Source organism: Scatophagus argus, chromosome 16, assembly GCF_020382885.2.
Source record: "Scatophagus argus isolate fScaArg1 chromosome 16, fScaArg1.pri, whole genome shotgun sequence".
Lineage (NCBI taxonomy): Eukaryota > Metazoa > Chordata > Actinopteri > Scatophagidae > Scatophagus > Scatophagus argus.
The window spans coordinates 7,421,101-7,491,339 of record NC_058508.1 but is presented as its reverse complement, the minus strand read 5'-3'; the positions used below and the strand labels follow the sequence as shown (position 1 = coordinate 7,491,339).

General features: G+C 44.0%; 2 protein-coding genes across 3 annotated transcripts; both read left to right on the top strand.

Annotated features, from left to right (window-relative positions):
- Positions 1 to 13,469: 13,469 nt before the first annotated feature.
- actb2 (actin, beta 2) lies at positions 13,470 to 17,864 on the top strand. Its single transcript, XM_046414348.1, has 6 exons — positions 13,470 to 13,624; positions 15,132 to 15,261; positions 15,542 to 15,781; positions 16,203 to 16,641; positions 16,747 to 16,928; positions 17,038 to 17,864. Exons 2-6 carry the CDS (start codon positions 15,139 to 15,141, stop codon positions 17,179 to 17,181), a joined length of 1,128 nt encoding a protein of 375 aa, XP_046270304.1. The 5' UTR covers positions 13,470 to 13,624; positions 15,132 to 15,138; the 3' UTR covers positions 17,182 to 17,864.
- An 8,277-nt stretch (positions 17,865 to 26,141) lies between these two features.
- On the top strand, positions 26,142 to 70,009 carry tnrc18 (trinucleotide repeat containing 18). 2 transcript variants are annotated; one of them, XM_046416655.1, is made up of 30 exons: positions 26,142 to 26,343; positions 28,019 to 28,359; positions 38,633 to 38,773; positions 41,871 to 41,975; positions 42,352 to 44,196; positions 46,495 to 46,582; positions 46,699 to 46,928; positions 48,083 to 48,229; positions 49,332 to 49,516; positions 50,195 to 50,609; positions 50,713 to 51,705; positions 51,858 to 52,003; positions 52,089 to 52,222; positions 52,390 to 52,503; positions 52,634 to 52,817; positions 52,930 to 53,245; positions 53,667 to 53,879; positions 56,355 to 56,534; positions 57,075 to 57,538; positions 58,017 to 58,151; positions 58,786 to 58,927; positions 59,019 to 59,136; positions 60,046 to 60,121; positions 60,274 to 60,382; positions 60,686 to 60,802; positions 61,449 to 61,601; positions 62,324 to 64,098; positions 64,235 to 64,471; positions 64,986 to 65,060; positions 66,035 to 70,009. In XM_046416655.1, exons 2-30 carry the CDS (start codon positions 28,155 to 28,157, stop codon positions 66,239 to 66,241), a joined length of 9,249 nt encoding a protein of 3,082 aa, XP_046272611.1. In that variant the 5' UTR covers positions 26,142 to 26,343; positions 28,019 to 28,154; the 3' UTR covers positions 66,242 to 70,009. The 2 variants fall into 2 exon arrangements, with proteins under 2 accessions (XP_046272611.1, XP_046272610.1); XM_046416654.1 differs by having other exon boundaries at positions 49,332 to 49,531.
- The last annotated feature ends 230 nt before the right edge of the window (positions 70,010 to 70,239 follow it).

The following is a 70,239-nucleotide window of genomic DNA, read 5'->3' as shown; positions in this document are numbered from 1 at the left end:
CAGCATGTGTGTGACAGACACACACCATCTGCTGACACACACACATCTTTAACATCTGGCACAGATGGCCATTTTAAACACACTCACACATACACACTGACCAGCCGCCCTTGTGTGCCAAAGCAGGGGGTACACTGGTTTGAGCCCAGCATGCGGACACAGTAGATCCACCTCAGCACAGAGTGTAGTGCAACTTTATTTTTACCTGCCCTTGACCACCAAATGATGAAACATATCATGACTTTTTAGTTACTGTGAGGTTATATTCGGAAAAGCTTAAATATTTTTGTTTATATGTAGCTTTCATTTTCTGCTAACTCAACAACGAACCAAACTAAGGCTGACCAAACCTGATGCAAAAGTTGTTCTGTATTTTTTATTTGTTTGAATAAAAACTATGTATACATACAAGTTTGTGTCACTGTGTGCGCAGACCTGTATTAGCCTGACACAGTTATTATTTAAACAGTATTTCAGCTGGACGTATGTACACACTGTCTCTGTTGAGTGAAAAATGAAAGAAGACTCATCAGGTTTCCCATCAGCTCGCCAGTGAAGGGAAACTTTCCTCATCTGCTTCCTCATATGCATGAATTATGCATTATGTATTTTTTCATTCCACTTTTCACTGTAAATAACCTTGAACAGTAAAGGTTTTGTCCCTAATTGTCAATGACAGCTGTTCAAGTAGAAGTTACAATCAAAATGAAATCTAGCTTGATAATGCACATGGTTTTTTCCCCTGTAAACACAAACAGCAAATCCCCCATCAGAAATCCCTGTTTTACTTCTAAAATTATACAGATGAGTTGCTGGGATTTTCTCCACATGACTGAGCAGGACACTTAGTGGTATATAGTGTATGTCAGCTAGAGCCAATCCTTCACTACTGTAGGTTATATATGGTGATATAATGTGAAACTAGGTCAGTCTAAGAAAGACAAATTAAAGCCAGGATCCACACACACACACACTAGCCACAGACACAGGCAAATTCCTGCTACAGAAAAAAATATATAACTGTGACTAACCCAGTTCTCTGTGCATCACCAAAGAAACAAGGAAGAAAAAACAAGAAAGAAATAGGACTGCTGTTCATTGTGGCACACACTTTCTGCTCACACAAACACTCACTCAAACCCACACACACACAGTCTCGCATAGACACACAGAGTCACACATACACACACACAGTCACACACACACGTACACACGCAGTTACACAAACACATACATACTCACACACACAATTACACCAACACACACACACACACAGTCACACACAAGGTCTCTCAGGTTGTCTACTGTCCCTTATGCAACAGCTTGCTAGTACATTCCAGGTTATCAGCTTACAATCAGATGAGCCAAAGGAGGTGTAACACCTCCTCTCTCAGTAACCCCCCTCTCTCTGTCTCTTCTTCTTTCTTCTCTTCCATTTCTTCCCTTTTGTATTGTGCTGTAAGATCCCTGCAACAAAGAGCAGCATGGAAAACACCGGGATGGAAAAAGAGGGGGAACTAAATATGGGGAAGTTATACGAAGAAGAGAGATGGAGAGAAATGAAAGAATGGCAATTGGGGAGAGAGAGGGGACAAGCCATCTAGAAAGAGTGAACAACAGATTTACAGAAGGTCTGTGATCAGAGTGTCCTTACAAGGCGATCCAGTCCCGGTGAATACCTGCAGCCCTCAGCCAATGATTGTTCAAGCTCGTTGTCCACCTGCAAAAGTTTTATCTACTATGCACACACACACACACACACACACACTCGAACACACAATGAACATTTTCATATCTACATGCAGAGCTGTAGCACCAGAGGGGACAACTGCAACTAAAGCTTTCAAAAAGAGCTTTCACAGTTCCTTACACTGGATGTCTTCCCTGCGCTTGAGCATACTCACAGCCTACTGTTGTGTATTTTGGCTCATGTAGGATCTAGCTACACACTTGTGCATGTGCATGGTTACGCAACAAGGAAAACGCGGTGCCTCTTGACCTACATTTTGGGGCCTGACTGAATCCAACTGCTTAGGGAATCCCGTACCATTAGCTGCAACACCCTCACACACACACACACACACACCCAAGCACACTCCCACAGACACAAACATCTTCTCGTCATGTTCACGGTTCCACCCTTTCTTCCTCCTCTGACATCTCTGACATATCTTTCCTTGTATCTTCTTCCAGTGAAACATACATTGAGCCAGTACTTTAAAACAAGTGTTTCTACTTCGTGCTTGACAGAAAGCGAACATGTGCGCACAGTGAGGAGGGAAGAGATGCAACTAGGCCACAGCTCTGAGAAAGTCTTGTGGTCAGTGAAGCTACATGCCAAAGCTGAGGAGATGACAAGAAGAGAGAGAGTTGAATGAATCGACGGAGTGCATCTGATTGAAAATGAATCCAGCCTATTCTCCAGAAGGACTGTTGGCCATTACATCACCTCCTGGTTCCTCTGGGATGTGTGTGTGTGTGCTGGGCTGGTGGGGGCAGGAGGGTGAGGCCAGGAGGAGAAAGCACTATGGATTGTCAGTGGGAGGAAGAGGAGCAAGAGGAGGAGTGGTGATGGTGGTCAAAAATAGTAATGTCTAAGTTCAGATCATGAATGAGCCCAGTTAATATCCCTGTTGGACTCTTCTAACTCTGCCAGTCTCTTCTTTTTTTTTTCGCCTAATTTTTCCATGTTCATTCCCCCATATTCTCATCTGTGGGTGTCCTTTTCCCATTCTTATAAAAGCCTGGGTGGAGGAGACTTGCTGGGAATATACTGAGTCAGGAGGTCATACACAGAGAAACAAACTGCCAAATGATGAAAGATGCCTGAATTAGAATCTGTTTATGAATTTCCTGTGGTACAGCACTGGAAAGCACATTCCTCAGATGACAAGGGGACAAAGTTCAGCAGCAGAATAGCACTTTTATGTCAACTTTATGTCAACTATTTCATTCACTGCCACTGAATTAAACAGACATTCATTGGGACAAATCTGGATGACTTTGGTAACATCCTGACTTTTCTCTTTTGCAGTGAAATTTGGTTCAGACACTCATGGTGCCATGAGAATGAATGTTTATGACATTGGTGATCCCTTGACATCTCTTTTCCTTCAAGAAGAAATGAAATAACTCTTGTAATTTCTTGTAATATCAGGCTAGCTTATTTTGTCCAACGGTTTGTTTTCTGACCAAAAATCTAATAGCAATCCCATCAGCCTCGACTGCAGCCTCGCTGAGTCGTTGCACGGATGCAGAATCTTGTCAAAATGCAAACCTTATCAAGCCTTGAATCCTTTAAATGTAAACCATTAAATGCAGCTAACAACTGAATATTAGTTGACATAGACTGTGTAACAAAGTTTGTGTGGGAGTATGTTGTTGAGTGCAAGAGTTGTGGAAAAAACTGGTAGTTAAATGACAGTGAACAGTGCTCAGCATTTATCCAGCACTGATATGAAAATTCTCAACTCAGGAAAATTTAAATGGCTAAAACAGGAACTCTCTCATGTTGTTGATCCAGGAAAAAAACAGATATGTTGTGCTGATGACAACTAAACAGCCTCACCAGGCTGTTGTCCAAAGTGTCCTGTCATCATGACTAACATGTGTACTGGTGGAGCAACAGATAAAAGGAAAAATCTTACAAAGATCCTCAGTTTGCCCACATTAGACCTCCTCCACTCCACATCAGTGCTGCTGTCTGAACCTGTGTGGTGGTGCTGTCTGTGTCTATAAGTGCCAACTGTTTACCTTATATGGTGCCCTATAGTGATTTAAAAGGAAGTCCCTCTATGTGTGTGTGTTATAAAAGTGACAACACTGTGGTTTCAGTCAATGGCTATAGGAGGCAGCACGGAGCAGCAAGAGCTGCAGTCCACTCAGTGGCTTCAGCTTTAGGAAGTGGTGTGAGTGCTGATTCTCATTTCTACATCTTTCATGACACAAACATAAGAAATACACAGAAATATAGCATTGTTTTATGTGTAATCCTACACAAGGCTACGAGACAGTGGAGCAGAAAGTAGGAGCTTTTATTTTGTTGATTTGATCCTGGCAAAAAAAATGTAAGTTTGTACTCCCTCATCTTTTTACTTTTTTACACACGCGCACACACACACACACACACACACACACACACACACACACGCACGCACACACACACTCACACAAACACACAAGCACACACACACACACCCAGTATTCTGACTGAGAAAGAAACTGGAACGTCCTCCTCTGAAGTTTCCAGTTACTGAAACATAACTGAAAGAGAAGTGAAATCTCTTGAGTTGTGAATTCCCCTATCATCACACACACACACACACACACACACTGTCATAGGAGGGCACAGGCATACTACATCGCTGATACACCAATACATACATGGAGGTACTGTAGGTGCTTTCAAAAACGAGCACACACCTAATGAGACAAACACACTCATCTACACACAGAAAGACACACACAGTAATTTCACAGTCCTCAGGGGGTGAAGCTGATTTCCTTGAGGCGGCATCCCATGTGACTGGTCTTGCATTCCTCAGATTGTTGTCATGTGACAAACTTAAAGATCTCCTTTTATGGACGTTAGAATTAACAGGAGGGCGTGGCTTCACTAATACACATCCAGGTCAACAAACACCCACGCACAAAGAACACAACTGTACACCATAACACCTCACACACTCCTGCCAAACTCAAACACCAACAAAGCACACACAGAGAAAGTCGGTGAAGGAGTTGTGTAATGAGACTATCATCCTCCTCTAAGTCACAGGTACAGTCAGACTCTGGCCAAGTGGGACCTTCAGACCAGCTTCTGCATAACAGATTGACATCAGAGTTACAGTGCAAAAGGTCTACAAGTGTTTATGCCTGAGCGGTAGTGACCCAAACTATTTCTCTTTTTCATGACCAACACTGATAGTTTCATCATTTAAAAACACCAAGACTCATTATCTAAGGTTATTAGAGCAGTTTATTATTAGTGTATAGTCTCCATTCACTGTGCTCTCCCTGAGTCTCATCTTCCACAACTGATCCTGGTATAGACTGTGGCAGCAGCAGACTAAGAAAGGTAGTTCCTGCTTCATAGCTACAGATCCCAAGGTATTTCCAGGCCAGAGGGGATATGTAATTTCTCTAGTTTGTTCTGGGTCTTCCCTGTGGTCTCCAGAGAGCTGGATGTGCCAGGAACACCTCTAAAGGGAGGTATCCAGGAAGTATCCTTATCACCTGATTAGGACATCTGAATAGTCCTTGAACCACCTGGGAGGACTCCTTTCATCACAAAGGATGACAGGGAGCCTGAATTCTTTATTTGCTTACCTAAAAGAAGTCAACTTTACACATATTGGGTCTATAAGTAAAGGAATCAATTTATTAAATCCTCAGCACATTTTAGAGCCTTATTAAAACCAAGCTGTCTCTCTCCATGTCTCACTCTAGCACATTACATCATACTGTACTCATATAACAATCTGCCGCACAGCAGTAACATGTGCTGCTGCATATCTCCAAGTGGACTTTGACCGACTCCCGGCTGTAAAGTAAAGCTAGTGTTCTGCACTAAGCTGAAAGATTGATGCCATGAGTGATTAAGAGGGTTTCAGTCACACACTCTGAGCACGCTTGTAAGAACAGGAGGTGCTACAAATGAGTGACTGGCTCAGCACATGTTTTTGAATGTGATTGTCAGGAAAGGATGCTAAATCACGAGGGGAGAGGGGTGGGGGTAAACAGGATGAGATGGTGAGAAAAGAGGGGGTGATGAATGAAAATTGTATCAGCAGTGAGGAGAGTGGGAGAGAATTTTGTCAAAAGTGAAGAGATGACATGTTGTGAACTGATAAAAAGGGAAGGAGAAGGATCGAAGGAAAGGTGTGGCAGTTTCTTATAAATCCTCCACAGACTGCACATTCTCTACTGCCGGTCTCCAAGAGCCGGCTCTCTACTTCCTCTTTCTCCCACTTCCTGCCTCTGCTGCTGGCCTATGCCCTTATATGGCAGCCGCCGGCAGCCAATCAGCACAGAGCAGGCAGCTCATTCAAACAGCGAGTGTGAGAGACGAGAAGGGTGGGAACTGCAAACAGAAATGAACTGCATCGCAGCATACAATACAATATAGCCCACATACACAGACACACACACGGACACATGGACACACACTAACCAGCGTGCTGCCTTAAAACAAAAAAGAGGTGCTACAATACAACAAAGCAAAGCAACGCATGCAAACTTTACTCAGCATTTCAGAGGCACCGGGTGCACGCTGCAGCACCGCATTGAAGTTGTTTTTCAGTGACAAACAGTGAGGGTGGGCTCAGGGTTACTATGCAGAGGAGAAGAGATAGATCTGTAGAGCTGACAAAAGGATGTCGACAGAAGAATGATTTGGCACACTGCTATAATTCCTCTGTTCTCGCTTTTAATTTAACAGTTAAATCAGCAGCTGACACATGTTTGTCAGAGTAAGATGAAGACAGACAGGAAGAGAGCGACAGAATGATACAAGATATGAGGAGAACGAGGAAATAAGAGAGAAAACAGCCAGGCATAACGAGCTGTAATGTTATGTAAGGAAGGACCAAACACAGCTAACCGCAGGCACTGCAGACCAAAGTGCATGGGCGTGTGTGTAGGTGGCTGACCTCCCTCACTGCGCTCAAGCTGCAGCTGAGGGGGCAGCAATGGAATAAGGAAGATCAGGAAGTAAAGGCAGGGCAGCGACCAGTCCAGAGGCTGAAAATTCCTCCAAATGAGCCAATCGGATGGCTGGCGGCTTGGGAAATGAGCCAATCTGAAAAGAGGAGCCTTCCCACCAGACAGAGACAGATGGCAGAGGATAGATAAGCCTTTCTGGGTTCACCAGCCTGCAGGGGGTGAATAGGGAGGCCTGTATGTGTGTGCGTCAGTGGGAGAATTAGATACAGAGACAGATAAGTCTATCACTCTTCTTAGCTTGAGCAGTAGAGATGAAGATTTAAGTGTTAGTCCCATTACAAAAACACATGCATTCTTCAAGGTTTTCCAAGTTTTCCACCTCAGGGTGTGTGATAATATATGCAGTCCTGTCTTTGCTTGCAGTAAACATATCAGGATGTCTACACATGTTCATGAGAGTTTGGTTCTGACATCTTAATGAGATGGAGGCTGTCATCAGTCTCCGGTTTGTACAACAACACCTGAGCAAAACCTCACAGCCTTAAAAGGCACCCCAGCTTCCACTGTGGGCCAATAAGAGGACAGAACACCAGGAGGAAGTGAGGTGGGTGCACAGTAAAGGGTAGAGAAGGAGAAGAAGAAGAAGAAAAGAGGATAGAGTGTGTGTGTTCATGAGTAATGGAAAAAAAACAACATTCAGCCTCAAGGGTTGCATGTGGTTATTACATTAGTTCAGCATCTATAGAGAGGTTCCTTGTCTGACAAATAAGTCTGAAAACTGGGTCATATACTTCAAGTTCTTGAAGTATCAGCTTTGCCTTTAATAATCACCTGATTTTCAAAGAACAGGGAGATTCACCAGTGGAGCTTTAGACTTTGATTGATTATTAGCGGAAGACATTTAGCATTTGTGAGTAGCCAACTCTAAGAAATCACATTTGTATTAGAGCTCCCTGCCAATAGCTGGAGTGAGACCAACACAAGCTGTAACACAGATTTGAAAGAGGAAGTGCAGACTCTGTAAGTGAACTAAAATGTGTTTGTATCCTTGCAAGAATGTGTACTTCATAATGTGAAAATACTCATGGTATTGCCATAGGTGAACTCGCCTGAGGACAAAACACACAAAAAAAGGAGTGACTGATTTGCTTGACTAGACCAGTGAGTTTTAAATTGTGTGAAGTTGGATGAATGACATAGGAGTTCAGGAGGGGCGTGAGTGTGTGCATGTGTGTGTGCAAGAAGTGGGGGTTGGAGTTGAGGATCCATTTGGGCCGTAAATGGGAAGTTAATCCAATCGGAGGACGAACAGGCCAGCTGGCAGGCACTACACACACACACACACAGCTGGTAACTGGCCCGTGCCTTGGAGTCAGACTGTCACCACGGCGACCCACGGATCAATGACGCTGCAGACGACCAATCTATTGGCTGTATCACAGGAGATGGGGGTGTGGAGAGGAAGGAGGGAGAGAGGCAGGAAGAGGGTGAAGGGAGAGCGGTGAATAGGGCTTCCCTCTCTGAAACTATGACCAGTCACAGATGGCAAACAATTGGTCAGGCAGTCACTTTTCAACAGGCTGCAAAGACAAGAGAGAGAAAGAGAGGGTGTGAGGAAAGAGGAGAGGATGGAAATGCCTGCTTAGCAAGATGGAGGAATTCATGAATGAGGAAAGAAGAAACAAGAGACAAAGAAAAGGCGAGGAGAGAAATGTGTGCTATAGACAGACAAAACTGCATCAAAGCTAAATACATTTTAAAGCAAAGGTTCAACATTTTGGGAAGCGTGCTGATTTGCGTTGTGGCAGAGATGGAAATGAGATGATTGTTACCAGTCTAATGTCTGTTAAATACATATGTGTCTGGAGGCAGCAGCTCAGTGTAGCACAAAGACTGGACAAGGTGGAAACAGCTCACACGTCTCTGTCAAAAGGTAATCTTCCTGGGTTTTGGCTCTTAAATTAAACTCAACATCCCATATCAGTGAGCATCGAGTCTGCTGAAGTTTCATGACCATAGTGAGAATGGCATCATTTGCATTGTAACATTGCCAATCTGAAGAACTAGCTATGTGCTATTATATTATTATCTTTTGTTATATTATTGGTTCTTGGCTGACAGTTGCCAAGCGCCAAGGAAGTTTCTATGGCTGACCAGGAAGTAGTCGCCTCAAAAACAGCCATCTCACAAAAACACCCAACTTTCAACGTGCTGGTATGCTGATTTTTTTTTTTTTTTTTCACAGAGCCAAGCTAGATTATTCCCACATTTCTAATCTTTGTGGTAAGCTAATCAGCTGCCGGCTGTAGCTGGACACATATGAGTACAATAACCTGAAACTCTCTACAGTAAAGTGAATAAGTGACCCTTCACTTCCAAGCTGTTAGTCTAAAGGAGAAATTTCCAACATTTCTGCAATCAGCCTGATTTTTCTTCATACTATTACACACACATGTTCAAACCCTGAAGTGACGCAAAAACTAAACTCCAGTGGGTGACACATAGAATGCATTTCCAAAATGACGTTATATGACATATTTCTTATCATCTTCCTCTTTTATTCACCTGCTCAAATGGATACTCAGATGTGATCTGAGGGTTTTATCTCTTGCTCTGATCTTTTGGTGTCCACGTTTCCAGGCCTTAGCTTCAGCCTCACTCAAGGCTAATTGCATCTAATGTTTTTTGTATTGAGCTGTGGCCTTGCAGTGTAGTTGCAGTTAGACTCAAGGCAGCAGATGTTTAACTATGTGTGTGTGTGTGTGTGTGGATAATAGATATAGTATTCATGTCCACCCCCTATGGCCAGCTTTATCCATTAGTAAAAAAGGCCTTTCATGGTTCTACTCCCTTCCCCCGCAAACACACACCCACATACACACCAAAATGCCCTTGCTAATTACCAGCCAAGTCATCGGTACAATTCTTCTTATGATAAGAGCCACAGAAAGATGAGGAGACTTCATAAATGGAGATGGAGATGAGAGAAGAGGAGGTAGAAGAAGTGAATTAGTCAATAATGGCCTTGTTAGGTTGAAGGCAAAGAAAAAACTTGCTGCATCTTTACTCATTAAAGGAACAGGAAGTCATGGTGATGGGTGATGGGTTTTGTAACACAGGGAGTGGCTGTGCTATAGAACAGGCTGTTTGTTCTGTGGTGCTGCTGCCGCTGACTGGCTGGTTGGTTACCTTATTTGAAGAAGTAAACGTGTGCTGATGACATCACACGGGGGTGTCACAACAGTTTCAGTTCACTGGTAAACACTGAGACTCCACAAGCACATATGCATGCTCAAAAACACACAAATACTTAATAAGGCCACAAGTCCATGTCAGTTCAGAGCTCTGGTTGGTGAGTGGTGGTGTTTGACCCTCAGAGAGCATACGCACGTTTGCATTCACTCAGATCATATAACCATCTAAAGCTTATCACTGAGCATTGTGCACATGCACTGTCATCAAAGATAGCATTTAGTTATGATTAGATGTCATTTCAGCTGTCATTTTAAGTCCTTTGACCTTTGAATCACACACACAAATACACGTGCTGCAGTGGTCAGTGGGTTATTCATTTACTTATCACATGGCAATGGTGATGCCTGACTTCAGTGCAAAAAAAGGCAGGAAGTCAATGCGTTCACTTGTCATTTACTCATAAGAAATAAGTGAGGGCTGCTGACTGCTGCATGACTGTGGATTGCGACTGTGTTCAGTCTGCATCAGTACAACCGACCACTGACATGTGTTGTGATGCTCCAGGTTGAGCCCTTGGCCTACTGTGTGCCACAGTGAAAAAATAGATGTATACTAACAGCAAGCACTGAAAACCAGCTGAATGGTTCACCTGGCTGAAAACCTTTGTACCAGCTGATTCAGACCCCATGTTGCCTTCCACTAGTGGCAGCTTGGTTAAGGCTCCTTTTTGTACGAACATACAGATAAGGTGTTTTTTGCCAAAGGGTACAGGACTAGAGCTAAATTACAGTCATTTTCAAGACCTCCTGAACTCTCCCTGACTATATGACAGGTTTAGGCCCAGAGTTTTAACTTGTAGCTGTCATTAAAGTGTCGCTTAGTTTGACAAGTGGTCTATTTAGATAACCACAATGTGTAGCAATAGTTATTATACACAACACCTCAAGTGTCTGTGTATAAACTCCTGTCTGGATGAAAAATTCTCAGAAAATTTCATTAGGTGGCCCTATTTCACCAAGAAACTTGGCAGTAAGGTCCAGGTTCAGAGAGCCTGCATTTCACTGGCACCCAGTGTGTAAACACACACACACTGTTATGATACTTGAGAGGAGTCTTCCCAAGATAGTATTCCAAGCACTTGGATAGTAGAAATTCCCACTGAAGAGTGTCGACAACACACCACTTAACCAGAGACCTCTCACTTACTACCAGTCAGTACACAGATAAGTAAATCCGTGACCAAAGTCCTGCTTACCTAAGATGGCTGACAACCAATTGAACACAGTGGCACCGAGAGAAGCCTGAGTTCCACTTTTACTCTTTATTCAGAACAAAATGAAAAAAAAAATATGTCATGCAATTAAATGTTTTTCACCTGAATCAAAGTAGGCTTTGCCTGAACAATGACACACTCACTCACGTATGTGCAAATGTATACACACTTTGTGTGAATTTCAGAGGCACTCCCTCAAGGCTGGGTTAAATATTTCCCAGCCAATCCTTGCTTAGACCAGTACAGCATCAGCATGGGGAAACTTCTTTCTGTGTTGCATAGACACACCTTGATTACATTCTTAGAGAATTTCTCATGAATATAAATGAACAGACAGGTTTTGGGTAAACAGACAGGAACAAATAAGGTTTGAGATTTCACCCTTAATGATGAGATTTAAGTCTTGTAAATCAATAAGTGAGCACAGCAGACCTTTGAACCTCTTTAAAACTCCTCCTTCCATCTGTAAAACCCTTTAGTTGAGGCTATATGAGACTGCACAGTCTTTCAAGAATCAACGCTCTGTGAATTGACAGTTTAAGCTCTGACATTTTTCCTTTTATTAAATGTTGCGTAGCAGTGAATAGTTATTAAAGTCTGCAAGCAGGTCTAGGCTTAAACTGTGACTGTAAAAATGACCTGCAAGAACTGAAATGTACTAATAAATCCTGAGGATCTGCAGGGTTAGAAGGAAATTGCATGAGCCATCATCATCATATGTTAAATGGGTCCTGTTTCACACTGTATGGTTCCTTGAGCTGTAGTTACAGCAGCTGCAACAAGAATGTCCATTTAAAGTCAACCTAACAGCATGAATGACGACAAGGAAGAGAAGAAATAGAGAAAAAATGAGACAGCTATAGGTTGATGTAACTGAGAGAGGAAGGGGAAGTGGTAAAGAAGGAAGAGAAGAAATTGTTGCATGTCTCTGGTCACAGTTTCAGCTTTAATTGGCACCAGCCATTCTACACATTCATGACTTAGGAGCGAGTCACTTAAGTGAATTAAAGTATGTGCCAGACATCATATATTAAGGAAAAGATGGATAATAGACAGATGGAGTACAGAGGGTTGTAAAAGAAAATTCAGATCAGTGAATAAAAGTAAAGTGCTTTAAAGAGGGATGGCATAATTCATGACAGACTATGGTCTGACAGTGTAAGGAAATTGCATTAGCTTGTAGGCCTGTGGCTAACACAAACACCAGTCAGAGATAGTGTCACAGCGGCCTCACTAATGTGACTGAGGCAGACGGTTAACCCACCTTGCCACTCCAAAATGCCCACCCTTATGATAAAGCAGCCTGTGTCTGTGTTTTATTTAACAAAGGTGCAAGTTAAAAAAAAAACAGGTATACCAAAGAGGTTCGATTTCCAGAGTGCTGATGGTCTATCTAATATTATGTGAAAATGACCTGAGTGTTTTTGACTTGGTGGAAAGACAGTTGAAACAGCAACTGAAAACCCCTGAAGTACTTTCACTCAGTGTGTATTTTGGTGATTTTTTTTGTTGTTGTGGTTTTCACAAGGTATAATGTCTTAGCGGTGTTATTTAACTAATTTTAACAGCTACTTCTAGTCCACTGCAAGTAGCATTAAAATCTGAAAATGCTGACAAATCCCATGTGCTGTTGAAAGACACACCTTTGCCACACCACACCATGGTACCTCAGACAGAAACAGCAAGCAGCCAGTGACAGGAAATTCTGAAGGGGCCCGTGTAGCCACAAAACACAAATACTTGATCACTAAATGAACATTATCTGCAAACAGTGTGGGGAAGTGGTGGCCTACATAAGTGGTCATTCCCCCTGCCTGTTGCAGAGAAGCTCCACTGTGTTATTTATGTCATGCTTTTGACCTGGTGAGTCCCGCTGGGCATACAGGAAAGTGGCCTGCAACAGCATCATGTCTGATATATCAAATAATATCATATTAATCTAAAGAGAAGAACTGTGAGCAAGGACAGCATTTGAATAACAGTCTTGGGCCTTTGTAGCCTTCACAGGGAGGAGTCCTGTGTGCAAAGCTATTTCAGTTATCATATAAGTATGTGCCCAACTGCGCAGAGCAGGTGCAGGGAAGATGTTTTCACACTTATAAAAGTTTATACATCATTTAACCCGTGTATTAAACAGGATATCAAGAGATTAAGCTTACTAGGCCTCACAACATCAATCCCTTTCCTTTTATTTTCTCCAATCCTTTGCTATTATCGCCCCTCTCTCTCTCTCTCTCTCTCCACCTCTCTGAAATCGCGAGCGCTCAGTGCACCAGTGTGCACGCGACGTGCCCCAGTGCATGACGCTGAACCAATCAGAGAGCGCAATTCCGAAAGTTTACCTTTTATGGCTAGAGCCGGGCAACTGACGAGGTATAAAGTGCATGCGCCCACAGCTAACGGATTCACTCTGAGCGCCGTCACACACAGCTTGTGCGGGATATCATTTGCCTGAAACCGGTTCCCTTAAAGCGAAAAGCCCCCCACCCAAAGGTAAGGATGCAGAAACCGTTTACACATTTCTAGCCTTAGAACAATGTCTATCAAGTAATCAATAAGTTTATTTGTCTTTTTTAACGCAGTTGTTTATGTTATTTGTCATTTTGGAAGTGAAAGACGGAAGGGACCACGAGGTTCTTTGTCCTGACAGACATCACAATACTGCTACTTTTAACTTACTGATTTTTGAAAAAGATAATTATGATAGAAACCAGTAGTTGTATTTTGATTCGTTTTTCTAAATGTATGTAGTCGTAATGGTTGGAGACCGTCATACTTGCGGCTCACAGGTGCTTTTGGATGTTGCTGGCTTCAGGTTAATGATGCCTTGTAAGTTAAGTCTATATTGAACTTGGTTTGTCATTACAGTTACGCAGCATTTGCTGTATTCCGGGGTTGGCTTAGATCCCTTCCCCCGGCAGGTTAGCTTGAAAGAGGCTTTTGAGTTGAGGTCGTCTGGATTCCGGCTGCTCCCTTTGTGCGCCCGATGCGGCGGGGTGTGACCTACTTTAGCACATTAGCCTAGCCACATTATGCATTACACCGCCAGTCAGTCATGCAACAGCAGACATTTTAATTAAGTTTAATTTTTTCATAGACATTTATGTACATTACTTGGGGGTGTTAAATTTCACCTTTTCTTTGCAGTAATTTATACGACTTCCTTTCAAGCACGAAAGGGCCAATAATGAGGCCTATAGGGGGGAAAAAACATTAAATTGCTTAACTGAACAAACTTTTTTGCAATAATTTATTTTATTTTATTTTATTTTATTTGTCTTGCCAGCTCGGGACATAACGAAAAGAGGAAACTGTAAATGTCAAGTCATTCTCTCTTTAAAAAAGGCGTGGCTTTCAGGAAAAGAAGCATCAGCCAAGGACTTGAAGCCCATTCATGAGTCAACAAGAGTTAATTATGTAAATTAGTTTCTTTCCTGGTTTAAACCACCGTTCAGTGTTTAGAGGTTTTTGCCAGGATATTTTTATAAAGCGTTGAATTGATGGTTACATCTGTAGTCGTGTATTAGATGGGCAGTAATCAATGAATGAAGCACTTGAGGCTTGTCTATGACGCAGTGATATTGAGGCAAAGGCTTTCTGGTGGGCATTAAAAGCACAATGATTGGGCAGCAATAGGAGAAGGCAGTAGAGGAAGTTCAGTGTAGTGAACCGGAGGGAGTGGTCGCGCGGCGCCGGGTCTGATAATGTCGAATGTTCCTTTTTCTTGACGTGCTCTGCCGCTCTGGCCGCGCGCCATGGCGCCGGTAGCCGCAAAGCTGCTCAAAAACGAACCATGTCCTTATATGGTAATAACAGAATGCAGCGCCACTTCCTTTTGTCTGACTTAGTCGGAATGTGGGGCGCGAGCTCCCCCTAGCGGCTAATCTCTTGACCTGCCGCTAGTTAACAGGATGCAGGAGCTCAAAGAGTGTAGCGGGAGTTGTTGGGCTGATGATGTGAGACTTTAGTGTTTGATGATTTTGTTCCTTCCTCTTGACAGTTCAGCCATGGAAGATGAAATCGCCGCACTGGTTGTTGACAACGGATCCGGTATGTGCAAAGCCGGATTCGCCGGAGACGACGCCCCTCGTGCTGTCTTCCCCTCCATCGTCGGTCGCCCCAGACATCAGGTGAGTGAGGAAAAAAAAAACAAACACCTGATTTGAACACACGTCTAATTGTAATATAAATTCACAGTATTCACTTACTGTCTCAGTCAAGCAATAATAAACAATTATAATTCCTCTGAATTTGTTCTAATGCTAGACAAAAACTAGTTTTATTCTAATTGTAATTTTTACTAGTGCTTCCTGTATTAAAGTACGTGTTTAAATGTTTCCCTGTAACTAGATTTTAATCATTTTAGTGCATAATTTATTCATTTAACAAGCTTTGTGATCTCTTGTTCAGGGTGTGATGGTGGGTATGGGCCAGAAGGACAGCTATGTTGGTGATGAAGCCCAGAGCAAGAGAGGTATCCTGACCCTGAAGTACCCAATTGAGCACGGTATTGTGACCAACTGGGATGACATGGAGAAGATCTGGCATCACACCTTCTACAACGAGCTGAGAGTTGCCCCTGAGGAGCACCCTGTCCTGCTCACAGAGGCCCCCCTGAACCCCAAAGCCAACAGGGAGAAGATGACCCAGGTACATACCCCACCTGTGTTTTTGGTGACTTGAACATATATCCAATTTAGCCAGACAGCCAGTATTGACTGTTCTGGATCAGTTGCCTCATTTCCTTCTTAGTCTCTTCATTCCATTCTCACTTGCTCATTCCTCCCCTCTCCTCCAGGACTTTTCTCCTATAAGATGATCTATCATCAACAGGTCTCGACTGTGTGCCTTATCTGCACTTGTCTGTTTAGTTGAGTCTGTAGATCAGCACCTGTTAGATATTTGACATGCACAAGTGTGAAGGGATGTTGACTTTCTGCACCTTTCTTCTACTAACTTCAATCTTAGCCTCACTCTAATGCATGTAGTGAGTGCAGTGGCCACAAGTTGAAATCTTTGAAGTTTGTCTTTGCAATCACTGAAAATAATAAAATCTTCTCTTATCTTGCAGATCATGTTCGAGACCTTCAACACCCCCGCCATGTACGTTGCCATCCAGGCTGTGCTGTCCCTGTATGCCTCTGGTCGTACCACTGGTATCGTCATGGACTCTGGTGATGGTGTGACCCACACAGTGCCCATCTACGAGGGCTACGCCCTGCCCCACGCCATCCTGCGTCTGGACTTGGCTGGCCGCGACCTCACAGACTACCTCATGAAGATCCTGACAGAGCGTGGCTACTCCTTCACCACCACAGCCGAGAGGGAAATCGTGCGTGACATCAAGGAGAAGCTGTGCTACGTTGCCCTGGACTTCGAGCAGGAGATGGGCACTGCTGCCTCCTCTTCCTCCCTGGAGAAGAGCTATGAGCTGCCCGACGGACAGGTCATCACCATCGGCAATGAGAGGTTCCGTTGCCCAGAGGCCCTCTTCCAGCCTTCCTTCCTTGGTAAGTTTCCTCGCTTAATGCAATGCATGCTCAACCACAGTAGACTCTTATGATTACCTTTTTTATAATTCAGTTTTCTAATGAGTGCTTTGCATCTGATCTCAGGTATGGAGTCCTGCGGAATCCACGAGACCACCTACAACAGCATCATGAAGTGCGACGTCGACATCCGTAAGGACCTGTACGCCAACACTGTGCTGTCTGGAGGTACCACCATGTACCCTGGCATCGCTGACAGGATGCAGAAGGAGATCACAGCCCTGGCCCCATCCACCATGAAGATCAAGGTAGGCTGACTTTCTATAGGTCCAGCACAACAGCATTTTGTTAGATTATTTGAATGTGTATTGGAACAAAATGCTTTGGTATCCTAATGGGTTTCTTGTCTCCCTGCAGATCATTGCCCCACCTGAGCGTAAATACTCTGTCTGGATCGGAGGCTCCATCCTGGCCTCTCTGTCCACCTTCCAGCAGATGTGGATCAGCAAGCAGGAGTACGATGAGTCCGGCCCCTCCATCGTCCACCGCAAATGCTTCTAAACAGACTGTTCCTCCTCCCCCTCCCCAACCAAATGCCCAACAACTTCAGCTCTGTGCAAAACAACCACACACCACACATTTCTCATACACACTCAGGCACAGAGCCTAGATGACCAACTCATTGGCATGGCTTCAGTTATTTTTGGCGCTTGACTCAGGATTTAAAAAAAAAAAAAAAAAAAAAAACTGGAACGATGAAGGAAACTGTAATGTTTTTGGCTAGGTTATTAAAAAATGCACCCCAGGGTTCTGCAGTTGCATCTGGGGGCTTAAAAATGTACATTTTGTTTTCTTTGAGTCATTCCAAATGTTTGTTAACTGCATTGTTCAGAAACATGATTCCAAATGTTAACTGCATTGTTCAGACACGTATTCGCCTCTGTGAAGGCTGCCCAGTGGTTGGCGCATACTTAAACATGGTTGTAGTATCGCTTGTATGTAAATTATGTCTGGGTTTTTTGTACTTTCAGCCTTAAAAAAATATCTTGGTCCTGTTAATTTTTTTGTTTTTGTTATGCAAAACCCAGTCGTGACCTCTTCTTTCCACTGTTGGAGGTTTCATCCCCAGGGTGGTGGGGCAAGGGGTCTCGAAGTGATGGGGTTACGTGGGGTGCCAGACCAGTGGGGCCAACCTGTACACTGACTAAACAATCCCAATAAAGTGCACATGTGTTCCGACATGACGTCTGACTCTTGTCCTCTTTTAAAATATTTTGGTTCGTTTGTATTTAGTGCTGAATGTGATGGCAGTTTTGCTATTGAAAGCTAAATTGGAATATCAAACTTCTTTCCAGAGAGATGACTTGGTTCACGATGAGATGTAGTTTCTGTTTGATAATGAGTTTTCTGCAGAAATGCCGGAGTGCGGGTGCAAACCACATCCTAATTTGCAGTACAGCAGCTTGCTGCTACTTGCTTAACTAGTGAGTCAGGAGCTTTTAAATGCCACTTTACTTTTGCTCATCACATTAACACATTCAGTCTTTGTATGTAGGCCTGTAACATGCAGTATTGAAATCTTAAAAATTTGTATTTAAACTTGAGTGTCTTGAATGCTCAAAAGGTAAAGGGCTGTTAGACTTCATGTGCAGTAAATGTTTAAAGTCTTTGATCTGAGCCTGAACAGGCCAGTAATGGAAACTTCTGGGAAAAATTTACATAATTTTCATTGTCATTAATGGTGGCACAATGCTGGACAATACACTTTGTGTGTGAACCCCTGAGAGGTGTTACAATATGATTATATGAACAGGGCATGAAGTTGTTTTCATGTAATCTTAGATACATGACATAAGTACAGAAAACATTTCTGGTTGGTAATTTGGGTTGAAGTTACAAACACACAGCAGACAAAACAGGTGACTCTTTATACACCTGCAGTACGTCTCACCGTTAAGGGCCTCCCAGGTGCTATTACACTCCCAGCAGTGTAGACATCCTGTATTTTACTGTAAGAAAATGCATGACATAACCAGGAGCTTAAAGTCAAAAGAAAACTGTCTGCAGGAGGAGTTTGGTCTGAGGACAAGGTGTGCTTACAAACCTGAGACAACAGTAAACACGCTACATTTGTTGACAAGCGGTTCTCTGTTACAGTGACCTCTAATGCAAATGTGAAACTGTTTCTAAACTAGCAGGAGTATATGAGAAAAGTGCTCCAGTCTTGTCAGGAATGGCGTCATACTCAGTGTGTTTGAAAATGAACATGATCATGTGTTTGCATATGGCATTTTATGATACTGGAGCTGACAAGGAGTGTGTGTTATGGAGTTTTCAAATCACCTGGACTAATCCCATTACAATCTGCTGGTCATCAATACATGTACATCATACATAGAGCCCAAATCACACATTTATTTATATAGCAAGTATTTTAAACAGTACATTTATGTATCTTTTTTGGTCAATTCATCAAATGTGATGAAAATATATTCACATCCTGTGTCAGGAGTCAGTTTATTTGCTATACTGACAGCAGAAAATGAATACAAGATTTCTTTTACTGCCATAGCAGAACCACCCCTAAGGCTTATCTTTACATTTACCCTCTTTGCTGTAGTGTTACCTGGCTCAGCTGACTGATTGTAAAATTAAATTAAACTAAAAGGGCAGGGCAAACTCAAAGTACTGGAGGTCAATGAGGTCAGTGAGTCACGGATGATGAGAAAACAACTGCCATCAGTCACACTGAAAGCCTTTTTTTTCTCCCTTGGGCGTTTCTTCATGACATCATTTGTGATCATGCTCTCCTCACGGGATCATGAGATCACAGATTGTTTATCTAACAGAAATGCTTTAATGCTGAGGATCAATAACTGGTGCCTTCAAACTGGTGCACTCTTATGAAAGAAATCCATTCTGTTTGATCACCAATAACACATTCTTCCTTAACAACAACCAATCTCTACTTTCCATTATTCTCATCCCCAAAACAACACATTAGAGAATATTACCAAATAGCATTCTTTAATTTTATTTTGTAGTCGGATCTCCACTGAGATACTGCAATCATAACCTGATTGTGAATTTGCAGGCAGTTGCACAGTTTGAACAGCAGGTGGCAGTGAAGGTCCATTTTTATTTATTTCCAAAAAAAGTGCCGTATGTTTTTAATGAGTAGTTGCTCAAAGTGTCGAGGGCGGCTCTCAAAAACATTTCCTGTGACAATTACCTTATGTTTTATATGATTATTCCATTTCAATATTTTTATTTTCAGTGGCCTCCATTTAATAGACTACTGCTCGTATAGAACTTAGTCTTGCTGTATGATGCCTTTTGGTGTCCTGTACATGAATAATTCATTAATTCATTTGTCTTGTTAACGTAAAATGACTATGAAAGGATCATATTTTTTACATTCATACAAATTCATTACTCTGCTCTTTCGATACATTTTCTAGATCGTGTCATTTTTTAAAAAAATAAAAGGATGGATGCTGTTTTGCTGTGTCCTTTGCACTATTCGTTCAATGTCAATGTGAGTAAAATATGGTCATTTTTTTCCCCCACTGTGTTAAACTGCGCCCCTTAAACAAGCGTCTGTTCGGTTAGTAATGACAACTAGCGGTCGCATAGCAACAGCCTGCGCGAGTGTCACGGAAATTACGTTCGGTCGTTAGTGTTCCGCCAAAGTTAGCGGTCTCGGTGGACAACTTGGCAGTTTAATGTAGAAGTTCCGTGGTGGAAAAGCCACGACCTGGGAAAAAAAAAGCTGTATGGAAAAGTTGGACCTATGAAAGTGATCTCCATTATCTGCAACCAGGCGAATTCTGTGCTCAGATTTAACGGGAAACGCCATTATGAGAGCAAACACAAATCCTACATTGATTTCATGGGGCTTCCTCGGTCATATGCTGCCTCCATAAATTCGCAGTCATCAAAACTTTTAAGAACTCCTGTCTTTTTATGACATCGTTTTAGCTGCATCTCAACACTTGAGTTCATATCAAAGCTTACGAAAGCAGAATCTGAGTCCCACGCTTTTTATGTTGCTCTTTGATAATACAGTTAAATCTGATTTATGGGCTCATGTAATGGACAGTGAATATGGAAATTGAGGGAGCGCAACTGTGAGTTCAATACAGCAGTAAAAAGACTATGGATGAAATACACAGCGTGCCATTAATGTAGCAGAGCTGGTACGTGTTTTACATCAGCTTTCCTAGAATGTCAGGGAAACGATCCTCTGCTGATACAGGCACATTTCCTGCCCACAGCTAAAAACGGATCTCCATATTTGCATATTACACACATGAAGGAGGATAAGATGGATGGTGGATAGCGCTGCCCCACCCTTGTGTTCTATGCATCATATCCTGTTTCTGTGTGTGACACCACAGATCCAGCACCAGCCAAAGTCATACTGCATCCATTAGTCAGACTGTCCCAGTTTCATGCAGTATTCTGGGCCGCACGGAGCCACCTGGTGATATATGGTGAGCCTCCAGGCCTGTTTGAGGAGGAACGTGGATGCCTGTGCACATGCCCGTGGAAGTTTGCACTGATATGAATTCATTTATGCATGCATTAATCCAGGCTGCCTGCTGCTTCCACATACACACTGAAGATCAACACACACTGTGATTCTGCTGAGCCTGCTGCTCTCTGATATCCTTTTATTGCCATGCCAGCAAAACACTCAGTGGCAAGGAAGTGGTACTGTGTGTGTGTGTGTGTGTGTGTGTGTGTGTGTGTGTGTGCATCCTTTTTTCAGTGCTCGACAAGGTTGCTGTGCACATGCGGATGTGTGTTGCCTGTGCAGGTGTGAGCACTGCAGGTGTTTGTGAATGAGGCACTCCAAAGACAACACAGAGGGGGACCAATTTGTCAGAAAATGAGGCTGGCTGTGTTCCTCCATTTACTACAGCTGAGCAGCTTTAACTGCAGCTCCATTGGCCAGCTCGCTGATACACACTGCAATTCTCCTCTTTCTCCAACAGATGGGGCCGCCACCCTACATGAGTCTGTTGGGCATGTAAACTGGGTGAAAGGCAAGTAGAAGGTTACCAAAGCTGACAGAAGGAGGCCAGCAGAGAATAATCGATCCTGTTCAAATACTATACTCATCTTTTTCTATGCCTGAGAGTGATTTGAATTCTACCAGCGGTGACATGTTCAGTGACAGTCTGCATGGTTATCCCAGCAAATATTATTGTGTTTGATTGACTGAAAGCAGAAGTAAAGTGTAAATTGTCCCACCTTCCACGGTCCTGAATGGGAATGAAGCTGTGCATTAAGTTGTACAGCAGCAGACTTTATAGCACACAGAGAAAGAAGGAAAAAAGAAAGCGAGAGAAAGGCAGTGTCGAGGGTGGTAAGAGGTGTGGAGGCCGTCTGCAGGCATTTTCTAGAGGTTTCAGCAGCTCTTGCGCATCACCACCACATTTACTCAGCATGAGATGTGTCTGTTGCATCAGTGTTTCCTCACAGTTGCGGCGAGGCTGCATGATTTTTCTCAAGAAAAATCCCTCGATTTCTTAGAGCTCTAACCGCAACGACTCAAGCACAGGGACCAGCACCAAAAATACACACCCTGTGCAATGCAGGCTTGCTCCAGTACCCTGCATGCCCCCACCCCCCACCCCACAGCTTGGTTTAAAGCAGTGGCAGATGGGAATCACTTTGTTATGATTTCCGTGCTTGTCCTCGCCCTGGTAAAAATTTTCCAGAAATAAACTTGTTTATTTTGATGTGATTATAACAAAATTCAAACCACAGCCTTTTGGCTGTGTTTTAATGGTTTGCTTGACATGGACAACACACATCAATTTATGTGCATAAAGTAGATGTGAATTTTAGCTGCAGGCTTTTATCTTGGTTGTGATCGAAAAGCATGCATGCACAGTTCAACCTGCAGTCACCCACATGCAGCTCACTTTAAATGCTGAAGCCAAAAATGAACACTGTCATCCGATTACAAACACCCTGAAAAGTGAATACATGTGTGAGCCAACAAAAATCGATGTTTCCTTTATGCATTAATTTCATCCTACTATCAGTTGCATGACTGTCAGGGTGGTGTGCATGTTTGTCCTCCAGGAGAAATCTCCTCCACCCTCCTCCCCCACCCGCGAGTGGTCTGCCATAAAACCCTGCAAGGCACCATCAGATGATTGGCAGGTACCCCATGAGAGCTGTATGTGCATGTGTGAGTGCTTCAAGGAGGGGTTTGGTGTGTGTGGTGATGTCAGTCAACACAGGCTCAAGTGCATGTTTATTGCGTATGTGTTTGTCTCTGTGTGGATGTTTGTTTCATTCCATCGGGAAACATGACACTGCAATTAGCTCTCTTCACATTCATGTTGGGGACTGGTCTTGCTGCAGTGCAGTAGCAGCAATAACAATACAGTAGTTGTGTAGAGCATGAGACAGGTATGATGAATGATTCAGCCCTGTGGGCATACAGGCCTTCTGTGTGAGAGTGTGAGAGCAGATCGGGAGGGGTTGCACAAAATATCTGGAATGCCATTTACTCCTACTTCTCCTTTTCCCATTTAAGGAATACTGCAGAAAATATGTTTAATTGGGAACATGGCCATAGTCCAGGTTTTAATAGCAACTGCCCAGCCCAAAGTTTATGTGCAAACCAAAATGCTGTTGTCAAACAGTGGGCGCTTATGCAGGAGATATCTTTCTGTATTTATTTATGTATGTATGTATGTATTTCTTTTCCAGAGAGTGAATCCCCAGCTGAATTAATCAATGCTGTCCCTTTGCTCTGTCCCCTGTGGGTTAATACAGGCACACACCCGGGGAAAATCAGATAGTCTGGCCGCCAAATCAAATCATTTCCCTGATCCTTCAACTGATAGGACGGAATTAACCCAAACCCAAACAATGATATTTGCACAGCCACGTGGCTAGAGGTTGATCTGAGATATGGTGTTCGGGCAAAGATAAGAGGCAAACAACTAGGGGAAGGAAGGAAAACACAACTAGCCTTAAACAAGAGTCAGGGATAACAGATGTTCTCATTCTGTAATCTTTGGTCCGCAGAATAAAAACAATGTTGGGGGGAAAAAAATTGCTGTGGTCCTATATTGACTCAGCAGTGCTTTAGGCTATAAATCATGGTTTTCAGTACTTTTCCACTGCAGCCCTACATAGAGGGAAGGCTTGGAGCTTTAAGTTGGACCATCCTCAAAGAGCCCAGTTGGTGTATAGGCTATAAAAAATCATAATCTACCAAATGGTCCCATCTGCTCCTGCATTACGGCATCACGGGATAGCCTAACCTAGAAATAAACAGATATTAGATGTCTATGTTATTACCATCAAATGAAGTTGAGAGCAGCACACAAACACGCGGGTTTGGGCTGTTTTTTCTTCAGCAGCGTGCAACGAAGAATTCTGAATCAGTCTTTATTGGGTTATTGCATTTTATGGATATGAAATACGATTTCGCGCCTTATTTTTTATTTATTTGTTTGTTTGTTTTTTAATGGATCGAATCTATGCTTTGCAAAACAATATGAATACCACCACAATGCCCCACAAACCACACAGCAGGCAAACCCACCTCAAAGCTGAGATAACCCAATGAACGCCGCTGCTTTTGACAAGACAAACAACAACGAGAAGATGAAACCTGCCTCCTGCTCGCAGAGTGAAAACACGACAACAATGGGGCCTAATCTAAAGTCATTGTCTGAATTCCCAGTCGGAGCGATTTGGAGAACAAAGGCCGGCTTGGTCCCCCTGGACGGCATGGGACAGCACGTCACTCTGATCTCCACCTGGTAATTCCCTCCGTGGGTCCGGTCAGGGGTGACAGGCTCTGCTAGGTGACAGGTTTTCGGGGTGAGGACTGTTGCTGAGCGGCCTCTTCTTTTTGCTTTCTTGGTGGTGCGGTTCGTTGCCCAAATGGGTGAATAACCACGTGTAACCACCGCGGGTGTTGCGATCACACCAGAACAACCGACAAACCACTGAGCGGGTCAGTTTCTCTGCAGCTGGTGTTAGCGTATGTCCGTAGCTTTTCCTCGGGCGGACCTCCGCAGTACTCTCTCCTCTCCTTCCGCGGTTTGGTCTCTGTTGTAGCGCCTACTTTCCCTAGCGGAGGGGTCGCCTTGAAACCGACAACCTGTGAGGAGGAGGGGCAGGAGCAGTGGAGAGGGGCTGACATGGGCAGCTTGAAACCGCCTTAGATTTTTTAATCAACATTTTTTGCAACTATGTAACGCGGAGCGGCTACCTCAAAGGAAAATTACAGCTAATGAAAATAAAATCCGAGAGTCCAACAGTAATGTACACTGCATCATGTGAGGGGGGTTTTAGAGCCCTTGTTCACGCTAAAGGGCGATTACCCCCCGTATGGATTTAAGCATAGCTCTAAGTGAATACGCCACATTTACACCTTTTCAATGCGTCCCCTCGACGTAGACTATTCGACATCCAGGGTCGCTTCACCTAATCAGCTTGTTTTGTTCATTTCCATACCGAAAGTTTTGTATTATTTTCTACAAATGGTGAGGGGAATGGTGACATCTGCCTGCAGACTCACTATGGTGCTGAGCGGTGGCCCACAACTGAAGGGCCCAACAATATATTACAATTGCATTTGATGGAATAAAGATGTGGATAGGGAAGCCTACAAGGCCCTCTCATCCCTAGCCGTAAAGTATATTGTTGTTGTACATGAAGTGCTAAAAAACTTATATAATCTATTGTAGTTCCACTGAGTTTTTCTCAGCCTTCACGGTGACTTCTGCAAGGAGAGCTTGGTCACTTGTCAGGGATAAACTTTGTACTAATCTATGTTTTTCAAAAATTTTGCACTCTTTTTCTTTTTTCTGCAACCACATATCCACAATGAGACGCCTATGATTTGTCTTGGGTGTGCCAACGAGGGAAGCAGCACCCAAACTGTGGTCACCTTAAATGAATTTCAATAAATCAATTAAGTCAAAATACATTGTGGCATGGTAATGGCTATCTCAAGTTTTGATTTAAATGTTTGAGTTCATTCATTCAGTCGCATCCCTCCCACTTGCATTCCTTCCTCGGTCTCGGTGTGTAATGGAAAAAATAATTAACTAACTAAGGTAATTAACTGCTGTTTCCTAGTAAGAAAAGTCAACTCGAGCCCACACTTCATTAAAAACGAGTGCAATGTCTTTAATGGTAACAACGCCCCCTTTACTTTCCGCTTCCCAATCTTCGAGCGCCTACTATAACCGGCGTGGACATGGGTGGAAGGGGGGGGGGGGTCGCCTTGAAACTGGCCCCCACCTCCATAGTCCCTACTAAAAACAGAAACCCACTGCTTGTTTTGATCACTCAGTCTTGAAGGGAGAGGGGACCTTGAAACGGCTCAACCTCCTTGCTCCATAATTGGTTTTAGTGCTGGCGAGCGGCCAGTGTTTTTTTTTAACGCTGGGGACTTTGATTGACACTTCATACAGCCAATCACATAGTACCTATGTAAAACGTAAGGGGCTGGGATGGGGTTGGGTGGTAGCAGGAGGATGGGCGGGGTTTGCAAAACAATACTGTGTTTCATTGCTGAGGAGCTTACGGACGCGTCAGGGGCTGCCCCCCCAAGTTATCCCCCAGTTTATCTTCGGACGAGCCTGTAATGGACTACTGCAGTTCTCCTAGCCTGGTCGGATTTTGAGAAACGTTTGCATTTTAGCTCCTTTCCTTCAGATATTCCTCATTCAAGTAAGCGATGGGCATGTTTTTTTTCTTGTTTGTTTTTTTTTTTCCTTCCAGCTTAAGTGTCAGAGTTTCGGTGTTATGAAATATAGTTTGGGTTCTAAATGTGAGCGAAAAGGGCGCGGAGGTTATTGCGTGCGACATTTTGGATTTTTTAGGGGCTGTTTACGGTATGAAAAAGCCACTTTGGGGACGTTTCCGCCGAGAAAGTTTTGTGTGTCGTTAATGGAACCGTGAAAAGTTTGAAACGTGGCTGAAATGCCGTGCTACTCCGCTGCGGTGCCGCATGGATCACCGTTGGAAAAGCATACGCTCGTACCCACCTTCCCCAGTCCATTTCAGAGGACTTAGAGGCAACATTTGTGTCTGGTGGATTTTTCTGAAGTAAAAAGGGTTTATTGTGATTTCTGAACGAGCCATTCTTCAGATCCCGCCCGCCTGGATATCACGAGTCTTTGCTGTAATGTGTTTGCTTACAGCCTTTGAAGGTTAACTCGACTTTCGTCTTGTTTTTTTAAAAATACAACCTAGTGTTTAATCGTTTTAATTTTCGGATAGTGTGTTTTTAAAAAGAGGGAAATAAAAGGTCGGATTCCACAAGACACAATATTTTATCTCCCCGTCTACGGATAAAGTCGCATTTGCTTGTTGTTCGCGTTGAAGTAGCCTAACTTTTATTCTATTTGTGTTTTTATTTAATATCACATACATAAGCCTGTGTCTGCGAAGATTTTGTTGTATCATCTGTTTCCTGAAATGATTAAAATCGCCCTTTTAACAGATTAAAGGCGCATTGCTCGGATCGATACCGATTAAACTGCATTAAATATCCGCCTATTTACGGTGTGAAACACAGTATTATATTTTAATAGTAGTTCAAACTTTGCTCCAGATGGTAAACGATCGCCAAGGTGCATATCAAGTGAGGTTTTAGGTTTAAACAGCGGACTAAGTGTTTACGGGTTGGGTTTTGATTTCTTTCCCTGGGCAGCACCCATGTCCAATTGCGAAGTAACCCTCACTAAATTCACGTCTATGGGCAACAAAACACCGCTAACCCCGCTGATGAATGATGCATGCTTTTGCAACCTTATTTATTTTTAACCCGTTTGAAATTTATATTTGATGCGCTTCCAGTATTTGGTGTATTGGTTTACAGAGCGGCTCGGCCCATAGCCTACATTGCTGCTTTACGGTTTAAGAACAGCTGGGTAATCGGAAAAGGTGGAATAGGTTATTAGAATTTGACGGTATGCGTTTGCTTCGCGGGATCGCGGGGTGTTTTCATGGCCGGGGCAGAGCAGCTGGCCGCCCCTCTCCTGGTTGTGTTTCCCTGGGAAGCGGAGCCCCGGAGCGGCTGCCTGCTGCTCGGTGATCAGTGGGGGTGGAGTGCTGCTAGTCTCAAACATTAGATCATAATATTGTTGCATGTAAGTTAAAACTGCATTTAAACCGCCAGTTAGGGTACAACAGGAGCAACTCGAATGATATTTCTGTCGACCAGCTAATATTTTGCATTTAGTTTTTGAAGTGGTTTTCCAAACTGCGTCATTGCACGTATGGACCGCCTGTTCACTGGAAAGAGGAGAAATCCGAAAACTACCACTTCCCAACAGTTTGCTCAGTCCGCCCTGAGATTGTGCCCTTTATCAAGCGATTTTCTTCTTGTTGTATCTTATAGGTCAGCAGGATGACTGATAAGGAGCCAGAATCGCCTGGAAAACTAAAGGCATTATTATAGCCAGAATTGGCTTTTTCGGAACAGGGGGCCTATCCGAACGGACAATTTCTTTTCACAACTTTCCTCTCGGTGGATAATGGATGGCAGAGATTTTGGACCTCCCCGATCCGTCCACGTACCACCTCCGTTGTTGGCGGGGCTTACAATGGAGTCTCACCGACTCGGAGCAGCCGCAGCCGGGAGGATCCCTCCCTCGCCCGGTCACTTGGGCGCGAATCATCCGCCGCCTCTCCACTCTGGAAAATTCTTGCCATCGGCCATTAACCTACATCCACACCACAGTAAGTATATGATGTTAGACTGCATAATGTTGTAATGTGACTGCCCCACGGGCACAACACGTAAATTATCAAATATTAACTTGAAATTACGCTGCGCAAAAATGCGCACACTTTGTGCCTGCCAGTGGCAGCATGTGCGGTCATCACTTGGATGTCGCTACGATGTTCTGGGGAAAATAAACCCAGATGTAGATTTCATAAGGAGCAACGGCTGTTGTAAATGGTGACAAGTTTCCGATGTGAAAGTATGGGATCGTGTTAAGGATTCCCAGCCTTCGCGATGGGCAATGCATTTGCGGAAAATTACTTGGCAGTTCGCAACACACACAGCGGCGGGTGTTGTTGCAGCAGTATGCAGGTCAGGGTGCAGTGATCTTGGATTGCATGTGGACCATTACACCGTCACTGCTGCGAGAGCAGATGCAGTTCGTGTGTGCATGTGTGTGTTTGGGAAAAGTCGAGGTAGTTAAGTTGTGACCAAAAGGGGATGACAGACCACTTCTTACCCAGCTGCGGGAATTTGCTGGAGTGTTTGCGTGAGTGAAGAATGGTCATAGTTCAGTTTCCAGCACTCAGAGTAAAAGCCACTCTCCTGGAACATTTTGGCAAACGGCTGATGCTGCATTTTTCTTGCGTTTGTATCATTTCTGTTGCACATCCCCTGCTGCATGAAATACGTTGGGACTCTGTGTGAGGAAGAGGAGTGCGCGCACTTAAATTAACACACGATGGGTGGAAATTGGATGTGGATTTGGGCATTAAGTAGATGTGTTGTGAGCAAGGCAGAGATTCCTTACAGTGAACCCCCCCCCCCTTGTTTGTTTACATCACGGAGTGGTTTGTGCTTTTGCTCCTGTATTGCCAAATCAAGTAGATCATTTACAGTGTGTTATTCCCCACTAAGATGGTGATTTTTTTTCTTTTACTTTCACTGTCTGCACAGTGATCTCTGTTCCTGCTATTAGTAATGGGTGTCCTAAAATAACATTGTGCAAAAGAATAACATAGCATTATCTTTGCATACACTTTTGTGGTCAGTCAAAGGGAAAGTCAGAGTGCTGTCATTTAGGTTGAAACCATATGTTGTGTGTGTGTTGGGAAATATGGGTCTGCTGTGTCTTTTGGAGAACGGAAAGTCTGACAAACGATCTCATCGAGTTACTTGCACCCCCTTGAATGTAGCTGCAGAAGGAGATGCAGTTCCTCTGGTTTCTTTTCATAGGTAAACCCCAGAGATAATAATATTCCAGTTTAGCTGTGTTTCCCCCTTCCTTATTGCTAAGCATGGGTTCAATGCAGCACTTGTCATTTGGAGCACAAGGTACTAGAGGTCTAGTAAAGTGAGGCAGTGCTCCCAGGGCAGGTCTCTGATGAAGCGTTAATTTGACATGCCAGCAGAGCCCACACACTCCACTCACACACGCACATGAAAAGCTGTCAGAGACGAAATCAACTCACAGCAGGGAGTGTGAGGATGATTGATGGGTGTATCGCGGCAAAGAGATGTGCCAGGGCGCAGTTCATTGCAGCAGTTGAACTGATTTTGCGGATCGAGAATAACAGGGAAATGTTTTCAGGTGAAATGATCAAATGGGTACATTTACTGTAAACCGTGCAAATGTTATTTCAATGTAAAATGTGCCTTTTGTAACAGCAGTAGTGTGTTGCATTTGGAATGTCGTCCCTGCGGTTCTGACATGAGCTGAAAGCGCTTGCAGTGTGTGTGTGTGCATGCATGCGCACTGAAAAGCCTGTGTGGAACAACTTTGTGTATGTGTTGGGGGGATTAAACACTCGTTTAAAACGGGATACATTTTATTCTGCCCACACACTGACCTTCTCGCTCTCTGACTCTCATCTCCCCTACGCACACTCTAAGCCTCCACCCACAAAACACACCACTGTACGATGCAGGTCGTTTAGCTTTATGGCACTCCTCGATATCAAATCCCCACTTATCACTTTAACCAAACTCAACTGAGATCTCAGTCCCTTGCTCTTAATAACACCACACAGCTCCTGTTACATGATAATTACCCGGCAATTGCAAGTGTTCATAATGTTCCTGTTTAATTGCGATAAACAGCGTGAATCCGGCGCTCAAGGACCCAGTGTGCAATCAATGGAGCCAAGGTCGCACCAGTACTGTTTTTGTTTACATGTTTCATGGAATTCAAGACATTTCTTTTGCACTGTTGTTTTTGGCTGACCTCATGATAGTAGAGTTGACAGTTTATAGATGCCAAACACACCCTTATTTCCCAGGAGTCTCCCACGTTTTAGTTCAGTTATAATAGGATTTCCACCTGACTTAATGGAGTAGAGTGTCTCCATTATGTTCGCAAGTCAAGGTTGGCAGATGTGTGCAAGTGTGAGAGGCAGCTTGACATTTGCTTTAGCCACATTGTCGAGCTGCAAATAGTTTATTTATGCTCTGTTTACCCTGCTCCAAAAAGGGGCCCTTTGTGTAGACATAGTTTTCCATAATTAAATCCTGCTTTCTAAGCCATGATACCTGTTTTTATTCAATCACATAGGTCACATCTACCTCAGCACAATCAGTTCTTATATTATAGTTCCTGTTTATAGATGTAAAATGGCTGTAAATGGTCCTCTATCACCAGATTGAGGCCATCTGTCCTCTTCCCTCCCTCCTTGCATCTGAAAGCAGCAGAGGTAGGACCTGCTGGAGTGTGACTGCACTGAGGAGGCCAGAGAGACTCTTCTGTTATTCTGTCATTGTTGGGGGATGTGGCTGCAGAGTATTTATTATGAGAGCTGCTTATCAAGAATCGAGATTGAGGATGTGGTTGTGCAGGTAAAGTCAGTGATTTTGTGTTTTTTGACAAGTGCTCTAATTTGCTCTGCATTTCTCAGAGATCACTTGACAGTCACACAGTGTGTGACATCTGTTTTCTTGAATTTCGACCCATTGATTACTCAAACAAACAAAATTGCTCTGGGAATCGTAAAGCACATCGCCTCTTATGCACCAGCGGGTGTTGAGTGCGGTAGAAGCAATCCTGAGTTGAGTGAAGGTTGAATCACTGTTGTGTTATACCAATTGGCCATTGCTGTAGATGATAAAACAACTGTATGGAACGACCTGACAGTAGCACAGTATGGAGCAAATGTTTAATGAGGTGAAAATGTTGTGGAGGGCGGCATCCCTCAGATAACACATCTGAACCAGCAACTTTTCTGCTCTTTTGTCTCTCTCGCACACATGCTCACACAGTGATTTTCAGCATTCACTAGGGAGTATTGGAAGATAGGTGTGAGACACAGAGGCAAATGTAGGTGTTGTTGCGAGCATAGAGAAGGGAAGTCAACAGGGGATGAAAAAGGCTCAAGACAAATGGAAAAGGAGAACTAAATGGGTGCAATCCCTAAGGTGGAAAGCTGTGTTTTGTTTTTTAAGGGATAAGAGCTGAGGTTGTTGTTTGTGTGTGACAGGGAAACGATGTAGATGAGAGGATTGAGGTCTTGTGTATGGGAATGGGAGCATGTGATTGTGCTTAGTGCAGTTAGAGCTGGGTTTTCCCCTTGGGACTCTCTGCAGAGGGAAAGGAAGAGATTTATCCAGACCACAACACATTCAAACACGGATAGATAAATGTAGTAGCCCTTCAATTGTTCTCTCTTTCAGTCCCCCCTCACACACACACACACACACACACACACACAGACGCAGGAGTATAAGTATAATTCATGCAGCTTACAGCCAGGCCAGGGTTGTCTGCCCAATATCAATTTGTCTTGCACACCCCACTTGGTTAGTATGTGTGTTTCTGTAAAAATTTATGTGGTGAGTGTGTTTATATGTATTCAAACACAGACCCCTAAGTGTGTGTGTGTGTGTGTGTGTGTGTGTGAGAGAGAGAGAGAGAGAGAGTGAGAAGATGTGGCTTGGACACATCCCCTCTCTGATTAATTGAATCCTTCAGTAGAGAAAACAGGCTCCTTAAGAGAAAGCACACAGCACTGCTGCCCTGCTACAATAAACCTGTCAAAGGCAGACAAACGACATGAAGACACACACACGCACACACGTATGACACGCACACACACACACAGCTGTCAAACATAAGAGTGATAGGTGTGTGTGTGAGAGAGAGAGAGAGAGAATGAGCATGTTGTGGCATGTCGAAATACCCAAAGCATTAGCTAAGTCGTTCGCTTTTCCAGAACCCTCCCTGTAACTCAAACAACACACAAAGGTCACACACTGCGTTATGTCTGTCTCTTTGGCTGCAGGTTGAGTCTCTACGTGTCCCATTACATAAGTTTCATAATACTCCTCCAGGCACACACAGTTAAAACTTAGAATTATGTAGTGAAACATAAGTGGAGAAGTCAAATTTTGAGTGTTTCTTGACTATGTGCTTCAGCCAGTTGAGCCACCAAGACGACCTGCATATTTGACTGTGACACCTGATGTTTATTTTTAAAGCAGCCAAAAAATTGACTGATAAACTGTTCTCATGCAAAATTGAGTGAACAGCATGCACACACTGTGTCCTTTTTGTGGTTTTTACCCTGCACCATCACCAGGAACAGTCTTAATTAATCTGTTACTCAGAAATATCCTGATAACATTCATCACATATTTGTTTTTAAAAAAGATGAGATCATTTCCTGTCCATAGGCATCTCAGTGGTTTTGTGTGTATGCCAGTTTTTAGTTTAAAAATTTACAACAAAAGTCCGACCCACCCTGTTTCGTGGGCATAGATGTAGTTATCACTTGTTCTTGAATGTATCTGCTGGTGTGTGTTTCATTGCATCTGTGTTACCATGCAACTGTGCATGCCGTTCGGTCTGGGCTGTGTGTGTGACACTACATGATTGTGTGTCTGTCTGTGCCTGTTGCAAGCGTGTTTCCATTTGCTAGTATGGAGGAATGTGTCAAAAATAACACCTGCCGTCTTCACAAGAGATTTCTGAGTGCACCAGCATGGCATAGCGAGGCTTTAACACACACACACACACACATACTGGACACGAGGTGTATTTCTATCCAAACCATCAGTGCAACTTGTGTATGAAGTTTCCAGGAATTGCAAGAAATAGCTGTGTATTTTCTATCATTTGGTAAAGCTGAATAAATTAGGCCTCTATGTGCTCTTGTCTCATCTGGGTTTTTATTGTTATGGCTGACTTTCATTTAGTTGCCTCAGTTTCAGGGTTTTAGTGTTGCACATGGCAGTTTATCATTGACTTTGTTGTAATGCAGTTATTTTCTGATATTTCCTGAAAAAAATCTATGAGTGACCTATATATATGTACATCTATGGAACCTCTCAGCTTGGATGCAATACTTAAACAAATCTGTTATTTCCAGGAGAATTCTTTCCATGTCTGTCAATTGGTGGGAGTGTAGTGACAAGATATGCTTTGGGCACAGGAAGTAGTTTATCATCTACATTTTTTGATTTGATTTCCTTTTTACATTTATCTTGCAATCTCTTTATCAGCAAACAGTAACACTCAGTAGAGACATATTGGGGATTAACACGCTGGATTAGGGCCGAGTTTTGTGGCATATCGTGAACTTGTCACAGAGCAGCGAAACTGTTTTTGTTCAGCTTGAAACAAAAGAACAGTTTCTTTTAAACACTTCAGAACACAGGAAAAACAGATGTGTACATTTTGAAATCTTTAACCAACAGCACGCACTTTAATCCACAAGACAGGTACATGTTGCCAGATATGTATGCAAATCCCGTACATCCCTAGCCTGTGTGTGTGAGTCTTTTAGTGCTTCCCAGTCGTGATTAATGGTTACCAGTGTCGGTGTGTCTGTTAGCTCTGGGAGAGACAGATATCGCAGCAGAGTCTCACTGAGTTTTCTTTTTTTCTAGCAGTGAATAAAACCAGAGATCAATAGAGATTTCCCCCCCAGCTAACCCTGCTCTGAGTACCACTGATGGATAACAGATGGGTTCACAGAGTGTGTGTGTTTGTGGTGTGTGTTTGTGTCAGAGATTTTTTTCGCTCGTATTTTTGTGCTTTTCCAGAATTGTTGTTTTTGGATTCTGTCCTCTTTCAAGTTCATCTCAGATCGATTTACGATATCAAGACTCTTGTTCTTGAGTTTGATTTCACTGATTTTCACTGTGTGTGTGTGGGTGTGTGTGTTTGTGCCTGTGTCAGATTTGCAGCAGCGTCTCTATCAGAATTGATCTTCAGCAGGCCTTCTCCCCTCTGATATGGAGATGCACTCCTTATGAGCATCTGAAAATGGAGGCTTAGACTGTGTTGGGGAGTCAGAGAGCGTGTTTCTTGGCAACTTGCTTATCCCAATATGGCAAACTAACTGTCTTGTGAAGTGGGAGCCAAAGTGTGTGTTTGTGTGTGTGAGGGGTGGGAAAGTGGGATGGTGTTGTGAAGGGAGTGAGGGGAAGGAAGGAAAGGGCTGAGGGGGGGAGGAGGGTAATGAAAGAGTAATTTCAAAACATTTAAAGAAACATTTCCCCCCTCAGCTACCATTTGGATGTTGTTTCTGGAACAAGGAGTGCAAATGTTTTCCCCTCCTACTACGCCTCCCTATTTTTCCTCTCTCGGACTGTTCGGGAAGGGGAAGAGGGAATTTGGGATTGGTTTTTTATTTATTTTTTTTTTTTCCCAGATCACTGGCATGAAGCTTAACTGTGGACTTTAGGTCTGTCTGTCTTTGTGTGTGTGTGTGTGTGTGTATTCTGCGCACATGGTTTAAAGGGCCTGTAGGCGGCTGTGATTCTGAGATTGATCCATACTCTAGTGGGGCATCTGTGCCTCTCGACGTGAGTGTAAGTGTGTGTGTGTGTGTGTGTTAGGAAGACCCTGGTGTTTGGCCTGAAGAAATGGAAACTGCTGACATGCTACCAGCACCTTGACATCCTTGACAGGTGCTGGTGGTGAATGAATTCTCTTTGTGTATTTGTTGAGGGGGTATGTGTGCATTTTGTTTCTCATACCCAAAACACACCAGGTAACAATTACAAAGTGGATTGTAGGTGAGGATTATCTGTTAAAACAACAGTGCTGGCATGTATCCTGATGCACACTAGAGTGAATGGTGGACAAAGGTTTCTCAGCATTTTTAGTAGTTGTGCCACTAAATGTCTGTGTGGTCTGTCTGAGCTATTGCTGTACTTAGCTTGCTAAATTACAGTTAATTGTGTCAGTCATGTATGTCAGCTTTTCATGAGCTAAGTTGGATTTAATGAAGTTAAAGCCAGTTGTTATACTGTTTATAGTGGCATTTTTCAGCAGTAGCTATTCACTGTATTTACACTCAGTTTACCTGTCTGCAGCAGTTACTACTGTTGGTCCGACGTTCTTGGAATTCAAATTGCCTTCACCTGCAAACGATGCAACACATAATTCGGCGTTACCGTGTGTAATTCTGTCTTTGCTATCAGCCTCTCTCCCAGCGCTGTGTCAGAGCTGCATTAAGTTGTTGCTATTGCAAACGCAACATCTCCTGACATTTGTTTTATCACCTCATCAGTTGTAAAGTTTTCTGGGAGTAAAGGAACAGGAAGGAGCCGCCACAGTGAGCTGTTGTGTGCAAACTGCTCGCACTGTGTTGCATGAATTCAGATTGTTGTTGCTTTTGACTTGATGGAAAAAGACCACTTATTGCCTCACTTCTTTATTAAACAACATGAGTTTGTTTGGCTGAAAAGATAAACCAGTTTCTCTTGTGTTGTATCTCTGACAAAGCACCTGCACAGTGAGTGTTAGCTGTAGTGTAAACCACACTTATTTTTTTTATCACCTAGTAATCACAGGTGCCAACAAATCAGCCAGAAGTGAACATCAGACTTTTCTGAAAAACTGGAGAAAATTGAAAGAGAGAGAGAGAGATGTTTTCTGAGGTTTTTTTTTACCTTTTGTTTGTAATGTGAGCTTTGCAGTAAACAGGACAGCAGTAGATAGCAGTGAGACAGGTGGCTAATCATTGCTAAGTGTGTGAGTATGTCTCTGCTTTAGTGAAAATACAGGTGACTATAAGTTGTCTTTTTCGGTGGTGAGACCTCATTGCTTTGCTGCTCTTCATGGGACGAGGGGGTATGTTTTCTAGCGGAGTTAATGTACTGAGACTAACTGAAGGTTAATCACAGGCTGTGTGTACGTGTGTGGTTGGTTGGGGCATGTTTGCGTGTCTCCCAGGAATTGGCGTGATAATGTGGATTCATCTGTGCACATGTGTGTCTGTCTTAGGTGTGGGTGTACGTGTGCCTGTGTGTGTGTGTGTGTGTGTGTGTGTGTGTGTGTGTGTGTGAAGCTCCTGCAGTGTCTCTGACTCAAAGGGCATTCACTGCAATCCCACACTGAACTGTTTGCACATGTCAGTGGACATACAGCAATGCAGTGTAACCACTTCAGCCTCACACACACACACGCAAGGAAATCTGTCTGATAGGGCTGGGTATGGAAGCATCCACCTACACAATATTATTCAGAGAATAAAGGCACACTACATCACTCTTGTATGTGTCTGTGTGCACTCCTCTTGTTTGTGATTAATTGGAAAGCTGCATTTGCTATTGATTTAAAATGCTGTGTGTGTGTGTGTGTGTGTGTGTGTGTGTGTACAAGCGCTGACAGACTGCAGTTTTAATGTACTGATTTAGATGCAGGGGAAACTGAGCGAGTGCAGCATGTCTCTCAGATTCCCACAGGACTAATACAGAAACACACACTCAGTCCCTTCCCCCTCGTCCATATACAGACAGCACCCTTTCCCCTACACACATGGTTAGTTTTATCAGGGTAATGGCCGTGCAGTGCGTTCAGTAATGGGCCGGGTGGAGGCAAACCTCAGCTCAACATGAAACCTCTCTTTAGGAGGTTATGATTGGAAGAGGCCATAATGGTTCAAAGGTTCAAAGTTTACTAATGGTTATATTGCACACGTGCAGCAAAGGGAGTATAGTCTAATAAAAAAAACAATCAATAACTGCATCATGTTGATATAAAATATTTTACGATTTACTTTGTCGGTGTTGTCCTGATAGAGCTGTTTTTTTTATTGACATCAACATGCTTTGAACACCGTGTATGTCTGCACACGCTGCTGTTTGCACCATGCGGTTATTTGGGCTGGTGGTGGTCAGTTTTCTTATTTTAAAGTCAGGTGTCTACATTGTCAGGGTCACAATACCTTTGGCTGGTAATGCCTTTTATCATAATGAAGAATTTGTGATCCAACCCTGACACGATGGAGGAATGTTGGCTCAAAAGCATGAACCTAAATAAATAGAAAAATTGACATCAGTGGTGTTTCTCACATACAGTGTGTCCCAGCATGGCACGACTGTTTCCTGCCCTTTGAGAATCAAGTGTATAATGACCCTATGACCTGGTATTGTATATCTCTATAAACAAAAGTGAGGATTTTTTTCTCCCTTAAGTTTGGGACTGTATTCTGCCTGGTTCTGTATCAGTAGTTAAGCCCTGACGTATGAGCACATGATTTCATTTCACTTTATTTTGCTAAAGACAGCTTTCTAAAAGTGGAAAACATTATATTTAAGTCCACTAGAAAGGACACTTGATATTAAACCATTCTTTTGTTATAAAGAGGCATTTAAAGGTCTTGTTGGGAATGCAGTTTGTATACGGTATTTAAAAGCAAAGAGATTTGTTTTTTTGTTTGTAATGCACACAAGATTCTTGCAAGTGCTTTTGGAGGAAATTATTTTTTATTTTGACAAATACTTCAGAGGCAACCAAATTCTGTACTGGGAGCTCCAAGATAAATGCACTACACAGCAACACATCTGATCTGTAAAGAGAGTGAAAGTGCCAATCTGATACAACTGTACACAACTCCCTGAATGCCCGTCCAATAACTGCTACCTAGAAGGGAGTGTGCCCTCATGACAGCCCCTCATGGTTCACTCCGGGCTATGGATGATTGTGGTTTTGAGTTGGTGGTTACATTAACTGTCCTTTTCTTCTGTGTGCAGTCTGTCTGTGGTCTGTACTGGGGAAACAGAGTGCACGGTAGCCCAGTAATAATGTGATTACAGCAGACTGCTTCAGCATAGAACCATCAGCGTGTATTGATCATGCACCTCCCCCCCCCCCCCCCCCCCCCACACTCACACTCACACTCACACTCACACTCACACACACACACACACACACATACACATACACATACACATACACATAGAGAGAAAAGTGACAGCTTGTATAGTATAAATCGGTTGTCTTTGTTGTTTTACTTTGGATCTTCTGGTTATGAGGGTGACTGACAGCCTTCGTTCTTCTTCTAGGTGATGCCTTCCCAGCAGGCTCCAGTCCCTTCCTGTCAGGTTATTCAGGCCCCTCCCCCCTGACATCTGACCCTGCCTACAGATCGACCAATCCCAGCAGTCTGCAGATGGCTCAGCTCTGGGCATCACATGCTCATGAAGGTACATCACCATTCACCTCAACAAACATTTGCATTTCTCTCTCTTTTTTGTGTGTCTCCTCTTTTTCTGTCTGGCACATAATTCAAATTCTGAAAGACACAGGTGACATCGTATTCTCATGGCATTTGTCATGATGAGCTTCTGTCCAAAGCCCAAGAGGCATGTTCCTCTCCTCATTGCTTACACCAGTGGGAACCTGTTCCATTTCTGTCTCTCTGCTGGTAACTGTGCTCCTGGCTCTGTCCTATATGTGTCTCGTTACCTCTGTCCTCCACCTGTCTCTTACTTTCGCCTGTCATAGGTTACTGTAATCTATCTTCCTCTCAGTTGTTCTTTTTTTTGAGCCACCCAATTTTCACTTTGTTTCTGTCTGTCCCTCTGCCTCTCTTGCCCCACTTTTCTACAACATCTCTCTCCTAACCTAGCTTAAACACAGTTTTACACACACACACACACACACACACACATATACGTGTGTGTGTTTGTTTTTGTCCTCGCCTTGGACTTTCTTCTGTAGGCCTCTTCAGTAAGTGACTGAATTTCTGTTCTCTCCACATTTCCTCCTGCCCTTTTGTGTCTCCTTATCAAATCTCGCTGCAGTAGAAGGTCAGATAGGAGGAAATCTATCCTGCAGTCCATTTTGTCAAGGTAAAGGGAGAAGGACGAATGGATTCTATTTAGGATTCATTTTAAAACTGATCGCATCACCTATGTGACACAGATCTTGTTCGGTGCTTTTCCAAACACGGCAAATCAGATTTGTGTGTGATGAGTCTTTAGATTTTGTCACGATCTTACTCTCTCTTCAGGGACGATTCAAGGTGGTGGCTCTGGCACATGATTATAGATGACAGTCTGAGCTGTAACTTTTGTTGGTTCCCTGGCAACTGCTCAAAGCCATAATACCATAAAATGGTTATAGATAAAGCAAACAAGATATAATGTGTTAAAGTAGTGACCTTTAGAGGTGCCTTCAGGTGCATTTTGTTACCTTGAGACAGAGCCAGGTTAGCTGTTTCCCTTTTTTTTCCCAGTCTTTATGCTGAGTTAAGCAAGTGCTTGTTGTTAAATGACTTGTGAATAACGTGCATGTGAAGGCAAACTGAATGGAGTGTAGGAATGGCGGACTGTGCCGCTAACAATTAAAACTGCTATACTGAGAGGTATTCACATAATGTAAATACTCTGAAAAATGAATACAGAAAAAAATCCCAAGCATGAATGGGTTTTTTTTTTGTTTTAAATTATATCAAAAACAGGGTTTGATCTTATGAAACTCTAAAGGATTATACTTCTGGAATTATACTTTAAAATAAACCAGTCGATAACTGGCCCATCTGCCCTGATTGTCAGCCTAGCCAATACACAAACTTTATATTCAGAGGAGGGTTAAAGGATGGATGGCCTTTTGACACTTGACTTAAAATTTAACCTGAATTGAGGCTGCAGTATCTGAAGCTAAAGAAGCTAAAATCTTCTGCTGGGTAAAGAAGCTGCAGAATCCACTTGCTCTGATATGAATAGAAATCTTCACGGCCTAAGAGAGAGTCTTAATACCCGGTGACTGGCTTTAATAGCAGCTAAAGTTACCAAAAGCTGGAGACGTTTCTGGGCAGCAGCTAAGAAACAGACTTTGGATATGCCTGGAATGTACATGAACCCCATATCAAAGCTGTCACAGATCAAGGTTAACTGTTAGCTGTGGTTGAAGGGAGCTTTGCAGGAAACCTATCCTGTGTGCCTTTACTCTCGTCACATCGTTCCTCTTATATTTCGGTCTTCTTGTACTTCCTCTAACCACTAACGCCTCCACCACCCGCCTCCTCTGGCTTCTCCGTTTCTGCCTCTCAAAACGGAGACGGGAGACAAACTTATACTTGGGCACTTTGAGCTGGAATGGCAGCAGCGTGTTTGATATTTCTTGGAATGGCTGGAGTGTGGGAATGGGGAATGTCTCAGCCTCTCTGGGTGGGCAGAGGCCTTTTTATTTTTTATTACATGTGGTTTAATGCACTGACACCAGCCAGCGTCAGAGTTGCAGCCAACTCAGCACTAACGCAGAAATCCAGAGCATTTCACTAGGTGCAAGGCTTTGTCTATATTAAGATCTGGTCTCTGAGAGCAGCAGCTGGCAGTCGGGCAGACTCAGGCTGACCCTGTGAACAAAACCTATCATTGCAGGGGACATAAGGTCAACTGTGACTGCCAGTGTACAAAATTGCAGTTGAAATTTAGTCCAGTGTGATTTGCATGTGCTTAGATCTGTTAACTACTCTGAATTAAAGCCGAGAGTTTACGTCAGTTAATCAGTTATTTGAATGAAGTCTTCTGTGATAATAAACTGAAAATCTTGCCATTTTGGGCTGTTGCTTTGACAAAGCGAAACATTTGGGGATCTTCAGACCAAACTGTAATCATCAGCTTCAGCCCTAACCTGAACATTCAGGGTGATGTGATCAGTCTACCTTCACTGTTACAAATGGATTGAACAAAATATTAGAACCACCTCTCAATATAAAGCAGTACAATTAAACAGCACACAGCAAAATTACAAGAAATTGGATCAATACACATAGCGGTTTCAGTTAAAAAAAATGATCGTTGTAACCCTCATGATTGGGGGATTTACGGTAGGACTGTTGTGTGTATCCAAATCAACAGTTTTCAATCAGTAACCCTGGATTGCTAGATGTTTTGATAGTTTTTTTGATAGTTTTGATAGATGTGTTGCCTTCCTCCTAATGATGCTGTACTGAAAGATAATTTTTGTTTTTGATTAACCTATTGATTCTTTACTGTTAATCATTTGGTCTTTCAACTGTGAAAAAAGTCTGAATTGTCATCCTCAGGTGTCTTTTCTTTGACCAACATTCTCAAACCCAAAAGTATTTAATTTACAATGATATAAAAAGGAAAAAACACAGGAAATCCCCAAGGTAGTAGCTACTTAATTTTATACAAGTTAACACATTGCAGCTCTAATTTTCTGTTTGGAGTTTGACAGCACGTGACTGAACTGAAGAAGAAGTGCACACATAGTCTCAGTTTTGTATAAACTACATCATGTGACGTGTACTGTACGTATGTGTGTCTTCAGGCTACCCTCCTCTGCCAAGCAGCCTGTACTCCAGCCCCTACCTGTCCCTGGGGCACCTGGATCCTCCCACGCTCTCCCAGCACCCTCTCTACGACTCACATAAAGGTCAGTCGCTGTCACCAGCAGTATTCATGGAGACAAGTGAATTTAGTGTGCATGTTCCCTCTTATCCTTTGAGGCACAAGTGGAAGTAGGTTTTGTGCTGAGCCTTTTCATTTAATGGGAAGACTTGTGGAACTGGGCCAATTTGGGTACCATTCAGATGACAGGGGGACCAGTTTTGGTCTAATAATAGGGATTGTGCTCTTCCTGGTAAGATATTCTGTAGGTTTGTCCAACTGATTTTTTTGGCAAGTCAACATTTAAATATTTATTCGGGTCACCTCTGCCTGTGTACTGCAGTATACTGTTATGTTTTGTTATCTTTATCTGTTTCAGGAGTTTATGTGTGACTCACTTGTTGTGTTTTGTGTCATTTTAGAAGGATTTTACCTGCCACCCACCTTGAGTCAGTTGCCCCTCCACCCCCCATCTGCACCTCCGAGTGCGCCATCCAGCTCAACACCGCCACAGAGGACGTCCCGGGAGGGGGGTAGGGACCGGCATTACCGGGGGGAGAGAGAGAAAGAGAGGGACAGAGAGCGGTCAAGAGAGGAGCAGAGGCCACACAGTGTGGTGGACCTGACGCAGGACGGGAAGAGTGAAGAGGACCGCAGGGCGAGGAGCAGTGATCGGGAACGAGAGAAAGAAAGGGACCGGGACATAGAGAGAGATATTTGGTCCTTCCATCCTCACCACCACCACCAGCATAAGTCACACTCTCAACCTTCAACAGCAGAGCCCAGATTCAGACCGTCACCTCCACGACCCTCCTTCCCTTCAGGTGGGGTTGGGAGCGTGGGTAGGTTTCATGGACCAGAAACAGACAGAGGGGGTCGGGATGAAGAGGGGAGCTCTCGACCCCATCAGATTCATAACGCTAACTCAAATAACTCAAACTCTCACTCAGACAAGCAAAGGAGGAATGACTCTTTGTCCATGTCGGCTGGGACCCTCCACATCTCCTACGCCCACCCTCCTGCTCTTCAGCCCTCTGCTGCTGGCCTGCCCCACCCCTCAACACCCAGAGAGCCTATCAGAGAGCAGCGAGTCAGCGCGCCGACATATGTGCCTTCTGTGGAGGTTTACGACGAGCGGACTGGACCCATCCAGATCGCTTCGCAGGCCCGTGACAACAAACACAGTGACAAACACAGAGACAGAGAAAGGGAACGAGACCGAGAGCGAGAGCGAGAGCGGGACAGAAACAGGGAGAGAGAGGCCTATAGGATTCCTGAGAGGAGCTTGATGGAGCATCCTCGACTCTGCCAGTCTGGCGATTCAGGCAATCAAAGAGAGGAAGGTTCTGTCATTTGTTCCAATGGTTCGATTGGTAAACGAGGGCAGGATACGTCTTACCCCTCTAATCAAGCAAGGTTCAGTCCAGAAACCAAGGACATCCCTAAACACTCATTCAGATTGGGCATAGAACGGGCAGCAACGGAATCTAAGTGGAACACCATTAGCCCAATAGCCAACTATGCCACAAGTCACATGGCTGCCCTGGCAGCCCAGCACGGACACACACTCTCCTCTCCCCACAGCCAGCAGACACACGCACAAATTTCCCAATCGCCTCACTCGACCCACCGGCCCAGTAACTCCACCCATAGCCATTCCCCACAAACACACCCCTCCCCACACGGACATGGGCACACAGGTGAGGAGGGGAGTCAGAGACGTTATCTGGACCCATCGGTGCTGTACCGACCTGGGGGGTCATTGGCAGGAGGGTCTGGTAGTGGGGAGCGAGTCGGGGGAACGGGTTCAGATCCCTCAGAGGTCTCAGCCATGCAGAGTCTCATTAAATACAGCGGAAACTTTGCTGCTGAGGGTCCCGGGTCTTCCAGGAATGCTACAGAAAGTCGAGGGCCCTTTGGGGGTCTAGGTAACATAGGTTCAGAAGCCGATAGAGAGAGGGCACGGGAAAAAGATAGAGAGCGGGAAAGAGAGAAGGAAAAAGAAAGAGAGAGGGAGAGAGACAGGGAAAGGGTGACAGTTGGATCAGGCCCTTCAGGGGCCTTGAGGGTGCCTCCCCAGCTGAAGAGGGAGCAGGAGCGGCCGGACAGCGCCCGCTCATTTGGCCGGGAGGGGGAGGGAGAAGTGCGCCACCCTCCCGTTGGCATTGCTGTGGCTGTGGCCCGGCAGAGAGACAGTGGGAGCACTAGTAAACAGACCAGTGGGCCTTCAGACACACAGAGAACTCTGCTGCAAACAGCTATTAAAGGTAACAGTATCTTCAAAGACAGACATCTGACAACTTACTGATCTACTGCTAAACACTGTTTTTGTGTGTGTAATAGTAAAATGTTGTTTTTCTGCATGTAGATGATATCTAAATGTGTATCCAATCTTCACACCAATCACACAAAGTCATTTATATTTTTATAGTTTCTGGCAAGTTAAATTGGGCGCTTCATTTATTGGAAACATTTTTCTAATGTATTTTCTGCTGCTTTTTACTTTCTACACTACTCTCTTCTCTCAGAATCACACTGCGGGGAACATAGATCCCCTTAGTTAAATGAACCAAGAGCAAATGATTCCTCATTTCAATTCCCATGAATAATAGAGGATTCATTTTCTTTCGAATCAAAGGCATGTTTCCTGAGCTCTGTTTGACTTTGAGGTGTTCATGCATGTAACGTGATTGGAATGATAAAATCCCCCCCAACACCAATTGCTAATTATGTCATCTATGTCATGGGTCGTAGTTTGTTGAAAGGCTTCTTTTTCCCGAATGTGTTGGTCAATCTGCGCTGCATAGCAATTTCTGCCATGTAACCCTGTATTCTTCTACGTCAAGGTCATTGAGCTACAATGAGCTATTGAGCTCTGTCTTTGTCCTTATTTCTATTTCTCTCTCTCTCTCTCTCTCTCTCTCTCTCTCTCTCTCTCTCTCTCTCTCTCTCTCTCTCTCTCTCTCTCGCCCCATCTCCATCTCTCCTTACTCTCTCTGTCCTCCCACAGTTCATCCCCTCTCTCCCTTGCTTTTTTCATTTGCTTGACTGTCTCTCCTTCCTTCCTCTCTGAGAAGGTCTCTTTGTAGCGGCACTCCCTCCTTGTCCCACTTCAGGCCCCCTGTTCTTTCTCCACTCTTTTCTTCAACTCTACCTCCCCACCCCACCTCCACCCCCTCTACATTAAACATGTCATTACAGAGTGCAGCTAAAAGCTACAAACAAGCCTTGAATTACAATAAGACCATGGGTGCGTTGCTAAGCAATGGATCAGTCTTGAGGGTGACGGACCCTGTGTGTGTGTGCGTGCATGCATGCATGCATTCGCTCGTGCGAGTGTATATGAGTAATTGTGTGTATTAGTGAAATACTGTAGGTGTTTGTGTATTGGTGTATGTGCATGCACGTGCATCCTGTTGGAGGCGTTTATTCGTTTTCTTGCTTGGGCAGAGTGGTTGGTCTAATAGCATCGTTCCCTCATGCTAAGATGAGCCCTAAATAAACCGCAGAGGCTTTACACAGAAAATACAAATGCATGGATGAACAGAGGGGTAGATGGAGGTAAGCAGGAAGGAAGAGAAGAATAAGGAGGATAGGCTGATGATAAGAGATGGACGTAGATCGATAGGTTAATATACGGGAAGAGAGAAGTATATTGGGAAGTTAAGAAGAGAAAGAGTGTGAGATGGAGGGAGGGGAGAGAGAGAGAGAGGGGCGTGCAGCACTAATCACTGGCTTTCTGATGCAGAGAGGATAGCATGTGGGACAGGCTCCCTGTAACCTTGGTAACAGTCTGAAACCTTTCCTGCAGAGCATGTCAGGGTTTGTTAAAGTCCCTTGTCCCTTTATGGCCTACACACACATATGCACACTCTTCTAGAGCAGAACTGAAGGGTTCAGCACTCTTGTATAAAACATTTCTGCTGCTCAGGGACCTTCAGTCAGTGTGGATGGGATGGAAGAAGGTTAACAGGAAAAGAGTGCAAGGAGGAGATCCTCATGTTTATTCTGGATTGCTTGGCTGAGTGCTGCTGCTTCGCTTCTGTATTTTTCCTCTCCATCTCTGCATTTCATTTCTGTTGCCGTTGGCCCTCATAGTAAGAAGGTTTAAGGCTGTGTGTGTGTGTGTGTGTGTGTGTAGTAAGGCAGCAGTAGTAGTATGTCTCCCGTGGCACTAGACTAATAACTGATAAGAGCTGACACTCAGAGAGCTGCCACTCCATTTGTGGGTGTGTGTTTGTACAGTATGTGTGCACACTCTCTTTGTGTTCAGGCTGTGGCCCAACATCATATTTTTAGCATCTCTCGTTTTGACACGCTGTGTCATGTCACCATTAGCCAATGTCACCCCGTCCTCTCTGCTGTCACCCTTTTCTTCTTCATATCTGACCAGCGTTGCTCTGAACTATCTGTCTCAACTATCTTCTTTCACAGCTTGTGTCCGTTTCTATAATGTATATCACATGTGGGATCGAGGTTCAAACATTCAAAGAGCCTCAGTGATGCAGCTACTGAACATCTTTATCTAATCTTTTTCTCCTACTCCGGATCTGAACCCGTCACAGATGAGGAGCGAGGGGAGGAGCGTGCTCGTCACCATGATGACAGACTGCTGGCCGGTCGGCTGGAGCGTGAGCAGGAGAAAGTGCTCAGGTAAGGGGGAGTGGCTTTATCCATATTAACCCAAACCTGAATGGTGTTAGATTGTAAGTTTCATTTGTTTTTTGCTCATGAAATATATTTAAAATATGTATTTTATTTGTTTCCAGAGAGTCCAAGGAGCTGGCAGAGTTTACACAGATGCACCCTGTCCCTCTTTCTAGTGGCTTGACACCCAGTATGATGACACCCAGCCTCATGACCCCCAACCTTATGGTAACGGGCGGGGCTGCTCTGGCGGGGGCAGGACGATGGCCTCCTGACCCTTCAACTCTGACCTCTCACCCCTGGATGTCCCGGCCTGGAGCCCCCCCAGTCTGGCTCTCCAGCTCACCATACAGTATGTGGACATAAATGTGACAGAAGATATTTGCTAACTGTGACAAGCACATGTTTAGATGTTTCCCAGAACTCTTGGCATTCATGGTTATACATTTTGTACATAATGGTCAGGCATGTATTTTGTGGTTTCAAGAATTTTCTCACTTATATCTGGATGAAAGTGATTAGATGCACTTGCTGAAATGATCACTCAGTTAGTTGATTATTAGAAAATTAATCGGAAGGACGAGCTATATGCGAGACATTACTAAGATCCATCCTCTCATTTATGAAGATTTGCTGCTTTTCTTTATTGTAGGTAATAGAATCCTGAAATTCTATGAGTTTTGACATTTTTTGAATGAGCAGTTAATCGATTAATTGAGAAAAAAAATGACAGACCAGATGATTGTGAAAATAATCACCCCTAATGTTCTTACTGACTTTTAGCATTAGCGTTAATGTCCTGGCAAAATGCTTTCACCTCAGCTTAACAGAAATTTTCCAAATGTAAAAGAGTTGCTCCTTGTTGGAGATGAATGACCCTCCATTTCTTTATGAGCTGCCACTTTGTATGTCTACTAAGGTAGACTGCTAAATGTGGACAGTTACAGCAGCACCCCACACAAAGCATTAGCAGCACAGTACTTGCCCTTTCAGTGAGCATGTGTGTCTCACTCTGTCATCAGTGTTATACAACCTGGTGCTAAAGACAAAAGTCTAAATCAGTTCAACACTAGCACATGATATGATTGCAAAATTCTATGCATGCCTGTGTAGCCTTTTCTGATTGGTGTGGCAGAAAAAGTATGCGTTATCTATCTGTCGTTGTTCATCCAACAGCAGTCTTCAAGGGTCAGGTTCCTCAGACATTCCTGATCTTTGCAGGACATTCCTGCTCCTCCAGTAGCTTCCAGACACAGATGCTCACATACTTGTGTGAGCTTATGCATAACTGTGCAAACATCTGAAAATATGGAAATGTGTGCACAGAACTATCCAAAGGCCATCTCTGTTTAGACATTATGGCTATAAATACAGGGTGAATATTGAAACTTATTATATATTAGTTTAAACTTTGCTGAGAATACTTTTCTCCTTTCACTTTCTCAGTCTCTAACATTTTTTTTAACACTTTTTCTTTACATTTTCACCCGTTTGCCCTTCATTCAGGCCTGGGTCCGTCCTCACTCCACCAGACCCTTCCTCCAGGTTACCCACCCTCTCTGCCAGGCTCCATACCCCCTCCCTACCAGTTTGCCAGGGACCCACAATCTGGACAGCTAATAGTCATCCCCACTGAACACCTGCCACACTACGGTATGAGGGCCGCTCTCTGCGTGTGTATGTGTGTGTGCGCCTGCCTGTGTGCGTGCATGTATGTGTTGGTTTGCTGAGAAAACAAGCTAATATCAAGTAGTGATACTTGTACCTAGCAGTTCATGTACAGGTGGCACAGGATAGGTTGAAAGATTGTAGAGTAGGTCAAGTAATTTGAAAAAAATATATATGGTTGAAACACAAAGCTAAGATTAATGCCTAAAAGTGATAAGGAAATGCGTCATTATGGATATCTTGATTGAGTTTGTCAGGCATGGCTATGAGTTAGGATTTTCAGTCGAGCCCAGAGGGTAATGTATTAGCAATTGCAACAGTGTTTTTCTTGCAAGTAGTTTCTCTCAGTCAGCCAGTGGCAGTGCTGATGAAGCAGATTGTGAGCTGTAGTTTACCCGCTAAACACAGCAACCTCTTTTGCTGTGGAAGTCCCTCTAGTCTGGCCTGCCGCCTCTCCTCTTGGGGTAATTCCTCCTCCTCTGGATCTGCTCTTCTCTGTCAGAGCATTTCTGAGCTCGGTAGAGTGGACAGGCTGGGCGTCCACAGTGTGGGCTGTGTGTGTGTGTGTGTGTGTGTGAGAAGGTGCAGCCCAGCCTGTCTGGTCTGCTAAGCTCTGAGACACAGCTGCAACAGCTGAAGAGGTTTTTGTGTGTACTGGGGAAACTACAGCTTACAGTAAACTGTACCAGCTCTACTGCTTGCTGTGTGCTGCAAGAAAAACACAGATACAACCAGAGAATCCAATCTCTACACTTGTCCCAAACTCTCCCATTACTTAGCACTCTGATAAACAGTAATGTTCATTTTATTGTGATTTAATCTTAAACTGGAATCACAAACTTGTATCAGGGTAAGCCAGTCAGAGGCAGAGTAGGACAAATCAGCGAGTCAGAAGAAGAATAGGGCAGGTCTCTTCGAGAAAATCAGTGAGATCCATAATAACACTAAAGAGATGGGTAAACGACCAAAACAGTCAGCAAAGATGAATGGATCAACATTCAAACTACAACTTTGACACCAAGCACTTACAAAAACAGTATCCAGTCATTTCTGTGCCTGCCCCATGCACTCCTCTATTGTTTTGCAGGAGGTGACGTATTGGAGCGTGGAGGCCCAGTGTGGTCCGGGGTATACGGTACAGGCAGTTCACTACAGCATGCAGCCCAGCTCCAACTCCTCTCCCAGCAACAGATGCTCCGACAACAGGAGCTGCTCATGATCCAGCAGCACACAGTGCAAGTCCTGGAGCTGCAGAGAAACGCTCAGCTAGTCGTAAGTGGACTTGGGGTAATTCAGTGCACATTTACATGTAACCACTCACAAGCGCACAAGCGTAATGCACAGCTGTTCTATTTTAAATATGGGGAAAAAAGCTCAGCTGACCATGGAAGATGTTTGCAAATGTGACTCAGGAACAGGAAAAATTGTGTATTTGTGGAGAACTTTTTTTTTTTTTTTAACCTGCAGATGTATACTCATTTGGTGTAGAGTGAGCCCATGCAACACTGTGGCTCATTTTTTTATTTTTTATGGAACTCTGTGCCACAGAGGAATATAGATATAGATACTTTATTGATCCCAAGGGAAATTCAAGCACATGTATAATAAGCTACATGTATTGGTTTATTAGACTTTGGACACGCACACAGTCCTTGTTAGTAGGATCCGCCCATTGTTGGTTTTGGTCTTTTCATGGTTTTTGTTGATAAGAAGAAAAGTATAGAATATGATACATAACCCAGAGATGATATTCGACCTTGACACAATTTTATGACAAACTAAAGTTGTCTAACACATTCAGTAAACAGCATTTACAGAGCGTATCCTGCTGAACAATGCACTCAAAGTCTAAACAATGTAACCGCACAATAATATTTACACCATGAAGCAAAGTATGTCACTTCATACATACAGTCCATGTACAAAGCCGTATCCTCTGCTGTGTTCCAGGAGCGTTTGAAGGCCAGTGAGCACCGGCCAGAGATGGACGACAAAGCAGACAAGCGGAATGTCGACCCAAAACCCCGCCCCTCCTCTATATGCTCTCCGTCTCCCTCACCCGTCCTGCACCCCCGCAAACCTCCCCTTCCCTCTCGTTCACCAACCCCATCTACATCCTCTCTCACCCCGCTACCTCCGCTCTCCTCACCAGTGACCACCCTAAAGTCAGAGGATGGTGGGCAGAGGGTGTTGTCTCACCCAGCAACGCCCCTTCCTCGCCAGCCTTCCCCTCACTCGGCCTCTCCGCCCCCGTCCTCGCCACGACGGCCTAAACAGGAGGCAGCCGAAGAGGGGGAGGTGGGAGGGCGGGAGTTGAGAGGTAGACAGAAGCCTGCTTCGACATCCTTTCAAGGCATCTACTCCGGTAAGCCTGGAAGAATCAGTCATCAACTCCTCATTCCCATATTAGCTGTGCTCTGAAGGTAGAGACAAATTCTGATTTCTGTATATTTGCTTTGTCACAACAGATCTCCCTCCAGGTTACCCTTACCAGTCTATCACTGCTCCATTTGGCTCACCTTTCAACAGTTATCATATCCCAGCACCCACAGGGGCAAACACAGAAGTCCTCCCACCACATCACTCCCGCTCCTCTTCGTCTGCTGCCCCTTTGCCCTCAGCTCACCTGCATTCAAGGCTGTTGGAAGCAGACATCAAGCCACAGAAGCTGGAGTCATCAAAGTCAACGTCTTTTCTCAAGCAGGAACCCGGTCTGGAGCAGACTCGGCTTGACACGACGCCAGAACCTCTGGGTTCTCTTCGCCGGAGCTGCAGCCCTGTGCTGGTCAGCCAAGACAGAGAGGGGGATGGGGTATCCCCAAAGCCCAAGCCTCAGCCACTACCTCTGCATGTCCCCAGCCCTCCACCACAACAACCTGAAAGACTTGAAGAAGTCAGCGAGGGAGAGAAGGAAGGAGGGCAAATCAAAATGGAGGTGTCATCCTATTCCTGTCAGGCAGCGTACCCCTTGCCCCCTGTGCTCACAGAAGCTGAGCACAAACCAAAGGTCATCAAGGATCCAGAACGATATCCACCATGCGTCACTGCAGATTCAGATAGCCAGGAATCAACTCAAATGTGTGCGTCACAGGACAAAACCGCTAGTGCTGTGTGTGAGCAAGAACAGCCAGACACTCCAATCAACTTGCTCACTCCCAGTCAGAGAGAAAGTATCACCGAAACCACTGTTTGTCCTCCTCCTGCATCTAAATCACCGCTCCCACCAGTCATCAGCCCAGAGGATCCCATGGCAGGGATGCTCGCTCTCCTGACAGCCAGTGAAATGGCCCAGGCCCGTCCTGGAACACCACCTGCCCCAACACTCTTACCACAGATCGAAAACCCTCCTGTGGATCCAGACTGCAGCAGCGCTGGTGCTCTAGAGATGGTGGCGCTGGAGGGGATGGCCCTGCTCAGCCAAATGGCCCAGCAGGAGATGGAGCACATCAGCCTGGAGCAAGGTGGGGAGTGAGGAGGGGGTGAGAGGTGGATAAATGTGTGAGAATAAAAGTGGGGTGGAATGCAAGAGAGGAGTATAAGAAGAAATAAGAAAACAATGAAGTCTAATGCTAAAATTCCTCTTGTGTTTCACTGTCCTCTGGTTCTTGTCCAGATCTGACATTAGATGGCCTAGACTGTCTTCTTGAAGCAAGCAGACAGATTTTGTTGGAGGCCATCGAGAAACAGTCCCACATTGATCTGCCTAGAATGCTGGATCCCGACAAGAAGTACAGCTGGAGGCAGAGGAAGGAGGAGCCGGTAAGATGAAGGCAAATGCGATGGTCACCCAGAGATGAAAATGTGTTGGACTGAGAAATGTGACACTTTACTCTCTTCCCTGTAGCTGTACAGTAAAATGTCTATGGAAGTGTTGGATGCAGTGGAGGTGGAATACCGTGTTCGCTTGGCTGAGCTGCAGAAGACGTACAAGGAGAAGCAAAGAGATTTGAGCAAACTGCAAAGACGTCGAGACAAGCGGTGAGCGTTATTTCACAAAGCTCCACATGCATACTGTAAGAACCACATACAAGAGAAATTAACGACACTGTTGGTATTATTACACAAATGCACAATTTCAAATCAATGTTCCCACATCTCCTCCCCAAACGAAAAACTCACCTATAACTCTTTTGTGCTTATGTCAGTGAGCGGCAGCAGCAGGAGGATGAGAGGCGGAGTCTGACCAGACGCGGCAGAGGGCGACCCAGGAAGAGGAAACACTTGACAACACCTCCCAAACTGGACAGCAGACCTGGAAAGTGAGTGACCTCTACAGCTTCATTCAGACAGTTTTTACATTGGTTGTTTTTGCTTTTCTGTTTGCATCATTGTGTGTTTTTTGTTTGTTTTATAAGCAAGCAAAACAGTGAAAATATTCTGATTCTTCAGGGTGGGTCGATCAGTGCAATACTCTGAAGACTCTGAAGCTGGGGATGGGCAGAGGAAGAGATTTCGGCTGTCCAGAGAAGAAGAGGAGATGGAGGCAGGAAATGGAGGAGTGAAGATGAAAAAGAAGAAGAAAAAGAAGAAGAGCTGGAATGACCAGGAGCCGTCCACCAGTCATGCTCTGGAGGTAGGCTACTTCAGAGGGCATGTTTTGTTTGGGACTGCAGTGTTGTGCCATTGTGCTGATGAGTCAATGAGGTTTTGTTTTGTTTTGTTTTTTTTGCCCCTGGTGGTGTCAGATGTTGAAGGCGAAGCGTGGCCACATGTGTGAGCAGGAGCAGCTGGCATCAGATCTTGACAGAGCGCTTTCGCTCTCACAGCTCGGCTCACTTGCCGCATCTCACAAACTTGCATCCAACTCCAAATTAGACAAGTCGAAGGGCAAGTCTGCGGAAAGTCGGATGAAGGAGCGCGGCATTCACTCATCCACCAAAGGAGGGAAGCACAAGTTGGCTGCCAAGGCCTCTGCTTCAGAGACCGTCCGAAAAGTGAAAGGTCAGAAGAAGACTGCTGTGTTCTCTCCCATGAGATCAGAGCTCAGCAGCTGCTCCAACAGTGAGTACCTGGAGATGAGAAGCCACTCATAACTCCTTTATATGGCTTATGTTGTCAGATTAGAACTAAGAGTCCAAGAAATGTTTTCAGACTCTGAGGTGTAGGTTATGCATATATATTCAAAGTGATGAGGCTGATGGTGTTCTATATTCCTCTGGAACAAGTACAAGTAGTTTGTTAGTCCTTTGTAATAATAATAATAACTTAAGGGACAATTCACCCCAAAATCAAATAGCACTGCAGGTAAGAGGACAATTATGTATTATGCAACTGCTTGATGATGCCAGTTTAACAGGGTCAACCTTATCAGGTCATCAGTTGATGCTGAAGTTTCCCTCAGGTTGTGGTGTTGAGGGTCAAGATCTTCTTGGTGTCTGGCTCTTTGTTTCATGAGTGATTGACCGTACTTTCTCTACACCAGACTCGGATTCAGAAGAGCACAATTCCGCTCGAGGGGGCTGGCCCCCTCTCTCAGGGACACGTTCCCACGGCAACCTGACCAGGAAGAGGCGGTCCGCATCATCGCCGACATCCCTACTGTCGAGTCAGAAGTCTCAGAAGAAGAAACACAAGCACTTATCCCTGCTGCTGGAGGAAGCAGGCCTCAGCTCCTCTGATGACTCCTTTGACCAAGGTTACTGACCAAATCTTACAGCTCCTCACCCTTGCTGTTGAGTCACGCAAACGTGTCTTTGAGCCTCGTCACAGCTTGTCTCTCTTTGCGTTTCGCTACGGCAGCTGTTTTCAGACTGTGCTTTAGCGCGTCCATCCCTACCTCTTGCTGCTGGCTTCTTTGCAGAGTTGCCTTTTTTTTAAAAAAGAGTTTACTTATTTCTATGGTGTTTTTTATTGCTTGGATTGCAAACCGTTTTCTGGAGTATTTGTACATTGAAAAATTGTGTGAATTGTGAGATTTTTTTTTCATAACGTTGTATGCAGTTTGGTACCTATAAGCTTTATTAAAGGTGTTGATTTGATTGGTACAGAAAGCGAAGCGCTGTGGTCCTTGTGTCTGCTTCATCTGTCTGTCCGCCTCTGTCAGTCTGTCCAGCTGCCACTACACCTCACACATCCTTTAAACTGCTCTGTTTGTCAAATATCCCTTCAGTTCTGCTGGCAAACGTTTGAAAACACTGTTCGGCTTAGAGTTCACATTTGAGAAACTGGATTATATGTTGAAAATTAGTTCAGCGCACACAGAGCTGAATCTGATAGGTGAGATAACGAGAAGCTTACTCCCTGGTTGCAATGGTTGCAAAATAAAAACAAGTGCTAAAGATAGTTGGAACTTTTTCTAATTTCTTTTGAACAATAAATTTATGCTAGCCTTAATGCTTATTGATGATTTTTTTTTTTTTTTTTTTTTTGATGTGGGGGAAATGAATGCTTTACAGCTCATTCTAATCTTGATGGCAAATATATTAGATGTTCGGGATATTTGGACAATAGAGCTCCTCCTGTGTCTACTAAACCTTCAAATAACCCTTTTCCCTTTACGTTGCTCTCTCAGACACCTTGCTCTGTCTTCTCACCTTCCCCAACCCCGTCCTTCCCATGATGCTTTGAGTGTCTCTCAGCCTGTCCCATGTGCTTGTGCTGCTGCTGCGACATTACAGAAGTTTGGCACGGACTAGCGCAGCCTTGAGCCTATGCTGCCTCGCTACGGCTAGTCTACACTGTGGCTAAAGCTTTGCTTGAGCTTGACTGTGCTAAGGCCAGGCTATGCTACGGCTAGGCTGCGCTCTCCCCACCGCGCTGCCCCGCCCAGCCTGAGGCCACACCCCTGTCACCTGCTCTGTAAGTAGGAAGTGCCCCTCCCTCTATTTTTTTCATTGACAGCTAACATGGGCTATGCTGCAATTGAACTACATACACAGAACATTAACTTTTGCCTTATTTTTTCCTTTGTTTTTATATTTTTATTCTTCTCACAAATTAAAGCTAATTCATGAGAGTGATGGTTACTCCACTCACCCAACTTCATGTCTTCTGATGGCTTGTAAAAATTTTAAAGGAAGACTTGATGCCCTGCTGGGACAAAGACTGTACCTATCGTTCCTCATACCAGCTTTGTACTAAGGGGCCTCACAGGGCTGTCCTCTCAGTGCCTGCCTGTTGTTATCGTCTGCTTGCTCTGGTTAACACACAGTGGATTCACAGTACAACATGTGCACCAGGTTTGGCTCTTAAAAAGAGTCCCAACAACTTCTTGTCTGGAGTCAAGGCAAATGTAAACAGTTTTATATTAAACTTCATGAATAAAATCATGGCATTTTAAGTTACAGAGTGACTTAACACCTCATAAAAATCTTGTTTATGCTGAGCTCTGTTTAACTTCTCACCTAATGGTGTATTCCAGCACACCATGACATCACTGCTCACTGGTCACACGTGCAGGAGTTATGAAACTTTTAACCAGAGAAGGCAGCAAAACACTGCGTTTTGCTCTCATGTTAAGTTTTCCTTATTAATAAAAATCTTTGTGAAGACACATATCGTAGCTAATTTTATCAGTGACATTTCACACTTTAATGTCAGTAAGACTGAAAAAAAATTTCAAGGTATGTTTAGTGTTTGAAAAGAACTTGTACTGTGCATCCACCCTCAATGTTAACACTCTAACCTCTGAGGAGATGCTTCTCCTGCTCATCTCTTGCCAAGGACCCAACTGCTAACCACCAGCAGCGTGTGTGTGTGTGTGTGTGGCTCACATGCATGTATGTTGTAAATCCCAGTTTTTCTGGATCTCGCTGACAGCTTTACAGTGTGAATGCAGACTGTAGTGGTTTGGACAGTCTGTCTCCCCTCTTTTACTTGATCAGTGTACATGCTAAGACATGGGATTGTGTGTGTGTTATTATTTGTGTAGCCAATCTGTTAATGTAAGGTCCAGACTACCGTCGCCTCTCACACAGGGCTTGATTCAGTCTTCGCATTTAGCTTCTGGTCTTAAAAAAGTTGAATTGTGAATGTTTTTCTTTTAATTCATATGGTGGAGTCTTTGTGTCTGCCCGAAAGCAGAACCTGTAGGAAGTGATTTGACCTTTGGCTCAGACCCACGCCGCAGCCACCTTCATCTCTGACACTGAAAATCTTATCTCTGTGACAGACACATCCGAGGACGATGACGACGGCAACGAGGATGAGTCTGATTCGGATGATGACGACGTCTGTGAGGAGAGCGGGCTGGGTCTGCTGGCTAGGTTTGCGGCGAGTGCGCTCCCTGTCAGCTCCACTCCACTGAGCCTTCTCCATGATGGCAAACACCGCAGTAGGCAAAGCACTCTAGGTAACACACCGGACACAAAAGAGTTGCGTGTGTGTGATTAAGCACCGTGTCTGTGCAAATAAACAGAATGAAAATGGGTTTTGTGAAAAATAGAAACCAGAAGAAAACTAGATAAAAACATCGTGATCTGGCTTTCCTTATTACATGTGATGAATATGCAGATTAACCTGTTCTGGCCACAAACTCCTGCTTTTACTAATTTCACAGGTTCCCCTCACAGCATTCCACACTATAATTGTAAATTTTAGTGGTTGAGCAGGTTCACTGTCTGGGTGTTTCTTCAGGATTGTTGTATTGATTCATAGTTATATATCCATTCATTTCTAATTGTCACGTTAAGCTGCATGTAATGATTCAGTCTTGAATTATTTATTAGTTTCAAATTGATCAATAGTCCTATTTGCAAGGTTATTGATTTCAGAGATTCTCACTCCTGAGTTTATTACTGGCTGCATGTTTGTGGGCGGGGCCTTTTTCTCTTTGTGTACAGTATATGTGTGAAGAGGACTTTATACATCACATGACCCTCTCCTCCATCAGGGTCATCAGAGTGCGAGTGGTCTGACTCTGGCTCAGACTTACGGCTGAGGAAGTTCCCCTCTCTGCTGCATGGCAAACGTTCTGCCCCGGAGCTCCCCCTGTTGCCCCCTGCCAATCGCCGCCTTGACCAGACCAGCCCCACTAAGCGAGATGAGACACTGCCAATCAAACGCAGTTCATTGCCCAAACCACGTCCCTCGCCTCGGTCACCACGGCGCTTCAGCTTCGACCTCCCCATCAGCTCCGGGGTCGGAGGCTTCAGCGAGGATGAGGCCTGGACCCGACGGCGCAGCGAGAGGATTTTCCTCCACGATGCCACCAACTCAGCCAATCAGACATCTGTGCCAGTTTCTGCTTCCTCCAGCCAGAGCTCCTCCTCCAGCTCAGCCCCACCTCTTACCCCGAAGCCAGCCTCCAGGCACAAACCTGCTCCGCCCAGCAGAGAGGGGAAAGATGTGGTGAAAGTATGTCAATAATTCATTGGGTTTTTATGCATGAACTGACTGAGCCTGAAAAACAAAGAGACTCTGGTCTTTTGTATCCCCTCCTCTCTTTGCTCATCTTTCTTTCCTGTCCTGTTACTGTTTCATTCCTCTCCTCCCTCAAACTACGCTTCTCTCACATCTCTTTTGTCTCCCTTGACACCTCTGTGTGTGTGTGTGTGTGTGTGTGTGTGTGTGTGTGTGTGTGTGTGTGTCACAGAGTGCTAGCAGGGTTTCCCAGTACTTCAGTCACTGCAGCACTCCCCTGCTGTCTGTGTCGTGTTGCTGACAAGAAAGGACAACTGCAGGCAGCCTGGCAGCGTCCCACCCTCAGTGTGTGTGTGTGCGTGTGTGTATGTGTGTATGCATGTGTACAGATATAAATCTTTCCAGTAGATCCTCAGTGCCATTATTCATATGCATGTTTTTCTTTCTCTGTGTTGTGACTTTTGAAAACCAGAAAAAGAAGCTGAAGGACTCTCCTCTGCCTGTGAGCCCATCCACGCTGTGTGGTCCAATCACAGACGGACCTGTGTCTCTGAGCCTCAGCCCATCACGCAAGAATCAACCAAAAGCCAAGACCAAGGCCAGAGAGGTTAGTGGGATGATGGATCAGCTGCAAAGTCATTATGGATGCGAACTTAATTATCTGGGCAAGGACAAAACCAGAACATTTTAGTTATTAGACCCAAATGTGAAAGCACACACATGCACACACACATTACACTGTTCACAAACACATGATTAAGTCTCAAGGATTCAACAGTTAGCTTCTGTTGCAATTAACACTGTTTTGTTCCGTTAACGAGAGAAAAACAGTAAACCTCTCTCATTGTGTGGTTTCTGCCAAAGTGTTGCATTGCTCTCCATCTGCCACCAGCCCAAAACTTGAGTTTGTTTTGGAAACATGAAAAGCAGATAAAGTGTGTGTGCAGAGCTCTTTGTGGTGGCGGAACAGCAGAGACGATTGTGTATGCAACAGCATAAGTGTTGTAATATGTTGCTGTTTCACTTTGAAAAGTTAATTTGTGGTGTGTCAGCCTGGCAGTTTGGAGGACTGACACAAATTAATTTAAGTAGCAGGATCATTTCACCATCACCATCATCATCATCATCATTTGGGTTTTTGGAATGCTAACTAATACATTTCAGACACTTGATTTTATTTTATGCCCCTTAAATGCATAATCAGTGCTGTGAACTGAAAAGTCCTGTGTGTGTATTTCCAGCCTTCCAGGGGAGCAGTGAGCCGGCTGATGGAGAGCATGGCGGCAGACGAAGACTTCGAGCCCAACCAGGACAGCAGCTTCAGCGAAGACGAACTCGTCCCCCCACGCAGCAACAGCGTATCCGAGAGGTCCTCCACACCTGGTCAGTACACAGGAACACCATTTGCTGCTGCTTCCGGACAAGCCTCACACTGTAGACAATGCTTATTTATTGCGCATGTTGTTGTGTTCAGCTCCAGTGCAGTGTGTGCTGGACAAGGATTCTCTGGTGGACGGACTTAGAGTTCTGATCCCAATGGATGACCAACTACTGTACGCAGGACACGTGAACACTGTACACTCCCCTGACATGTGAGTCCACGCAATAACTAACTTCAAAAACGCTGTAGCACTGTGATTGATTTGCAGCGTTTTAGTGGCCCACACAGCTGTTCGTGCTGTTAAAAACTGCACATCAATCAGCTTCAGTTTTCTTCTCCTCTAAAGTTTTTGTTCTTGATTTGAGAGCCACCTGATTCTGCTGCACATGACTGGAAGATGAGTGAAGAGCCCCAAATCACTTAGACTATAAGAGCAAATAATGTGAGGCAGCGTCTGCAGGTACAAACCACAGAGACCTGTAACAAAGAGAGAGGAGATTCATATGACCTTTACTTTTCGTTGAATATAATGCTACAGCTAGTGGCCAGTTAGCCAACAGCTAGCCTAATGCAATTGTGGGTTTTACAATAAACCAATGAGATATAAGATGTTAAGTAGCAAGTTATAGTGGTCCTGGTAGGCAGATATTGTTACCTTTTGTCAGATCCAGGCTGTTTCCAGTTTTCGTGCTAAGCTAATGTACTGTCGTTTTTGGCTTGATCTTTACCGTACAGACATGAGAGTGATATTGATCTTCTCATCTAACTCTTGGCATAAAAGCAAATAATCATGTTTCCCAAAATGTCAAACCATTCCTTCAAACTTGCATAAATTTGCACAGATGCAAATCTGAAAATGTAAGGCGCTGCATTTAGATCTCATTTTGGTTTAGCTGTTTAATTAGAGGAAAATAAACTGAGTAAAGCCCTGTTCAGACAGGATTTATATTCCAGCAGGGATTGGCTATTCTCCGTTCTGGACTACATTTTGACCTGAGCCAAAGTATTGGTAGTTAGTTAAATACATCACAATCCCCCTGGCTGCTGCACACCAGAGCAGACCTGAGATAAAGACTGAGTATCATCGCACTGATCGTTTTCCTACATCCTCTCCTTTCAGATACAGCGTGGTGGTGGAGGGGGAGAGAGGGAACCGACCACACATCTACTGCTTGGAACAACTGCTGCAGGAGGCGGTGAGTAAACTGGATCACATTTGGACATTATGAACACCTCAGTGCTGCACATCTGCACGTCTGTCCTGTGAAATAATGTGTGTGTGTGTCTGTAAGGCTGGTTAATGCTGTGTTATGTTGACACATGAAAGTTCTTCATTATGTATGTGCAGATCATTGACGTGAAGCCTCCCTCCGTGCGCTACCTCCCAGAGGGCACTCGCATCGCTGCCTACTGGAGCCAGCAGTACCGCTGCCTTTACCCCGGCACTGTTGTCAATGGTACAGCGACAGCACAACAATTTAATTGTAGCTGGCAGCACAAACAATGTGAAAGATCTTAACAGAGCTATCAGTGTACAGTGCAGCAGAGTTTATTACTTTGAAGAGCCAGATGGTAATTGGAATACAAATGGTCCTGGTTCACTTTCAATTTGGTGAGCTTTGCTGCACTGAACAATGAGTAACAATATTGCTTGACTGGGTTCTGACACAGTTAAATCAAAACACAGGTGTTGCATATTCTGTTTTTAATATGTAAAATAAAATTTTGATCTGCTTAATTGTGACTTTCCCCCGAAACAGGAAGTTCAGATATTGACGAGAATGATGATCTTATCACGGTGGAGTTCGATGATGGTGACACAGGCCGCATACCCCTCTCCCACATAAGACTGCTGCCACCAGATTACAAGATCCACTGTGAGCGCACACACACCCCCACACACATACACACAGGTGGTGGTCAGTTCTACAACACCAACAGTCACATTTTTCTGGTTGTTACTCTCAGTTCTCTCATGGAACAGCACTTTCATGAGTCAGATTTTAATTAAATGTTTTCCTCACTGTTTGGTGTAAACCTTAATATATTTACTCTGTCTGTCCGTGTGTGTTTGTATGCATAAGTATATGGATATGTTTTCTAAGACCTGGTTCTGGATGAGTGTTCACATCAAATACGGGACTTCCAAAAGGAGACAAACACCATGAAGCACTTTGCTAACAAAAATGAAAATATTTATCAAGCGTGGACCTCAAAACACCTTGTTACATTATGGTCTTTTTCTCTGTGGGCACTTTTGTTGACTTCTGTGCATCAGATGCTGGCATAAATATTTCTCTTCTTGTAAGCGAGGTGCTTCCAGCATGTACTCTTTAAAAAAATGAACACTGCAGGGTGCAAACACTCTAAAACACATACAATGGTGTCTAAAATAGTTGATCATCTTGGGTCATCTGAGAGTTTGAAACATCAGACGACAGTCATGATGAAAACCTGAGATGCATATAGGTTAAATTTCTTGAAATGAACCCTAAAGTCTGCTGACTCTGTGCTTTTGTCCAGGCGCTGAGCCGTCACCTGCCCTGCTCGTTGCCAGCTGCTCCAGGAGGCGAGTCCGTAAATGCAGCAAAGAGGGCAAAGAGGCAGGAACAAAGCCAGAGGAGACGGTCCCTAAGATCAAAGGAAAACCTGGTCGCAAACCCAAACCCAAACCAGGTGAGGTACAGGACATCTCCTCATGCACTGGAGCCAAATGTGTGTCATCATAACAAAGCAGGTGGATTTTACAATGTGCGCCTCAGTGCTTGTCATGGGAGCACAGAGTATCTCTCCTTACAATTCCTTACTTATCCATTTAAGACAGTTGTAAATAGCTTCAGGGTTTCATTTATGTTGATTATTTGGAATAATATTAATAAAAATAAGCAACGTGCTGATTGCTGCTCTCCCTATTTTAACATTATCATCTTAGAAACAGTTAAGGAACTAAAAGGGCTTTTGCCACGTTCATCTTTTGATTAGTTTTTTTTTTAAAACAACAGAACCAACAAAAATAGCTCAAAGCTATTTTCATCAAATGTCTCATATTTGATGATGATTGTCATCTTTGATGTGCAATGAATTTGCTCGAACAGCTTTATTGTTTTTCTGTAATGTTCAGAGTCTATTACTCCAGCTGTAATATATAGCATGTGGCTTGTCTGATTTGCTGATGCAGCCTTGTTTCTACTGGCTAAGCAGTTCTTAAAGGAAATGTTTTCATTTCAGAAATGTTTCCTTGCTGATTTGTCTGTCGCTCTCAGCATGTGAGGCTGCAGACCACAAAAACCATGTAGCCACACACTGAAAGCGTCAGCAAGTCAGTGTAAACACACTTACAGTGTCGTAGAAATGTTAAAGTTTTTCATGTTGTTGTTTTCTTTTTGTTTATTTTTCAGAGAACCCAGATGGCCGGGAGAAAGCTGATCCTCCATCTTCCTCCACCCAGCCTGCAGAGAGAACCCAGACCTCGGCCAAGCCTTCCCAGGACAAGACCTCCTCTGTCCAGAAGGCAGCTCAGGAGAAGTCCCAACCTGCATCCCGACCGACAATGGGAACCCAGGCAAAAGTGGGTCGCAAGAGTTCCACCACTTCCCCCACAAGTAGCCCTGTCCTTCCCAACCCGGTGCCCAGGAAGGCCAGCTCAGCGCAGCCTCCTGTTCCTAAACCAACCCGCTCTCTCCCTCCCTCCCTCTACCCCTCCACGTATGGAAAGGTCCTGACTGTGGATCTGTACAGTGAGCCCAACCTCAACTCATACAACAACCAGCGCAGAGAAAGAGAGAACACCAGCAGTGTCAGTTCCACCGCCAACAGACCAATGTCCAGACCCAGTATGGCAACATCATCTGCTGCACCCAAGCCAAATGCTTCATCCGCGCCCAGGCCCACTTCTGCTTCCACACCCAAAACCAAATCTTGCTCTGACCATCATAGCGGCTCCAGACCCAGCCTTAGCTCTGGACTTATACCTAGCCCTATCCCCAGGCTGTCAACAGGCAAACCCAGCTCCTCACTGACTCCCAGATCTTCATCTTCATCATCGTCACTGTCATCATCATCTGTCCCCAGACCCAAACTGAAGATGCCGTCCGATCAGCTATCCTCCAGCACCAGACACAGCCCCATCTCCAGGCCCAAACCCAGCTCAGGGCAAAGTGACGTGGGCTCGGTTGTGAGGCGCAAGCCCACCTCTGCAGAGCCTCTTGTGAAGCTCGACCATGAAGGTGTCACCTCCCCCAAGACCAAGAAGACCAAGGCTCTCATGTTGTTAGAGGGACGGGGTGTGAGACGAGATCACACCCCCATCGCCACGGCCACAGAAAATCAGAAACCACTAAAGGCTAAACCGAGAGCTCCAGATAGAGAGAGTGGCCCACCAGACAAAGACACCTACAAAGCACCAATGCTGGCTAAGGACAAGGCAGAGGGTCGTGGAAGTACTGGGAGAGGACAAGAGGTGGACATAAGGGAGGAGAAAGGTAAAAAAGAGGAGAGAAAGCAGGTGGAGAAAAGAGAGGAGAGAAAGATGAAAGAGGAATCTCAGAGTAGCAGCAGCTCAGAGTCCGAGGAAGAAGGGCAGAAAGGGAAGATTAAGAAAAAGAAGAAATGCACATCAAGTTGCTCTTCTTCCTCTTCATCCTGCTCTGGTTCCTCCTCATCTTCTTCGTCGTCATCCTCCTCGTCATCCTCTTCCTCTACTGATGACTCCTCCTGCAGCTCAGATGAAGAGAGGACCCCTACGCCTCCACCAGGTCCTGTCACCCCACCTCCAGTGCAGGACAAACTAAAAGAAGAAACAAAAGAAGAAGAAGAAGACGAAGAAGAGCTGAAGAAAGAAGTAGAGGTAAAAGTGGAAGAAGAAGAAGAGCTGTCGCCTCCTTCTGAATCTCTCTCCCCTTCAACCTCTCCAACTCCTACTGCATCTGTTCCCCCTAAACCTGCTAAACCAGCCACCGGGAAGGGCTCCGGGCAAAGGGGTCGTCCTCCGAAGCCAAAGCCCAGCGGAGGGGAGGGGAAGGTGGGAAGACCAAAGCGGAGAGAGGGGGTCCACCTCCCCACAACCAAGGAGCTGGCTAAACGCCAGAGGCTGCCCAGTGTGGAGAACAGGCCCAAAATTTCTGCTTTCCTTCCAGCCAGACAACTCTGGAAGTGGTTTGGGAAACCCACACAGGTGAGGAGAAAAATCACTCCTAAATAGAAAAATCCTTGGTCTAAGTTTTGAGAAACTGCTGCGGTTTTCATGCACATATCCAAAAAATATTTCACTTCTTGACCAGATGTCTTCTTTTGAACTCTCCCATCCCCAGAGACGTGGCATGAAGGGCAAGGCCAAGAAGCTCTTCTATAAGGCCATCGTGCGAGGTCGAGAGATGATCCGCATCGGTGACTGTGCTGTGTTCCTGTCCGCTGGCCGGCCTAACCTTCCTTTCATTGGCCGCATCCAGAGCATGTGGGAGTCATGGGGCAGCAACATGGTCGTCAGGGTCAACTGGTTCTATCACCCTGAGGAGACAAACCCTGGCAAGAAACTCACCGACAAGAAGGTAGGAGTTATGAAATCAGTACTGAAGAAAGTATCGGTGAAGTGACTGATTAAACTGAATCTGCTCTCTGGAGAGGAAGCTCAGCTCCTTAAAAAGTGCCCATCATTGTTGAATTGCCAACGTTGGCGTCTTGATAACTCAGCTATCTGAGAATTTTGATTTGTCATTCAGTAAAAGATAATTTTGGTTCTTGAATTATTTCAACTGAATAACGGAAGATCTTCGCAGAGTGTTTTGACACGTATTTCAGAAAAAGGGGAATTATTTAGTTCAGTCTCATAGCTGACAGAACCTTCCAACAATCATTTCTCTTACGCTCTTCTTTCCTCATTAGACTATATAGTGCTGCTGTATCATTAAAATACTATCATGAGAAGTCTGATCATAACTTTTTTAGTATGGGTGATTCATTCATAGCTGTTAAGTAATAGAAATACACATCAGACTGAATACATTTCTGTGTATGATTAGTTTGAAGCTCTTTTGTTTTTACCAAGACTTCTTTCCTCTCCAGAACTGGGATCAGATGTGTGGTCAGTCTTTACCAGCAGCTCTGCACTCTTCTATCCAGAGGAAAGACTTCATGGAGGTGAGAACATAATGATGTTTTACCTTTTTCAGCTTTCGGCTTTAAATCCCCTGTTCATCATAAACATAAAGCCTCAAAACTGACTAAACAAAGATAGCCGAGTCAGACAAGTCAAAAATATAACTGAAAACTTTAATAAATGATGCTGCTAGTCAATAGTGCAAAAGAAAACATAAAACTTTGATTGTTTTCATTTATCCACAGTAAGTAAACAAAATAAATCAAGACTTTATTAAACTCTTATTTATCTTTACTACCTGGGTTTATTTTTCAGAGACATTTCCCCAGCACAGTCGTGGCTAGCTGGCTTAACTGCTGAGTTACAGATGTTGTTTCTGTTGTTTGTTTGACATGATGAGTAAAGAGTCGTGAAATCACACACACCGACATGGTACATTTTACTGAGCTAAATTTGTTAGCATTAGTTTTCTGGCTAAAAAGCTTTAGCTACTGTTAAAGGGTTTATAAAGGGTTTATGTAGCACACTGTATAAATGATGACATTATGCATTAAAGGCTGTTGTAGCTTTATGACTTCAGTTTAGCAGCTTGGTAGAGACCTTAAAAGTCTGTTTGGTGCGATTTAGCGGTTTGATCCCCACCTCCTGCTGTCCACATGTCAAGGTGTCTTTGGGCAAATTACTAACAATAGTCAGACCAGTACCCTGCATGGTAGCTCGCTAGCATCGGGGTGTGAGTATGTGCATGCACGCACAGGTGAATTAATTGCAGAAACCTTGTAAAGCACTTTGGATATAAGTACTATATAAATGTAGCCATATACCATTTAAGGGTATTCATAAATGTTTTGATATTTTATATCTTTGTCTGACGTTTTACTACATTTTCAAAGTTTTGGAGCTTCACACACAACAAGTGAACACAATTAACTGCCTATCGGGTAAAATCAACAAAAGAAGCAGGTGTTTCATCCACAGTGTAAGATAAGGATTAAAAACGTCTTCTCTGTCACAGCGCGCCCTCTACCAGTCATCTCACAGTGACGAGAATGATGTGCAGACGGTCAGCCACAAGTGCCTAGTGGTAAGCGTGGAGGAGTATGAGCAGATGACCCACACACGCCGCTACGCCGACAGTGAAGACCTCTACTACCTGGCCGGAACCTACGAACCCACAACCGGCATGATCTTCAACACCGATGGGGTCCCAGTCATCTGTTAAACAAACACAGAAACCAAATTATGACGTGAATGAACATCTTTGGACCTCCCTAAGGAGTGAAACCCAACCCGAGGTCTTTCCAAGTCTAATCACTGATCTTCGTTCACGATGGATCTTTCACAGCTGTGACTCATCCTTTTTCGATACACTTCAAACAGACTGTCAAGAAGAGCTACTACTACAGAGACAGGAGACACTAGACAGTATTAGAAGGAATAGGTTTCTTGTAACTTTTGCACACAGACTCCATTAACACACACGGCTCGTTGTGTTCGTGGGAAAGCTTCAGAACACACATGAGCACTTCAGTGTCCTTTTACATGTAAATATATCCCCCATAAACACATACTTACATTCACACATGCACAGACACATGTAAATATCCACTTCCATGTAATACACACAGTTATATAGAGGAAAATATGAGTGTTTTATTTTCATGTAATAGATTTATGTCAGAGTACTTTTTTTTCTAAAGAGGTAAACAGTCGAGAAGCTTTAATGAACTGTGAATGGTGATACAGGAGAGAGGCCCGTTTCTGTCCGTCAGAGAGCAGACAGACAAACATGCCGGTGATGTGATGTTGTGATTATGATGTTGCTTTGGTGATGTTACAGTCATGTTACAGTCATATAAATGTATCTAGAGAACAGCAGGAGCGACAGACAGACGGAAAGACAGACCGAGATGCACAGAAAGAGAGAGGTAGAGACTCCTTCCATTGCTGTCCAACAGAAAGCACTTAAAACAACACTTAAAGTCTGCCCTCCTTTTATTTAAACCCATCAGTTCCCCTTGACAATCCTAACTCGGGCAGGCAAACTGCCCGCGTGCTACTAAAATGTCTGACTCCCTCAGAGACTCAGGCTTTAAGAGAGAGGAAGGAATCTTGTACAATTAAAAGCACTTCCCACTTTTTCCCTCTTTGAGTTCCTTCTCTTAAAGGAAAAATCCACCTTGAAAACACTATGAAACAAAACAGCTGCTGCTGATGTATCTTGTAATTCGTCCATTTTGCACTGAGGTTGAACAAACATGGGAAGAAATGGATTCCAGAGGAGGCAGAGACTCCAGTTTCTCCACCTGATAGAAGCCTCAGTAGTGACCCGGCACAGCTGCAAGATTCAGGAGTCTGGGAGATGTTTAATGTCGGATGTCTTTTTTTGTTAAGGAAAAATGGATAACCAAGAAAAGTAAACTACAGCACTTGATCACAAATTGACTCCATGAATACACTGAACAAGAAAAGCTGATGTATTAACAGTGTAGGAGTCCCAGAGGGTGGATTTTTCCTTTTTTCTCTTTTTTCTTTTTTTCTCAAAGGTGTTTTCAGGGTTGTAAACATTGCAGTCAGTCCAAGATGCATCAAGGTCATGGCACTGATAGTTAGTATGCAGCTGCCAGCACTGATTAGATTATGAACATAATTCGATTTTAACAGTCATCGTCTGCAGTTTGGCTTCATTCATTTATTTTGGCTGCAGTGTTCTCAACCTCTAAGTGTCCTGTGTTGGATGTGTTTTATTTTTCTTTTGCTTCTGCTGTTTTACGGACATCTGTCTATCCGCAGTTTGAACACTTTTCGCCCCTCCAGGCAATCATCTTTGACATGAGTGCACTTTGAATGCAGAGGAGACTGTGTGACTGGGAGTCCTGTACGTCTTCCTAGAGTATTTACTAACCCCCTCCCGCCTCTCTCGCTGCCTCTCCTCTGCATGATGTCCCCTTCGCCCTTAAGACACAGATAAACAGACACGGGCCACCACGTCCCCTTTGACACGTTCTTCTTTTTGTCTTTCTTAGCTGCTTATGAATTTTTTCTATGTGCCTAGTTTTAACCGTTTTTAGGGTGAGACTGTTGAATGTCATGCTCAGGGTTGTGAGCGTTTGTGCGGCCTTATTCTTTCAGGCCTTATGATGATGATTCGCCAAAATCTCACTTAGGTCCCGCCCCCTCAAGGAATAATCAGATTGGGATTTTCCCAGCCTGCAGACATTGGGATTTCTTTGTGATTTATCGTTTAAACAACCCTCCGTTCCTGAGCTCTTAAGTCACTTAGCTACACTATTGTGTATAGTTTGTATCAGTGTCTATATACAGTATATAGTAAACTGTATATAGTATATATGTGTGATTATCGTATTGATTTTCTTGTATGTTTCTTACCGCGTTGCCCTCTCTCTGCTCTGCTGCAGAGACTGAAGATTGTCTTGTTGATATTCAATAGATTTAATATTTTCTACTCTTTTGAGATCTTTTGGTTATATCTGAATTCGTCTGGTTTTAGTGTAGAATATATGCTATTTTTACTCACTCTGAAACGGCTGTGAGACGTCCCCACATGTTTATGATGTTGATGTGACATTTTCCCGTTGATTGAGAACAGACGTCTACCAGTGTGGTAGCATTTCAGTACATATGAAATCCCGACATTATAGCCACCTAGTAAAGGAAAGATTTGATAATATGCTGCTAGTTTATTGCTATTGAAAGTGGTTTATAACCAGGTACGGAGTGATTATACGTGCTGTTTTCTGAATTGGCTCGACCGATTGATGCCAGAAAATGTTATCTGCTTAAAGCCCCACCTGCTCCTCAAGCTGCTGTTCAAGCATCCCTGCATGAAACTTTCTCCAGACTGAAGTTCAGAAGTTTTGAGTGACACTCGGCCAAATTGGATCTCGAGCTGGTATCTCAGTCGTGGGAGTGTAATGGGTACACTGGTCGTACCGGTGTTTGCAGAGTGAACACGTTAAAAGTGCCCGTTACGAATGTTTGTTTACCCCTGAAGCTGCTAAAGCACTTTTTTTCTGTGTGTGTGTGTGTGAAGGAGGGAGACTGATAAGGCATCACACTCTTATCCCCTGGTATTACCCACACGCACACACACTTACACACACCTTTGTAACCCTTTAAGGTGTGTGCTATTGCCTTCCAATCTCTATTTGCCCCCTATCTCCATCCAAAGCCCAGCCTTAGGCCTTCACACAGGGTCCAACACACACACACACACACACACACACACTTATTGCCCACTTCGCCTTCATTTTTATTTGGTGTCATATATTTTATGAGCCTGACTTTGTGTACATTCTTTTTATCGCCATTTTTGTTTTACTTTGCCTTGTCTTTTAAGTCTCGTTTTTGCTGTGTTTTGTTTTTTCATTTGTTTTGGTGTTTTTTGTTTTGTTTTGGGTTCTTTTGCATGTTTCTGTCATCATATTTTCCCTTGCTTCCCCTCTCTGAACAATCGTCCACGCCTCTCAAGCAATACCGCTGACTGGCATAGGGAGCTAGCTGCTAGAGAGAGAGAGAGAGAGAGAGAGAGGAAGAGAGAGCAAAAGAGAGAATGGAGGAGAGAGAGAGAGAGAGTGAGGTGGACTGGAGGCTGGTTCTTCGTCTGCTGTTCCTTCAGTATCGTTATAGTCCTGTTACAGAAAAAAAGATTATTTTGAAAATAAATAGAAAAATCATCTAAGTTTTGTAAATGATCCTTCACTGTCAAGGGGATAAAAGCTATCAGAATATACTTTGTACACATGTCTAATCTTGTAAAAATGCAAAAGAAAAAAAAACAAAAAAATATGTTTTAGAGATAAATCTAAAACCAGATATATTCTGTCACCCTATACTGTACGTGTAAGTAACTGTTTTTTTTTCTCTCTTTTTTTTTTTTTTTTACAGCAACCACGTTTATCAGTGTTTCTTTTAAATTGTTTTAGTAACTCAATATTTTATAGTTAATCAATAAACAGATGGAACTGTACTTTGGGTGTTCTATGAGTCTCTGGTATGGTATTTGTGTTCCCTTTTAAGGGCTAAAATACTGCACTTTCCATTCGTCTCTTTGACTGGGTTTTGTTGCAGGGAATGCACAGTTTTGACTCATTCTGAATTTCAGTTAAACATGACATCATCACACAGTACTCAGACATTTTGAGAAATATACTTATTTGATTTCTTGCTAAGACTTAGACGAGATCTCTTAATTACCTG

Coding starts and splice junctions, on each gene's coding strand:
- tnrc18 (XM_046416654.1), top strand. CDS start 28,155: ATGGATGGCAGAGATTTTGGACCTCCCCGATCCGTCCACGTACCACCT. Junction 58,152..58,785: donor CCAAGACCAAGGCCAGAGAG/GTTAGTGGGATG, acceptor GTGTATTTCCAG/CCTTCCAGGGGAGCAGTGAG. Junction 58,928..59,018: donor CGAGAGGTCCTCCACACCTG/GTCAGTACACAG, acceptor TGTTGTGTTCAG/CTCCAGTGCAGTGTGTGCTG.
- actb2 (XM_046414348.1), top strand. CDS start 15,139: ATGGAAGATGAAATCGCCGCACTGGTTGTTGACAACGGATCCGGTATG. Junction 15,262..15,541: donor TCGGTCGCCCCAGACATCAG/GTGAGTGAGGAA, acceptor TCTCTTGTTCAG/GGTGTGATGGTGGGTATGGG. Junction 16,929..17,037: donor CATCCACCATGAAGATCAAG/GTAGGCTGACTT, acceptor GTCTCCCTGCAG/ATCATTGCCCCACCTGAGCG.